The following is a 62,840-nucleotide window of genomic DNA, read 5'->3' as shown; positions in this document are numbered from 1 at the left end:
CAGCATAAACTATACGTGCTTAATACTGGGTGAGAACGAACAATGAATACATCTTTTTCTTCATACTCAATAGCTTTCGTTGATAGCATTCGCTAGCAGAGGTTGTGATATCTATCGATACCTTCCTTAGTCGGACAGTAAATGCTTCCATATTTTGTGAATTTATAAATGTGTTCTGGCTTTTGTGCTTGATATTTGAGATCTTTCTGTACCCCTGCATAGGTTGTTAGCATATGTTCATAGCGTGTGCCAACTTCCTACTCGTCCCAGAACAAGGCTCGGAGAGTGGTGGCAAGTTTAAACACTATGCAGAGAAATTTTCAAACGTTCTGGATTTGAGGTCCTCTACTGTATCTGTAAATATCCTCCTTTTTGGTTATCAGGATTATATACATAGCCAATCTGTTGATAGTCACTCAGAACTTCTAAAAATTTCTTCGGCATACCTGGGCACAATGCAAATGCAGAAAAGGTACTTTCTCTCATTTCATCTCACAATCATAACACACTGACGAAAGAAACAAATTACCTAATTAAACATTGCCTCAGAAAAGGGACTTGTGATACCTTGGTGACAATTTCAAACAATATACTTGTATGGAATTTTATAGTTTTCAGTTAAATATTCCAATATTGCTTGAAAAAATTAAATCCACACAAAAATATATTAAATCATAATGCTAATATAATTTTATTGCTCTATATTATGAAATTTTTGTTAAGTTTCCTATTAGTAATACTTTTTCCCACTTATAACAACTTTTAATTAATTGTCGTTTCTCAAGTGTCCTATCTTTTCCACCTTTGTCCTCCACTTTCATGGGGTTCTGTCCTCTTTTTCATTTTTTGGCATCTGGTCATCCTATTTATGACAGCAACCAGAAAGGTAACACACCTCTTCATAGTGCATGTATCAAGATCAAGGTTTTGAAATTGCATCAATGAGTGCCAGAATTACATATTGGTAATAATTAACCCTAATTGTGCCAGCTTCTTTCACCCAGTGCATGTGAAGCTGGATGAGGATTGTGGTCATCATTTTGGGGAGGATTCATTACTTTTTACGGCACCTTGTTGGTCAGCATTACCTCTCAGCAATAATGAGTTTGAGGTCTGATATGTGAAGCCAAGTGCTTTTAGATATTCGTCAATAATTTTTAAATATTGTCTCTTAAGTTGGTGAAATAAAATCTTTCATTCCAGAGACTCACGTTAAAGATTGCCCTATTTTCAATTTTCCAGAAATTACAGGGGGTCAACCACCCCCCATTCCATATGCCAGTGACCCTAATATTACTAGCGTCTTACCTGGAGCATGTGAACAATGTAAAGGCTGTTTGGACTTATTTTCCCAGTCTAACGAGAATTTAATAAGAGTGCCAGTATGATTGTGAAGGTACTTTTTTTATTCACTCATCTAACTTTATGCCATCGATAAAAATGTTCATCTATACTATCATCTCTTCTATGCAACTAGGAAAAATATTCAATTTTTAAATAAATTTAAAAGAACACTTAGCCATAGATAAGGCCATGGCAATAATCATTATCATCTTCATAAACACACATCCCTATGGCAGATGGATTGGTTGGCACTTAATCGGTTAATACACCTTGTGATATAGAGTCAATGTTTGGCTACACGAAAACCTCCTCTTGCAGAACCTTTGAAGTCACCCAGTTATTGCAAAGGCGTTGACTTTGGGGGACCAAAGCAAGTAGGAATCCTATTTGGCTCCTTTACGTATGTATTGATTGCAACGTATGTTGGTCCCCCAAAATCAATGCATTTGGACAGTGTGATGTAACTGGTTCTACGAGAAATCTTTCTAGTATATAGAAGGTACATACATATTTGCTAAACTGAGGATGAATTGGAATAAGATATATGTACCACTACTGGGGGTTGCAAAATGTTTTCGTTTCTCTCTGGGAAAAATGGAATGTTGACTCCAACTTCTTGATCTGCTGGTCACAAAGCTTATTCTCAATGATATCAAAGTTTAAGCTGGAGTCTTTACAAAAGAGGCTCAATCATCTCTATCATAGAAGTTACTAGAGAGGGCCTCAGGCAGTGGCATAGGGAGGGAGGGATCCGGACCCCCCACCAAAATACTTCAGTGCAATTACTTTGCTTCATAAAAGAAAAGAAAATATTGAAAAATGTATCATGAATTTTAAAAATTCTTTGTAGAATGAAGTTTTATTGATTATGAAAAGTGTTTAAATTAGTTTGAAACCCTCTACTCAATACCCTGTTTTTAAAAAATTTCCACCCCAGGTTTTGCCGTATTGATCCATTTTGATTTTTGTGTTTCTCCCCAGCATGCATTTTCATTCAATTGTCAATTTTCCTGTAACCCTAGGCTGCCAAAGTATTCAAAATACAGGCTTGAGTTTTTGTAGACATGTTTATTTAAGAGCCTTAAAGTATTTCTGCTTCACCGGAGGCTGAAATGGTGGATGGGCTGAGACAAGTGGCTGTTATTGAGATTACACATGCTTGAGTCCGCTAAAGTGCTTATCCCTAGGACTTTCCCATGTAGCCTCGTAACTGGAGTCCAGGTTTTCTAATTGGAGGCCCTTAAGTAGATACTGATTTGGCGAAATAATTCCGACCCTTCAAATAATCTTAGAGATGAAAGGGCAACTGATTTATTTGAGAGTGAAAGGCAATCAATTGGTATATTCAGAATGTTGCTGTTCATTAATTTATAATATTCTATTCAGCTAGATATGTACAATGATATATTTTGTGCGCTTGGTGATGCTGTTGCAAAAAACGTGCCACACAAATCCATGTATCACTCAACGAGAAGAATTGATTATGTTAATTCAGGGTCGTTGCAGGCCAGGGAAATCGGTGAAAAGTTTGGGATTCTTGACCATGACATCAGGGTAACTTAATATTTGTATGAAACTAAATTCCATACATAAAAATCAAAAGAACTGCTGTACTATTGGAGAGTTTGCGTATTTGGTACTGAAATTTACGATCAAAAATAGTTTCATTTCATACACAAACTACATATTTAGTTTGTTCTAAGAAATTTGTGTGTAGTGTGAAGACATGATACTAAAAAAGGATTTTAATATATTATTTAATAGATTTTGTATTAACTGATTTTTAATGATCAAAAAAGTTTATGCAATGACATAATTGAGAGGGTGTTATTAAGGTAAAGATTGCAGATGCATTGATTAGTTTTTTACATCATGAGTGTTCCCGGCAGAGTTTTAAAAAAGTCCAATTCACTGTCTCAAAAAATGATTCTCTGAATTTTACTGGTACAAGGCAAACCAAAGTTCTTAGCTTAATATATCCTTGATTAGTGAAAAATGATATGCATACAATGGAAGTAGAACTGGAAAACTAAACAGTTTGTACGTTTTACTGAACGTAACCAGTTTTTTGGAGGAGTGCACATAATCACTCAAATACCTCTCAACTTAATTGATGATAAGAGATATGGTTGGGGAGTAAGATTTTACTTTAGTCCCGGGAGATGGGAGAATTGCTCAAGGAATCTCCTGGCTGCAAATGGTTTGGTGAGATAGGGTGCAGGTAAAAGCTATGGGAGAGGATGCCATAAATATAATTTATCCATCAAATATCATCATCCATTGTCACAACCTCTCAGATATCAAGAACTGCTCCTAGGCGTAAAGTCTCCTCCCATTTCTTGGTGGAGTACTTCAGAGTCAAAGTCAACTAGGTGGTCCCTCTTCCATTGGTGTTGCTAGTAAAACATCTTGTGTATTCTCGTGCCCCAACCTCAAAAAGTTCTACCTGCTTGGCCTATGTAATAGGTTACATTTTAGTTTTTAGTCTCTACAACTATCAGTGAATTTCAACGTTAGTCCTACTTTTTAATCCTTTTAGTGTGGCAGGCCGATATATCGGCTCTTTCATAGCCCATTAATTTGCTTTCACTTATTAGATTTATATTTCAGTAAAAGTAAAAATATGTTTTCAATATTAGCCAGTTTAACCTCATAAATTAAAAAAAACCGCTTATGGATATGTAATAAAATAGCTTTGTATTGTTTCTTTCTTTGTCGCTACATTTTACTACAATACCCTCCACATTTCTCGACAGTACCCCAGGAAGAAGGATAGCACAGAGAGGGTTTATGTTTTGAAAGAAAGACTGTACAAAGATACTTGAAACTTATCTTTTCACTAAAATTAAAGGGTCAAAATCAATCCAACTACATAACTGAGGGTAAATTTCCTCATATGCAGTTTGCACCAATTCTACTCATCTATTTCTGGTTTTTAACTTCTGCTGTGAATTAAATTCAGCACGCTCAACTGACATTTTCTCTTTAAAATCTTATGAATGAGGTCGCTTACATAATTGCTGTTTCTCTCACTTTTTGTTGTTTGTTCATTTTTAAAACTGGTCTCTGAGTGTGGTATACCCTACAATCCATGAATCATGGAGTGAAAGGCGAAACTAAAAATTAAGTTGGCCTAAACTTAGATTGCCTAGTGATTATGTATTAAAAGGATTTCTAAAAAGTTTGACTGAAACACACTTAAGGGAACTAAATTGAATACTTCCACACTGTATCCATTTCTCAAACAGGCGTGTAGATATTTCAGAAATAGAGCAAGGGCTATTAAGTCACTTAGCATCCATGCAACTAACACTATGAATTTTGAAATGACCATTTCTACATCCATTAGGATATGCATTTAGGTGTAAAAAATGGGTAAAGAAGCTCACAAACACATCCTTAACTAGCCAAATTATTTCCTTATCGCAATTATGTAGTGCAAATAACCTTCAATTTCCTTAAAGAGACTGGTTGCAGATCACTATCCTTATATTTATGTGTACTTGTTTGATTTCATTTTGAAATGTGCCGTAAAGAGGAGAGCCTCACTTATTAATGAGGGCCTGTTAAATTTTGTACCTAATAGAAACTGAAAACTACAGCAAATCCCAATGGTGCATTGAAGAACTTCTTCGATGACAGAGGCATTGGACTGATCATCACCTCATACTAGATATACAAATCTATTTTAAAAGTATTAAAACTGAATGCAAAAAATAGCAGTAATTCTGAATTTACTAACATTATTATGCAAGTTCTCACCGAATCATGCATTCACCTACTGTAGCCTTTTTCTAGTTGTATCAAATCCAATTGAAATAAACTTTAGCAATCTAACCATGTGATCGGGTTATAGTCACATTTCACAACCTCTGCCGGTAGCTTCTTTCCGGGGAAGTTCCTACTCCATTCTCGCAGCAAAAGCCACCAGCCATGTTCGCAAAACTTCAAAACAACATGATCACGCAGTAAAGGCCTGGTTACCTTTAACATTGACCTGTATAAGTTTGTGCGTGAATGCATGAATACAAAAATAGACCGTGTAACCACCATACCTGTACAAATGCACACGTGAAGTAAAACAAATTCTTATTTGGCTCATGCAATTGTTAATTTTTCCATTTGCTCCTAAATCATTCATGCAATCACACAACTCATATGAATCGAAGTACCACAGGGTTTGCCAAACAAAATGATCTTGTTTGCACAAATGCGATGAATCTGGTGGGCTGGAAAAATGTTCAAGGTGACCCACATGCTGGCCACCCCATAATTACCGTGTAACCAGGCCTTTAGGCCCAAAATATGTTATTTAAATCGCACAAGTAATTACATACACATGTAGCAAGAATATTAACAGTTTTAATTATTGTCAAATGAAAATGAATGTAGTTCAGAGAATGAAATCAACACTGTAGTCTTTCGAAACTTTAATGGTTATCCCATTTTAACAATTCACTGGCACTAAATAATGAGACCAGAAGCAAAAGTATATATATAGTAGTAAACTTAGTAGGTGGTCAATGGCCCGACATTGGGCAGAATTTCCCAATGACATAGGTATGTCAACAGAAATATCACCATTCCCAAATCAAAATAAATGTCACTTACGTGACCAGTTGAGGAATCATGAGTTAAACACTGTACACAATTGGAACACAAGCAATTAGTTTTCATGAAACCAAGCTAGTTCTTCACTGACAACAAGTCACTGCACCACCAACCAGTAACCCAACTGCCAGGTAGTAACAGTAATAGGAGCTGTACTACACAATCCCCAATGCTGTGGCCTGGGAGGATGAAGAGTATTAATTATCACTGAAACATTACAGAATGCCTCCTACTATGTCATTGATGGAACATCACCCCATTATCCGAATCTGATTTCACAATTTCATTCATACACAATTGAAGATACAATGGTAACCAATACAATTCCTAGGCAAAAGTTTACAAAAATAAAAATTGGACTGAAAAGCTTGAACTTAGGACTTCTCACAATCACCTTTAAAGCCTTCAACAGTTAATACATGGCAATCAAAACCCTTCGCTCACCTACGCCAGTCAATAACCCAACTGCAAGCGCTCAAATTTGACACAGCAGCTGGCAGTCAGAAATCTGGGATAGATGCACGCTCAATAAAACCATTAGACTGACTTGTGTTAATTCATTCTTTAATATTTTCCGCATCATCTTCAGTAATACATAAGTACACTGATTTCAATGCCACTTATACACCAAGTGCTGATGACGAGGGGGGAAGCAAAGGTAGTCCAAAGCCCCCTAATCATCATCTTAAGCTGAAAGTGAGGAGCCCTAAAATGTGATCCTGGGGGGGCAAATCACCCAGCAAGGAAACAAACAAGGTTTAAGGGACTTGCCAAAATAGTAATGATATGAGCATGTACGCCAAACAGGATTTCAAACCTCTCCTGTGTTAAGATCTTATTCACCAGCAAAATAATGTATTGAATTCTATTTGCATATATTTACATTAAAAGCAATAGATATTCTCGGCCACAATTTTCACTCGATTCTCTTGATAGCAAGGATTAGAGTTTGCAAACTACAAAAAGCAATGTCCAAAAATTGAAATCCTCAGATTTCTTCTTATCATCAGCCTGCTTCAGTCTCCCCATATGCTTATAAAATATTCGAATGTCACAATTTCTTCTTTCACTATATTTAATTACCAAATGCCTCATCAATCTACCACGCAATGAGCAAGCACCCAGCTACAGGGGAGACTGCTTTAAGTGATAGGAATGCTTTCAGGTCCTTATGGAAGTAATCATGGATATGCCAGAACAAACAAATATTGCAGGATGTGGTGAAAAGTAATATTGCCAAGACGAAGCCGGAACTAGGTGCCAAAAATACGTTGTGTGCACAAATTAGGAAACGGTAATTACACCATCTTCGATAAAATGGCAGGGGGAAATAGGCGCAAATAATCTTGAGTAGTTAAATATTGATTCCTCTCATGGCCTTTGGCTTAAATCATAATTTATAAAACCTAGGGAATATACTCCCATAAATACATTCCTTATTTTTCTTTTTAAATACAACAAACCGCTTTCTGATAGGGAATTCCACTCGGAGGGAGGTACCGAGACGGCAACGGAACGCAAAAAAAAGGCGGTGCTGAAAGCGACGGCACATCCGAACGAACCTTCCATCACTGCCAGCTAAACCACCACAACCACCATTCCCTCACTTTTAGGCTTCACGCCCTTCCAGCCTTCCCCCGGCCACACGTCCCACCCTCCGCGGCCATGGAAGCAGGCAGTGTCCAACTAGAACGAGCTACCTTCCGGCGGCTGGGACAGCTTCATATTCTCCTTGAGGGTCATGAGCCTTCGTAATTCTTGCAATACCGTCTTGATGGTGTACTCTCTCTGCCAACGTGAAAGAATGGGGACCGCCCTATTGTCAACCTTGAACAAAATGTGAAACATTCGATTACATGGTGCAACGTCACCATTAAAGAACATCCACAAAATACTTCAGTCATGACATAAAACAACCTATGACATCATAGCAGCCACAACCTAATTACGTTATGAATTACAGCACAATTCACTCGGGAGGTGGAACAGAGCTTCTTAACCTAGCAAAGAAGAATTCACAAAGAAAACTACTTACCACTCCAGTGGAATTGTTGACACAACTCATATTGATCCTAGATATGAACTTTAAGCTCGGAGGATCATCTGGATACCGCTCACCGCAGTCAATTTTTAAGCTATACATTCTATTTTCATACGGCGTCTGTGAAATTCAATTGCGTGAGTTATTTTTTATTCAAACCCAAGAAAACATGAGCACAGCAAAGTCACAATTCTTACCCGCGGTGGCCCAATTATCATCCCCGTCCAGTGTGTTAGAGTCATGTCATCGTCACTTTCGAGGCCCCAACTAATAGTGCCATCCCCGACACCCTTCTGGCCTTGCTCCAACTCTTCCAACAGGCGAAAATTTCGGGGGACCACTGGCAAATGACATACAAAGAATACGATAACACTACAAGTGAATGCAGATTTTCAAAATTTAACGATCACCGGACGAATGGGAAACAAGAGCAACTATGCATGTTTAGACGCGAGGATCACTCGGTCCTGTGTCCCTTCTTAATAGCACACAAAACTCAATGAATCCATAGAAGCATTATCTATTTAAATTAATGAGCTGATGACGGACAAAATATTGTATTATTAGAAAAATGGCGGGTGCGGCGTACACCGGTAAGGTGGATTACGAAGACAACCACGTTTTAAGCCCAAGCCTACAAGACTTATCAAAAATTTCACCTTTAAATAAAATTGCAATGATTAAAAGGTTCTTTTTAAAAGGATAAATTCAGATAATTGATTAAATTAAGGCTAATATAACCAAATATAGAGGACTAACCCACTCCTCCGGTGGAAGTCGCCATGCTGCGCACTGGTCATGAAGTAATACCTAATCGTTGACAGTTGTATTACTGTGAGTAGATTTTAAATATCGTATTTTCACAGTTTTAATTCCTCTAAAAATTATTATTACTATTTTTTTTAAATTATCGACTGTTATAAGTCAAGATAATATGTCATCTTTTCTTTTGATGTTTATGTGATATTTTGCTATCCGGCATGGTGGAATTGCCAAGGCCTGCCGGCGGCCGGACGATTTATGTCGAAAACATTGCATATCCCGCTGAATAATCCGTAGCGTGGAGAAAAATTGTTATATCTGATTTCTGGCTCTCTGGTGCTGTGTTACAGTGGTGGTGACAGTTCCACGGATATTTTTTACAGCCCTATTCGTAAACTCATGGGTAGGGATTAGATGGTTAACAAATATATTTAGGTGGTTCGTACCTTCTTTGAGGAATCCTGGCTTTCAGTCTGAAAAGGTTTGTTTACCCAATACTTAAGCCCGCTGTTCGCCATATGTTTAAGATGAAATATAATCCTATCCTTGGTAAAATGGAATGGGAGTTGGTGGATGAAGACTATGATTATCATCAAGAGGTAGCAAGATCTGGATACGCTGATATGCTTCATGACTACGAGAGGGTATGTTTGTCTGCAGTTCTTTTTCTTATAATTTCTTATAAACAGATTGTGCTAATTAATTGTTATTTACAGAACCAGAAGTACCATGTTGCTGTCAAAGCTGCTGTAAAGAAAATGCATGAAATGGGTAAAGCTGCCAATGTCCTTGATATTGGAACTGGTACAGGTCTTCTGGCTATGATGGCTGCTAGTTGTGGTGCCGACTCAGTTGTTGCATGTGAGGTATGAAAGAAAGAAAGGGCTGCTGAAGGAATCGGTGTTCTTCTGATTACATTAGCTTAATAGTAAAATTTACAATGTAATTTATTGTAATCAACCTAGGCATTTCCACCAATGGCCAAGTGTGCACAGAGGATTATCAGTGGATGTAATTTGGCAGATAAAATACAAATCATACCCAAGAGGTCGACGGAAATAATTGTGGGAAAAGATGGTGATATGAAACACCGAGCCAATATACTGGTTACGGAAGTATTTGATACAGAATTGATTGGCGAAGGTGCCATAAGTACCTTTAACCACGCCCACAAAGAACTATTGGAGGTAATTACCTGTGCAAATTTTTACTGTTTTGGGTGTTGTTTATATATATCAATTCTCCCTTTCGCTCTGGATTGTTAAAATGTTGGTGGTGATTTTCTGAATGAAATTTGTGAATATTGTCAATTATTGTAGTGAGAGATGGATTGGTTTTCTTGGTATCCTAAATCAGCTTTTCTTTCGTGTTTGCCTCAGCCGGATTGTATTGTCGTCCCCTCCAGAGCCACCCTCTATGCACAAGTGGTGGAATGTCCTCTTGCTTTAGCCTGGCACCAACCCACTCCCTGGATAGCTGAAGGCCCTGAAGTTGTGGTCAGTCCTCCTCCAGAGACTATGTCTTGTTCTGGCGCCCCTGCTGTTCATGATATACAGCTGAGCCAGCTTGGAGAAAAATCTTTCCGTAGCATCATATCACCTGCACCTGTTCTAAGGTTTGGAATAATATGTCTATCGCCTAGTATTTATATTTTCCAATTTTATTGGTAGTCAGTGTTTTTCAAAGGTGCTTGTTATTTTAAAATTTCACAATAGTGGTAAGGTCATCACCATGAGAAATATGTGCTGGAATAATAGTACATGAAGTATTCTTCTATTCATACCTTCAAGGAATGGATTTTTTCTAACTTGGTTAATCTTGCAACAGATTTGTGTACATTTTATGTTAGCAATTGAGTTCATGCCACAGTGGTTTGCCTATTACTTAATGTCTATCTTAAGCTGCGTTTACACTGTGTAACATGTTACATGAAACAAGTTACGTATAGCATGTTTTACAAAAAGTTACAATGGCATGTTACATGTGATGTTGTGTTATAAAACAAAATATTGTGTTGTAGTACAATGTTACACGAATTTGTAACTTTTTCATAAAATATGTTGTATGTAACTTGTTTTATATAGCATGTTACACACTGTTAAAGGATCTTTACACAGGCACTACGTTTTTGCTGGTGGGTGTGTTTAGCATTTTTATATTGCAATATGTTCTCACTTTATGTACACTTTAATTTTTGGAGGAGAAATATTGCAAACTTTAATATTTTGCTTGGACCAGCATTTATTGCGCTCCATCCAAAATATACTTGATATCACATTTTTCCACAAAAGAATGCAGTTTAGAGGTTTCAATAACCTGTGCATGAATTTATAGTTGAAAGTTAAATCTAAAAAGTGTGTACTGGGCATGGGTTGTAGTTGGTAGTTTAGTTAATTAAAAAAATTGTGTGAGATTTGATCATTGTTGTTGTAGCCATCTTGAGAATAAAATTGAGCCCTTAAAACATTGAGACTTTTAAGATGTGTTTTTTAGAATTTTCTGGACAGCCCCCTATTATTTTGTGTTTTAGATTTGATTGGTCCGGGAAATCTGGTAAAATTCCAACCGATGCGTCGAAGGTGATTGAAGTGCGAGCTGAAGCTTCAGGGAAGGCACAGGTGGTGTTCATGTGGTGGGATCTCGAGATGGACCCTGAGGGTGAAATCGTTTTGAGCTGCGCTCCATACTGGGCTCACCCTTCCTACGAGTTCCACAAGGAAACGAAACAGATGCCACAGGACTGTGGTAAGAAACTCCCTTCTCTCATCAGGTGTTACTAAAGAATACTTGATAATAGTTGAATTATTAGGGCTCTTATATAAGGGGGTGGCCATTAGTTATGTGGGACATTGAAGGGGGGAGGGAATCGAGCCATTTCTCACCCAATCTCATGTGGGGGTCCTGACAAGTATCACATGATATTTTTTCTGCAAGAAACATTATAAAATTGCAATCTTAGTAATCTAAAATATTAGCTTAACCAATCTTAAATTATAATAATAAATTTTTTTTTCTGTAAATCCAATGCAATAAATCATATATAAATTTATTTACACTTATATGCATTTTGAACAATGTCACATAAGTGTGGACGGCTTTCAGGAGCAGCTGTGTATTGGGCTTTGTCACGCGAGCTTGCGTGGCCATTGCAGGTCGCATCATCAGGCGATAGGTGAGACATAGGAAACAGGTTGTCAATGAGTATACTCGTCAACCCTCCTCACTCAACAGGAGCAGTGGGGGAGAAGGGTGACGCTGATGTTAGAAGAACTTTCAGCTCTGTCCTTGTGCGGCGAGCGGACTCAAGAACTTGTTTATTAATTGACAATCTTTTTCCAATTTCTCATTCATCGCCTGATGATTCAACCTGCAATGGCTGCGACAGCTCGCGTGACCAAGTGCAAGGTGCAGCTGCTCCCAAAAGCCATTGACACCAATGAATCTCGTTGCGAAAGACTGCGTTCCAAAATTTCACACCAGATTGGGGAGGGAGGGGATCGAGCCAAATCTCACGACATCTCAATAAGAAGGGAGGGTGAATCCAAAAATTGCCAAAATCACCTCACATAATTAATGGACACCCCCTAAGAATGCCATTGTCTTCACAACCTTCTCATTTTTTTAATGCAGCTCACCACTCATTTCTCCGGAGAGCTATTTTTTCGCACCCCAGCCATTCATCTCATTCACCTCCTTCATTTTCTGTTTCATTGTGGAATAGTATATAGGGCCGTTGAGGAAGAGGGACATTCCATGTCAGTTCATCCAGACATGACACCCACCGACTCGGATTTTGATAATACTTTGCAATTTTCATCCTTCCATGTAGGAATGAAACAGTGTAAAATATTTCTTGGCTATCTCTAATAGTTTTTTTTTCACGACCATTTGAAGATTGGGTGAAACTGCAGTTTTTCAATGAATGCGGTCTCCAGAGGCACTTGTACCTCCAGAGGGAAATAATTTGTCTCAGCCATAGTTTCCATCCGATTCTCATGAAATTTTGCAGGGCTACTAGAGAAGTCATGAGGATTCCAAAAACTAATTGAAAAATATCCTAAGGGACACTGGAAATTCTCTAAACTCATGTGTTTCATAAGATTTTAGAAAATTTTGTGCCAAAAACATGGTTCTATAAAACATCAAATTTTGACCTGAGGCAATATCTGAATCAAGCTAAATTATTATTTCTAATATTCCTTAAGGTATGACCCACCACCTGTAAAAATAAAATTCATAGCTTTTTGCTTGCTTTGTTGTTAAAAAAAATTTTATGTAAAAAAAATCCCTTTTCACGACTCTGGTAGTCTGTGTTGGGTCATCCTTCAAGTGTGATGAAATGCTTGTGTTAACTGTATTGTATATCTAAGCAAATATTTACAACATGAATCTAGTTCATAGTAAGTTCAAAAATTAAAACATTTTTTATGTACAGGTTGTTTTTCTCCCGATAAGAAAATATATCTCTGTATAAAATATGTATCTCCTAACATTTTTTTTATAAGTTGTGCAACATAAATGAAGTTATACACATTTGTGAAGTTTTTTGTCAATACAAAATGGATAAAGTTAACTTGTATTGACATATATCCTATTTTGATGTTTTATAAAGCAACAATCAAGTTATCCCCAGCAATGATGGGTAAGTGCCATGAATTCCCTAAAATATTCTATTTCAAAAATATATTTTCTTATTGGGAGAAAAACAACCTGTACATAAAAAATGTTTTAATTTTTGAACTTACTATGTACTATATTCATGTTGTAAATATTTTCTTAGATACACAATACAGTTAACAGAAGCATTTCATCACACTTGAAGGATGACCCAACACCGACTACCAGTCGTGAAAAGGGATTTTTTTTACATAAAATTTTTTTTAACAACAAAGCAAGCAAAAAGCCATGAATTTTGTTTTTACAGGTGGTGGGTCATACCTTAAGGAATATTAGAAATAATAATTTAGCTTGATTCAGATATTGCCTCAGGTCAAAATTTGATGTTTTATAGAACCATGTTTTTGGCACAAAATTTTCTAAAATCTTATGAAACACATGAGTTTAGAGAATTTCCAGTATCCCTTAGGATATTTTTCAATTAGTTTTTGGAATCCTCATGACTTCTCTAGTAACCCTGCAAAATTTCATGAGAATCGGATGGAAACTATGGCTGAGACAAATTATTTCCCTCTGGAGGTACAAGTGCCTCTGGAGACCGCATTCATTGAAAAACTGCAGTTTCACCCAATCTTCAAATGGTCGTGAAAAAAAAACTATTAGAGATAGCCAAGAAATATTTTACACTGTTTCATTCCTACATGGAAGGATGAAAATTGCCAAGTACTATCAAAATCCGAGTCGGTGGGTGTCATGCCTGGATGAACTGACATGGAATGACCCAAGAGTCTGTTTGTCACTTGTCATGTCTGCGATAAATAGTTATTTTGGATTAATTAGATTACCAATAGGGTGGTTTCCTATTATTTTTTTATTGCCTAAATCTCGAATATTACTCCTGGAGTACGTATTTCACGCTTTTAGATTTTTTAATAACGATATCTATTTTTCGTGGTTAAAAGAAAAGTGAAAATTTTCAAGCGTGCAAAAACGCGAAGCGTAAGTATGAATGCCGGGAAATCTCTCTGTGTGACGTATTTCTGGTTCCCGCTGCCGCCCTGTGAGGTGACCTTGAGGCGAGTTGAGCGCCGATACGACGCAGGCTGCTAGCGGGTAGCTGAGTACCCTGCTGGCTGGTAGCGCTTGGCTTAAATAAGGATTATTAATACTTTATCAAATGAAGAAAACTTTCTGACCTTAGCCAGTTTTAATAAGTGATTATTAAGACATGTTTCCCTGAGCTCTGCGCCTCATGCATGCATTGGTAACCTCAGACGATGTATAACTCCTATCTTCTCGTATAGAAACTAGGTCCCTGTGACGTCACCTGGAGTGGCATCGCATGGGCGCCAATCTGGCCCTTTTCAAATGAGGATAAAAATGGACCATAGCCATTCGTCTAAACCGGTACTTCTAAAACGAAATAATTTGTATATTATGAATACAGTAATGGTGGGTAACGAATCGCAATCAATGCCTTTTGTTTTCTTTGATGAAGGAAACTACCCTATTGTTAATTCGTCACTTTTTCAATTGAAATTAGTTGATATTGATATCTTTTTATCCACTTAGATAAAATAAGCGGTTATCCATTGAAAATTAGGCCAGTGTATGTTTGATTAAAGTGTGGAAAAAATACAAAAGTTTGTGCATTCTTCGATCATCGTGACCAAAGAATTCCTTCCATTATGGCCTCAGTTTTTAGGTCATAATAGTTCTAATGTGTTCATTCTTTCCAGTATCATAACAAAGTATAAGAGCAAATGGAAGTTAGGTGATTTATCTGTAAATCCCTTCATACTTTCTCATAAATTCATCGCAATCTACCATTCAGACTACAATTTAATTCTTTTTTGCCAACAGTTTAGTTTTCAAGTGACTTCTATATGTACAGTTGAAAAAATATTGATAATTGACAGTGAATTCTTTCACAATCGCAGTAAATTGTAGAGCCACATAGCAACAAATATATATATATTTAGAAATTTTAATACTAGGAACTTTTTTCCTTTGTCCGGATGAAATTTTCATGTGAAAGTTCCAGGAAGCATCATCACATAATTTTCAATTAGGAAGGAGGCCAAATTTAAATCAGTTTTCTTGTCATTTGTCGAATGTTGCATAGATATTCTTCCTCTCCTTTCTTCTTAAAAAACAACTTTGTGTCACAATTTCACAGCAAAGACATTGTAATAGTCCTGCAATGTTGAGGATGATTGGATTACAAATTTTTAATTCATTACTTTTCATTATTAGAATAAGACATTGCAATATTTCCACTGAGTTTTATTATTACACAACGCATTTCGTCGTTATAAACAACATCATCAAGTGTATCAACACTTGATAATGTTGTTTGTAACGATGAAACACATTGTATAATAATAAAACTAAGTGGAAATATTGCAATGTCTTATTTTAATAATTTTATTAAGAACTTCCGTCATATCGTGCCCAACATCATACAAGACATCACTTTTCAATTTAAGTTCATCAATTTGAGGTCCCTTGAGCATCCAGGAAGTGTAGTATATTTTTAGCCTTGCTTTTATGGAAAGAGCAAGGGAGAAACTCAGTTGCTTTTGATTGTTAGTCTATTTTTTATTTTCCTTTGGAATATATTTTTCAGATTTGCCCTGGCGTGATCATTGGATGCAGGCTGTGTACTTTCTCCATTCGGAAGTGCCTCTTCAGAAAGGAGACCTATTTACTCTTCGATCGAACCATGATGAGTACTCCCTTTGGTTTGAGTTGGTCAAAGGAAGTAATTCATTAAGGTAAAAATCTCCTCACTATTATCTCAATGTAATTTGATGTTTAGACTTTTGAGAGTTCTTTATGTTTTTGGTGTACCTCATTTCCTGTGTGGAAAAATCCTGCATTTTCTTATGACCATCGTATAGAAAAAAATAAAATTAAATTGAGCATTTAACGCAAAATTAGATTTATGACACTTGGGAAGTGGGGGTGTAAATTTGGTGTTCATGTTCAATGGCAAATGTATTATTTCGCTAATTTCATGTGTATAAGACTGATTACCGTACAATGATGTCATATTATCATATTTCAGCGAAAAAAAAAATTTCTTAAAAAATATTTCTTGACTTCTTTAGCAGTCATTCGCCATAGCTTATATTATCACTTAGGCAACCCGCAACACAAATACCGTATAAGCTTGTGTAAGAGGCGCACCCCTATTTTGAGGATCGAAGCTATAAAGAAAAAAAATTTTGCGACATTTTTTTATCCTATCGTGCGTTGTTGCAGACGTATGCCTGGAATTTCGACAGTTATCGAAATGTCCTCTTTCAGTACTATTTGAAAGAGGAAGTTTTGATAACTGTAGCAGCATAAGAGGGAGTAGAAAGAGTTCCGATCCTCTCTTTGCATACGCCATCGCTCTACGTTGCTTGTCCTACTCACAAACAATTTTGTTTAAAAGCTCTCGCAGGAGTATTGCAATAGAATTGCAGCCGTGGAAAATTTTAAGGAAAAACACGACAGGCAAATGGCATGAGCTTTCCCAAGAGATTGAACAACAATCAGGGCAATCTCAGCGCCGTAGGATAATAACCACGTCGTAGATTTAAGGCCCCTTGCGCACGCACCGATTTTGGACGGCCGGTAAAATATCGGCCGTCCACATTCCAATAGTGAACAATGGGAGAGCATTGGAGCTTGCACACGTACCGACCACACGCCGGCACCGGCAAAATGCCGGTTAGCTGCCAGCTATTGTCACTGTGGATCGCCGACGCTGGCTCAAAAACTTAGCAACGTATCGTTTGACCCACGGCAGCGACACTCCACGTTAAAAACCGGGACTTTCCTATTCTCCCCACCCCACCTCCAGAATATCGTGAGGAGCTGTGATTGGTCGAGAATACAGCCGGCAAGGAGGGCTTTTTGAATTGATTTACCTGCAGGTCCCAGTACCGTCCACCAATATTAACCACTTTTACCAAATAAATTCAGGTAGAGGAGAATAAATGTAATAAAACACTTAAATGCTGTAATATTTTAATGAAAAATTCATTTATTTAAACAATAAATTCTGAAATTACCACAAGTATAACAACACTTTACAAAATTGCATTCAAAAGCAGATAATAAACTTAGAACATTAATTAAAACAACAAATTTTGAACCATATCAACACCAAATACACCATAATTAACGACGATAATGTCGTTTAAAAATGAACATTAAGAGTACATTGTACGGTACCATTCATGAAAGAAATATTTAAAGAAACTTATGATATGATTACACACTACCTGACATTTCACTATCAGAGAACTCCTATTAGAAATATTATTCCATGTACATCAGAGGGGTTATGGTGCCAAATGCACCATAACGCCGTTCCGGCACTGGTTAACAACCCTTTTTCAATTTTAAGTTTCAGTTTTCAAGCTTAACCCTTCATCAATTTTGTTGCTTCAAAATTTCGAATGCATACATTCATAATCAAAACAACATTTATACTAAAATGTCAAGAATAACAATGGATAAAAACACATAGAGTAAAATCTCTAACAAAAAGTTAAGGTAAGTGCGCTCCGGCACTTCTAATTTTACCATGACCACACTGATGTACATCATTAATTTGTAGTAGCTCTCCTACACAATATTAGCATAAAGCAATAATTTGTCGTTGTACATGTTTAAATATGGATACAATAATAACATAGGAGTTTCATTTTATATACTTTGACAAAATGTGTATGTTGTAATAGAGATTTCTCAGGTTCAATCACAGGTAAGATGCTCCACGTCTCCTTCCACCATTTTTATGAGCAACTCATCGATTGCCCTCAGGGATTCAGGAATCCAATGCCATCCTGATTCTCAAGATGCTGATATGGCAACCACAGTAATCTGTATAAAAATCTGGGGCACAATCAGAATGGCATTGGATTCCTGAATCCCTAATGACAATGGACGCATTGCACATAGAAATGCTGAAAGAGGATATGGAGCATACTACCCAGTTTGAAACCCAAGAATTATTAACAGCCATTAAACATACGGAAAAAACTAACAAGATTACTTGTAAGCATTACTTCAAATGTGCATCTGTTGACCATCCAAATTAGTTCAACGTGGAAACTATGGAATTCTGTGCTTCTAATACAGCATGCACAGCAAAATATTAATTGAAATTGAGCTTCATTGGAAACCCTCAACAGATGAAAGTGAGCAAAATCTTGGAATGAAACATACACAGTAGCACTTTCACTATAATATTACATGTCAACAGTATGAGACACAAAAAGCAAAATTAAAAGCTGCCACTTTCACAAATATTATAAGGGATTCAAAGAAATCTAAAAACACTTTCACTTTGCAATAAAAGCATTGAACATAAATACCAAATAAGTCATTGAATTGTGTTAATCTGCTACACCATCCACTGCATCTCTTATACTCGGATATACTCTCAGCATATTTCAAGCAATTTCTACTGGGCAACAACTGTTGGAGCCCCCTTCATCACCCAAAGCCATGGTAACTGAATGTGTGACTATCTCCTCCATGCCTGTCACCCATGTACTCAGGGTTCATCCTTTTTCTACCATGTCATTAACAAATGCACTGCATGTGCTCACATGTGTATCAAGTATTGTCAACAGTGCCAGATCTTGCACAGATGCAGATCGAAGGAAACTAAGTTTAAACATCATCAAAGATACAGTGAATGAATGATACAGGAAACTCAAAAACAATTCAATGACACTTATCCTAAATGTTCATTGAGTCAGGACAAATGGACCAATATTCTTGATTACAACATCTCACAGTACTGATCACTCAATTGTTTCCATCTCAATTTTGATGGGCACATGATACACATTACTGGGTGCCACAAGTGCATTCAAAAGTCATTCCAGTGAACCATTGTTCATTAAAACCCTCCAGTTTAGAGTTCATTTAATTTTGGGCACATTTTTACATTGTGAGTGTAGCGTGTTGTTTGCATTAGCTGGAAACTTAAAATTGAAATGCATTTTAAGTGGTGCGTCGACAACTGGGTCATTTGCAACTTAAAGTTAAACAAAGATCTTTGTTTAAATTTAAGTTGTCTTAAAAAGGCATAGGAAAGACTCATGGAAGAGAAACTTGGTGAGACAGTGTATCTGTTGTTGGTACACTTGCATCATAGTTCCATGTGTGTGTAAGCAGGCTTAATTATGAGATATGTAACCTAGATTATATGGGCGGCAAGGACATCGAAAATGCAGATCGTTTTAGAAATTTGGAGTAAAATCCCATGGTGGTCATAAAAAACAATACAAATTGATTCCAAATAAAGTGATGTTGTAATCAAGAAGAAAAAGAATAATAAAAGGGAACCCCCCTTAAGCACATAAATTAATTCAAAAGTGAAAACCCGACCCCCATAAAGACGATAATCCCTTCATGTAATTAATATTTCCCACCCCTCTTTTTGCAATAGTATTCAAGAGCCAAGGTATGAATGACTTCCATTGCCTCAGTTGGTTAACAGCGCTTACCGCTAAGGTAGCTGTTGACACTGTTGCACCATGAATGGCAATGAATGACAGTAACTCAGAAGTGTCGGCTGCCTGGGGTTCAACACCGCTACCAGCTGAAAAGAATTAATTTATTTTATTGTATTTTAATTAAGTGGTACAGAAGGACTGCCAATTTAAAGTGCACATGTAACAACTAAGAGTTAACTAGGTAAATTATTAATTACAATTTTAAATAAAACAAAAATGTAAAAACAAACATTTACCTATCTATATAGTCATTCATGCATTAAATATTTTGATGCCAAATGAGTCAAATTTTTAATTGTCAACGAAAACAGATCAATATCACCTGGGAGAGAATTTATTAGAAAAGAAAGTATCGAATCGAGAGCACTTAAAGAGCAGAATTATCAGCAATTCACCAAGTGTATTTATTTGCACACATCATGTCACTCAAGTTTATTCAGGAATGACATGCCCCTACAAAATTAAAGACGGCCCAGCTGTCATGCATTGCTGTAGGTGGAAAAAACCCCAGCACTGAGAACGGTGTCTCAAACCGGAATTTTCCCACTTCCACAAGTGCAGCGACCCTGTATTCCAGTAATCCGCTAAAGGCGTTCTCGATGTCCTCTTTGTCTATCTTTCGCACCCTTCTTCATATGGTTGGGCCCCGGCGCCCCATTGAGGGATTAGCGAGGGTGAGGCGTGGAGGAAGGGTTGCTGGGGCAAAACCCTTTGAAGGGCGCAAAAAGGCATGTCATAAATGAGAAAGGGTAGATGGAAGGACATCCTCAGTAAGAAGCGGTAGAGTGTTTTGGCAAGGCAGCGTGAGGGCTGCGAAGAAAATTTAATGGAGGGGAAAACAGCTAGAAATGACATTATGAATAAAAGAATTTCGGAGCCGGAGAATACAGTTTTCAGAAACTAACATCGGCATTAAGATGGAGGACATCACTCTCAATATGTCTCCTTGCCAGTAGAATTATGCATAGATATCAGTTACAGTATCTCTGAATGATCATCCCACTGTTATATAAAACAACTTGAGAAAGCAACAATTCCAATGAATGTCTTGGCATGGAAAACTGAACTATAGACCTAAATTAGTCAAAAATCGTCACCGTTCTGAATGGAAGAGACTTGCAGTCATACTGTACTGGGATAATGTATCACGGAAAAACGATGTCAATGTAAACATGTAAATTCACTGCAACGAATACAAAATACGATGCTATTTGGACTGATGTCACATGTGCTTTATCTCAACATTTGATACGCATTTTTTTTCACTTGGCGCTAATTTCTTACGACTTACTACCTTGCCGAAATTATATGTTAGATGTAGGTGACATATGACGTCTTATTACGTGACACAGAAAACTTCTTTCGTAAATCGAAACAGGTGATGTGTTTAACATGACCCAGCACATGCTATACCAATTATAATTCCGATCATTTTGAGGTATGAACGTATCTATAAGACACGTTGAAACTTCGCGTTTAAACCCTTAGATTTGAAAAAACTCCCACAACTGCCACTTATGTGAATATTACATAAAATATGGAATAAATAACAAGGTCCTTACCGAAAACGGAGTTTTTTGTTTTCTCCCAAATCAGGGACACAGCATCGGGTCCAAACCATTCTCCCTGTAAGTTGAAATAGAATTTACTACGGACATCACAAGAATTCAAGCCGATTATATCTTTCATTCAGTGGGCTATCCGTAGATTAACCTTTCACTTACCTCGTATCCAATAAACACCAAACGCCAAAACCTGATTAGCCAAGTTAAAATAATTATCTTGCGCTGTCAACCGGCACAAATTACCACGTGTCAAAACTGCAACGGTCTGTTTATATTTGAATTGTTTCAAAGAGTGACAAGTTGGCGCACGATTCGGCGGTGGGGGAAGGTGGCGGGTGGTGGGGGGTATCGCCGCGCGCATCCTTCTCGTGAGTCTACGCCCAAGGTCGTTGTGGTCAGCTCTCATTGGCTCATGAGACGGTCCTCACCCCCCCATCTCTGTGCGGGGACCGTGGTTTGACCGGTAAAAATCCGGCGTGTGTGCAAGCATCGCTTCACCGGTAAAATATCGGCCAATATTTTACCGGCCGTCCAAAATCGGTGTGTGTGCAAGGGGCCTAACGGAACTACACTCGGCTCTCCATCAGCTAATGCCTCTGCCGTTTTTTTCCTTTCCGAGACTCCACAGGAAAATATCAAGTTACAGGGAAACAATGGAAACGTGTTTCATCCCTACCCCATTCCACCAACTGACCTTTTTCGGTCTACCAGGTTCAATTCCCCGAGTTTCTGGAGGTCAAATGCTACGTGAGTCACCTTCTGAGCTCGAAGATATCTCGATATCTTTCAGCAATTGTATGACACGCGTGAGGTTCTAAAAAGAATTAGACCTAACGCGACGTATATCTTACAGCATTTAAGTTTTTTGAGCTCTAATTGATTGACACAAAGATTTATAGCTAAAATATGGCTACTGATATTCAACATAGTCCAAACAGCACAATTTCGGAAGAAACAAGCGTAGCATAAGCGCATTCAAACAAGACGAGACGGACTGGAAACTCAGGCAACGCAAACTGCGTATATCACATTGCTGCGCCTTCGCCCCTTCACTTTAAAGGCAACGATGTCACATGCAAGATCGGACGTGTTCTTCCCTTGCTCCTTCGCCCATAGCTTTAAATACGGAGGGGAGGGAGCCCTCTTCCCCTCGACCTCTCCTTCAGCGCTCTTCACTTATAAGCATTTCCGATTTCTTCTATCCACCATTAAGTCCAACAATGAGCACACTCGTTCGAATTTTTTCAACCGCAGGTTTTGACACCAATATTACTATATGCAGTATAAATGCCGCGGGATGCCCCCTCGTGGCAATAAATTTAGCCTGCGCTCCGGAGCGAATCACCCCGCGCGATCTTTTCAATGTTCACCTCTGGGGTACCGACGTAACGGCGCGATGCTTGCAAGAAATTCAAACAGGAGCATTTAAAAATACGTCACTAAGGGAGAAACTCCCCTGCCTGCCGCTTGATTTTGACCTAGGGTTTCAGATGACTGACTCACGCTGAAAACCAAGGCCACTCAGTTCCCCTTGAACTTGCAACCGGTGAAGGGGATGGGGGGAAGATAAGAAGTTTGTGTAAGAGGCGCACCCCCATTTTCGGCTGCAATATCTGGGAAAAAAGGTGCGCCTCTTACACGTGCTTATACGGTAGTTTATTCCATTAGATGTCTTGCTCTAAAGTTATTTTTCACAAAATATTATTGATTTCGATCAGAAAAAAGTATTTGAGAGCAACCAATAAAGATTTTAGGCCAGCTTCAATTACAATCGACTCTAATACACAATGATTATAATATGTTTAAAAATGACAATTTCAGACTCAACACATTCAATGCAGGCCCAATTTTCATGAAAGTCATCAGAACCGGCCGATAAAATAAGAAAGAAAAATAGAGAGAGGTTCGTTCTTTAAAATTCTCATCTCTAAAATTCTTATCTATCACGGTAATCACGTGAGATTAGCCTGGAATTTTGTAAATTTTCCATGGAAAACCGGGAATTGCGCATGAATTTTTCTGCTTTAATTGGCATTGCACGAAAATCATTTTTGCAGTATTGTCCATGCAGTTCATACTGTTTTTCATGCATAATTAATACAATATCAGCCCTGTGGCATTACACGGCCTATCTTTAAAAAAAAGGTGTAAGTTGTGGAGGAACTTTAATTTGTTGAGTGTATAAGTGACATTTTATGTATTTTATTTTACTTTTGACTTGTGGATGATTATATTTCCTACGCAACCACCTTATAAAATTCACTCTACAAGGTTTCTTTTCCTGAGGCTGATGAAGAATTTTCTTTAAAGTGACTGGATATAATTCGAGATATTAGAAAACCATGTAAATTACCTGCCATCATCTTCTTATCATGATGCACGAAAATTTGGTACCTCTATTATTAAGGTATTAGTACAGTTGAGGACCTCAAATACGGAATCCTGAAAACCAGAAATCCAGAATGGCTCACGGCTTACTTTGCCACATAAGCATCTACGTATATGTGTCATAGGTGACCACATGGACACCCTTCACTATGGAAAAATATGAGTGATGAAACAAGTCATCAGCTTCACTCTCTTTGATTATATGACTTAGAGAAAGGGAGAATTCACCTGTCCTACTTTAAATCAAAGAGGAGTTATTGAAAATGGGAAATATCTTTGGGAAGGCCCTCAAGATCAGAAATCCAGAAAAACCAGTTATCCAGAAACCCTTTGGTCCCAGGCTTTACGGATTTGAGGTCCTCAACTGTAGCACTACAGAAGACTCCCGATTATCTGGCTGTGGCTTATCCATTCTGCAGATTATCCGTGCATGATTTTCACTCTCGTTCAATGCTTTCCTCGATCTTTAAAAAAAAATTAAAAATCCCCTTCGTGAAAGGGAAGCGATCGTGCACAATCTGCATTCACCGGAGCTCCGTGTTCCTGTTTTTCAAGCCTCCGAGTGCGCGACCGCACTCCGTGATCACAGATACACGTCCCGCAGCAGTTGCAACCTGGGAAACTTGTGCGAGACGCTACTTCGTGACATGGTGCCTGACTGTGTAGTTTCCGATGTTGGGCAGTGGTTTTGAAGCATTCGTGCAACCCAATTCTCTATCTGGGATCATGCAGCCACGGGTGTGTGGTTTTTGAAACCATGTCTTATATGGTTGTCTCATACATATCTAACCAGCTGTAGGAATACGAGTACAATCATGTTATCGCCGCTAAAAAGATCACAGTCTGGCAAAAAAAGCTCTCAATGAGTTTGGGAAGCATTCTAAAATAACAGAATATGTGTAAAAATTATAATATATGTTTTGTTTTACATAAATTATGGACATTAAAGTGAAAGTTTGAATTATCTGTGCTTTCCAATTTTTCGTTCCGTCTCTCCCCATAATTAGCCAGGATAATTGGGAGTTTACTGTACTTGTGTAGGAAATAACCACTCATTAGAATATGCAGGATTGTACTTTAGCAGGGGCGGATCCAGGATTTTTATCTGGAAGGGGGCCACAAGGGTCTGACAGGTCTTCTCATATTTGAACATTTGAGATTAAAAAGAAAATGTAACAATTACTGTAGCAAATATTCTCTTCATTTTGATGTGAATGTTATGAATATTAATTTAAATGATTGAGGCTTCCTTAAACACAAAATAAAATGAACAAAATGGTGACTGTATTAAAAATTTTGTCTATTTTTTAAGTGTCTTATGGAGCACGTGCCTCCCCCCTATATCTGCCTATGGACTGCAGGGTTAATTTTATATAATTCCGTATCTTCAATGGTGATAAATGTGTATGTACTTCCCAATTGCTCCTTATGCACTATACTGTGTTTTCTCCATTGCAATGTTTATAACTTATGGTGTTGGATGTATTATCGTTTGCAGACGTATTTCGATACCTCCACTGCACAGATGCTCAACAATCGCCCACCGATTCAAATCTGCTCATCTAGATAGCCATTTTAATACTAGATGAGTGGATTTGATTCAGTGGGCGATTGTTTAGCGTTTATGCAGTGGAGGTATCGATTTTGTCCCTAAACCACAGCCATATTAAAATGAAACCAGCTCTTTGTGTCTAAAATATGATGCTATGGATTCATAATTTTACTTTTTTTTGTAATTTACAGTGAAACAACATCCCATCCCATCTGCACCTGTGGCTTTCACGCTTCATACAGTCGAACTCGAATCGGATCTCTCAATGATAAAGAGAGGAGGAAAAAATATGCCTCTGTTATGAGCCGGAGGCTCAAGGAACTTGGTGCAATGTCAGGTGATGCAAGTGGTGCAAAAACAATTTTGTGTTTGAGTGAAGGATCGTTATTAGGACTCATGGCAGCTAAATTGGCAGAGAAAATGTTGAGTGGATCTGAATTTAAAGTCGTTTGTGAAGATAAGAATTTGAGGTCGAAGAGGTTTTGGGATACCTATGTCCAGAGCAATCATCTTGGCAGTTCTGTTGAAATATTGACGGAAGTTGGAAATGTGAATGATTTAGGTGGAGTTAAGGTAAGTAAATTTATTTTCCTGTTGTGGGGAAGGTTTACTAATAGTTTTGTCCATATAAGAGCAGAACAGCAATATTTTGTGGAACAGTAAGACAGATTATATACAGACTAACATTTGTATGGTCCACAGATTTTTGTTGACTGACCCAGGTTTTCTATAAACTATAGTGAAATAAAGAGCATGATGCGAGCTAATTTTTATTACTTCTAAAGGACAAAGAGCTGATTTGTTCAGCTTGAAGTTGAGGAGAGATAACGGTAATGATGAGCAGTAGGAAGTGTACAATAAATCAATTGGCAGTGTTTTGTAGTACAGGTCTTGAAGAATTTAACTGCAAATTTTTTCCAACATTCAGTAAATTTATATGGCTTCATCAGGGCAATTACTGAATATGAGTACATACATAATTTTGATGCATAAAAGGTTATAACAATTTTTTGCAGTATAAAAATAAAAGTGGAAAAGAATGAAGTTTTAAATTAATTAAAAAGAAGAGGTTAGAATTTTGACTTACCTTTTTTGGCAATGAATTGGATTTATTGATGTAACTAAGCTAATACAATTCATAGTTACCCATCAATTTTGATTTATTAATTAATAATTGCTTTGCTTAAATTGTCAAAATCTGATTTCTTATTACTATTTTTTTGTAATATGTCGGCTATTGTTAAGACTACGGTTTGTTAGTGCACACAGTTGAATACTATTTTTTATGGGTGATTTACATCGGGAAATCCTGTTATTTAAATACTTCAATGTCTGTCCTATTTTCCCTTTTAATTGTTTCTGGAAGTGGTTGTCATTAAATCAAAATTATGTTTGGAGTCTAATGAATGCTTATGTTTTACCCTGATCCTTGTCTCTGAATATATGTTTAGGGTTGTAATACATGTTGCCAGCTTCAGCTCTATTTTAAAATGACTATTTTACTTCCTATCACAAGCATGCCCTCCACATCTTCAATTGATGACAAAGTACCACTTCTTGGTGCATAGTATCCTTCCTTGGCCCCTTATCTCATCGTGTAATCTATCATTCCCTAAAGGAAAAGTAACTTCATTTGCAGTTTCATAAAAGCTTCACCGCTCACTGCAAACAAATATGCATTGATGAAGAAATTGGTTGAACATTGATAATGTTTGTTGATCATGAACTGCTGATTCATATCAACACAATTCTTAATAAAAATCGGAAAATTATTTGGTATAATGCACTCATAATGGATGTGACTGTGTTTAATGAAATAGTGTGCAAGGTATAGGCTTAGGTGAAAAAAATTAAGCTTAGTCATGACAAATTTCACAATGACTAATTTGCTACGTTCTTGGTTGCTTTAATTAAAATGAAATATTAGGGTCCCACTTTATGTTTACAAAAATTTTTCAAACTGGTTTTTTACTAATTATATATTGGCACTGATTATTTTTGCCTTCACCTCCAATTCTGGTTCTAAGGTCAAGAATGGGTGGAACCAAGATTTAAATAACAGAATCACATTGTCTCTAGCAATTATATACAAGCCTGATTATCTAATTTTAACATTTTTACAGGCCAGTATGGTTTTAGGTGAGCCACACTACTGCAGCTCTCTGCTTCCATGGCATAATCTTCACTTCTGGTACCGAATCTCGCAGCTATCATCAGTTTTACATCCAGATGCCATGCTCATGCCTGTTGGGGCCTCCATCTGGGCCATGGCAGTGCAGTTCAAAGACCTCTGGAAAATTCGTGCTCCGGTCAAATGTGTAGAAGGTTTCAAAATGGAGGATTTTGATCAACTAATTGAGGTGAGCCAAAAATTTAACTTGGAGCAAACAGTGATTGCTGAGCATTCTTCTTGATTTTCAATTTTGAGTTTGGTATTTAACTACTAATTATTTATTAAAAATACTTTAATTATCCAATTATTGCTTGTTAACTACTCTTAATTATAAGATTTTTTGTAGTAATCATGTGGCATTACTAAAAAAAACACTTCAAAATTTGGTTTTCTTTATAAAAAAGCAAAAATGAAATGTCAAATACAAGCTCTGTACACCTCTGGATCACCCCTGCACTCAGAAAACAAATATGCGTGGATGGCGTCAACAACAAATTGATGGAATATTAATAGTTTTGTTCATCATGAACAGCTTGTATCATTACTATTCTCCTATTAAATTCAACAAATTATTTGGCAGCATGCACTCAAAGTTAATGAGTTCATTGGAATTGTTTGCAAGCTGCAGCATATAGAAGCAAACATAAACAACAAGTTCAAATTGAAGAAACGTCTTGTAAGCAAGTAGGTGGGGTTGAGGGATTCAGCAAATGCTTATTTTTGCTTACAAGAATGGTGGATCAAAAATAGCCAATTACATACCGTATTTCTCCGATTATAGTCCCCCTCTGAATATAGTCCCCCCCCCCCCTAATTTTGAGAATTAAGTTTCAGGAAAAAATTTAAAAAATGGGTTTGAATATAGTCCTCCCTTTACTTTTACCATGGGCATTTTTGGAAAAAAGGGGGGACTATATTCAGACAAATATGGTATGTGTTGTAATTTAACGCCCCCGTAATTACTGAAATTTTCTGAAGCTCATGGTGCATTAGACTGTCTGGGTCCATCCTGGAAGGCAGCTCTCGGGAATATAAGTCTCAATATGCACAATGATTCCATGTACACCCATGTCTCGTATAGCGCAATTTCGATATAGCGCAAATTCGTTCCTCGGGGAAACATTGCAACGCAGTGTAGCCTAATCAAAAATCTTAAACGCTCTCGGGATAAAACGTGAACTTGCGCTAAGTACACACGAAATTTCTATCAATTTACGCATATTAATATTATTTCTTGCCTCAAATCTTCTTTTTTGTTTATATATTAATCGAAATTCATTGCTGTGCAATTGCCAAAAGTATTACTCGTCATTGGGCCCAGATAGCCGGCCTACCGAAGATTTATCTCGTCTCCTTAACAGAATGATAATAAATAATTTAGATCGTTAATTAAGCGTGGGGCTAGTGGAAATGAGTTTTTTTTTCAGCAATACGGTTTGAGACGTATTTTTGCTGTCGTAGGTTACCGGGCGATTGACTTCCAGGTAGAGAGTCTACGCTAAAGCCTTCAAGGTCATCGGTATTCACGGGGGAGAAATGGAGCGGTGACCGAGTTGCGCATGAATAGCATCAACACATAAAAGGGTCCGCTATAGAGTCTTAAACCCAATGGCTTCGTTCCCTCCCCGCAGTCATAGCCCTTCTGCATCTCAGGAATACAGTTCAGCAGAAGAAGGTGATTTAGATAGAGCCATACAGAGTAAAAACCAAGAGAATATGGCAAAAAATAGGAATGCGTGTAGAAAAATCAAGAAGTTATCAAGAAAAACCATTAACCTAGAAGAGGACTTGAGAGAGGTCAATTGCTTTGAAAATGGAGAGCGTCAAAGCGATATTGCGCGGAGGTTTAAACTCACGATGCCTTATTCTGAATAAAGACGAAGCTAAAATATCAGTGACCTCAGCCGCACCAACTTCAACCAAGCGGTCTACACATACGGAAAGTTCATGGTGAATCCGTACAAAAAGACGAGAGTGGTAATCGCTCCGAGACATTAAGTGAAAGCTCCGGTTCGTTCCAGAATTTAAACGGCAAGCAGGTATTTTCAGTGCGGCGATATCAGGTGAATCTGCAAGTGTTGATAGCGCAGCCACCACAACATTTTCTGATGAACTCCAAGCTGTTATTGAAAGTGGCTCCTTTCCCCCTCAACTAGTTTTTAGTGTTGATGAGACGATATTATTTTGGAAAAGAATGCATTCTCGTTCATTCATTTTCAGGGAAGGAAAACCTGGGTCAGGTTTCAAGGCATTTAAAGACTGTTTCACGTAGCTGCTAATGACTCGGAGGACTTCAAATTAAAATGATTTATCATTCATAAACTCTGCTAGCTATGAAATGGCATTTAAAGTAGCATTTTCCTGTCATTTCGATGAGAGACAAAAGGGCCTGGGTGACACAATAGTTGTTTTTAGACTAGTTTGAAAAATCATCAACTGCCGGCAACGCATTACGATCCCCTGAGATAGCAGATGTTAGCCCACCCGCACGACAGGATGGAATTTCGAAAGCACGTAAGAATTTTTTTTAACGTGAATAAAAGTCTTTGAATGCGTGAATACTATCTTTAAAGATGTTTTAAACTATAAATATTTATAGAAATAACGTTTTCTAAGGCTTTATATGGGAATATAGATGTTTCAGAGGAAATTCAATACCCAAGACCTATGCTACCAGGAACGCATCCCTATCTCCCCTATGTTAAAATGCTCTCGTATAACGCAAATTCGTATAGCGCAAAGACCCCAAGGAACGCATCCCTTGCGCTATACGAGACATGGGTGTAGTAGAGAATTATTCTTTAACAGATAAAAGCTCCAAATAAACAGATTTTATTCTTGAGTTTGTTTTGCTTGCTTTAATAAAGTCATACCAGCTCCATTTTATGATAAATTTCTTGTTCATGCACTTAAAGTACAGCTTGGCCATAATTAAAAAATAATTGAATTGCCTTCCGATAATAAAATATTTTAATAAATATGTTTCTAATTACAATCACCAGCAAAGTCATATCCATATGCTGGAATTATTTTTAGTGTTTGGATGCTTATGCAGTCGTGCTCAGTAATTTAGGCTTGTGTATGTATATATTTAGGGATATATTAGGATGTAGGAAAGTCATGGAACACCAGTATACAAAGTGCAGAGTTTATTTATGTCCTCTTAACTTTGTAGGCATCACGATCGATTGGAGACGACCTATTGGAGCCACAGCCATTGTGGGAATATCCTTGCAGAGCAGTGAGCTTTCCATGCAAACTGTTTGAGTTTGATTTCCGCAAAGCTCTTCCGGAAGATACCTTGATTGAAAAAGGTGTTTTTAATGCAGAAAGGTAGGTTTTGAAACAGGAGTACGTATTGCTTTTATCGCTTACAAAATATTTTCAGTTTAGTGGTGAAGAAGTTTTGATTCTTGCTTATTTTGATGGTCCTAGTACGCATTAGGTTGAAGTAATGCAAGGAAAAAAGATACTAACAGTCCTGTTACTTGTATGTGGTTTGTCTGTATTTTTCCTGGATTGAAATTAAGCCATGTAGTTTGGGAACTTGAAAATTAACTTTTTAATTAAAGGGAAAGTGATGCTTAAATCTCTAATTTCATGCTCCAGCAGTGAAAAACATATTAAGGTGTTTCTCAGTTAAAAGTATGATGAATCATGCTGAAGATATGCATGGTTTATATGACTTATTCTATCTAATATTCATTGATAGTTAACAAAATACTCGGAAATGTATGAAAAATCTAGGCCATTAAGTATGATACTAATAGTGGATAACCATCCAACCTCTTGGGATCCATAATGTGGTCACCCATTTGGGATCCCAAGAAGTCCTTTTGTCCTATCTATTGCATTAGTAAAAATTTTGGATTTTGAGAGTGATTGTATACTGAAGTTGGTGATGCATGTAAACCTTGTAAAGATACGCTCAGCTGGGGACCTAACTACATAAGTATGTGCTCTGTCATTTTGTTTTATCATTTCAGCAGTGGTTTGGAGTGCAATGGCATAGCAGTCTGGGTAGATTGGGACCTTGATGGAACCCCGGAGAATACCATATCAACAGGTCCCAGTGGAAAACATCCACAACTGGGTGACTTTGTTTCTTGGGACATGTTCACTCGTCAGGGAGTGAGGTTACTTTCACCTTCTTCGTTTCCCATTAATTTTGAGGCACGATTCATTCCAAAGAAGTGTGATCTCTCCCTTTCACTTCAGGCTGCGATTTTGCCATCTTGTGGAGAATAATATGTCATTGGCCTTAGTGGTTTTATTATCTCCCAAAACCTGTGAATAAGTTGACCCAAGTTTATGCATGGAAGGTGTATGTTTGATTGGCAATGTATTTGAGCAGGCTCGGGATGTGGCAAGCCTTCTCATGCCATAGAAAGTTGTTTTTTTTTTTTTTTCAATAAAATGTTTTTAGTGAATAAAATTGTTTTTGTGGAGACTGATTCGTCACCCAGGTGTTGGGAGGATTAGTGAATCTCAGGAAATACCATTTAACCTAGAAATATCAGCTTTAGCCTGATATTCTTGTACACCCCTCCAAAGTGTAATTGTACTCACACGAATGAGCTACAGAAGAGCCAATTCTTGGCAGTTGATGTGAAGTTTTAAGTATACCGGGACTAGCCATGGTGATAATTTTTACAGGAGTCACCCGCAATGCACGAATAGGGTGGTTTCCTATTATTTTTTATTGCCTAAATCGAAAGATTATAACTCCTGGAGTACATATTTCACACTTTTAGATTTTAAAATGATGATATCTACCTATTTTTATGAAAAGTGAAAATTTTCAAGCGCACGAAAACGCGACGCGTAAGTATGAATGCCGGGAAAACTCCGTGTGATGTCGTTCTGGTTCCCTCTGCCGCAAGTGAGGTGACCTTGGGGCGAGGCTCTGAGCGCTGATATGACGCAGGATGCTAGCAGGTAGTAGAGTACCATGCTAGCTGGTAGCACTTGGATTAAATAAGGATTATTAATACCTTATGAAACGAAAATTTTCCGACCTTAGCCAATTTTAATAAGTGATTATTAAGACATGTTTCCCTGAGCTCTGTGCCTCATGCATGCATTGGTAACCTCAGACGATGTAAAACACCTATCTACTCTTATAGAAACTTGGTCCCTGTGACGTCACGTGGAGTGGCATCGCATGGGTGCCAATCTGGCCTTTTTCAAATGAGGATAAAATTGACCCTTGCCATTGGTCTAAACCGGTATTTCTAAAGCCAAATAATTTATATATTATGAATACACTAATGGTGGGTAACGAATCGCAATCAATGCCTTTCGTTTTCTTTGATGAAGGAATCTACCCTATTGCATGAAATATTGTCGTGTACCAAACGACTCAGAAAAAGGGTTGTCAGGGGCAGTGGAAAGGGAAAATTGTGTTGTTTCTCACAACCTTTGAAAGTCAACGGTCTTTCAATATAAATCCATGACTCAAGATTAGCAAGGTGGGCTGACGTCAGAAGTGGCTGCCTCCATGACGCGAGCCGAACTCGTGTGGTCATCAAGGCGGTAGCTGTGGTCACATCAAAGATGATAGCGAAAAATAATGAGCATTAGGTGGAGAAAATGGCAAGGCAAATAGCATGGACAGCAGGTGGGCCATCTATTCGTGGGAACGGCCGGTCCTAAATACAGACGACCAGATAATTAGAAAGTGTGGGAAAATCGTGACTCCGATAGTGGCTGAAGGTTGCGAAAGAATATGGGATTTGGTTTAAGACCCATAGTAACTAGTCGGCACATAGCAATATCTACAGAGAGGAGTGATCATGTTAAGGCTGGATGGCGATATTTGGTGGAACTTAATGGTGACAGGAAACATAATAGAAGATACACAGAGCTGTGGAAGGTTACTCGGGATTTCTGCCGGCTCAGGTCCTCCAATTCCATCTTGGCCGACGTTTTGATGAATGCCAAAACATTTGGGCATGCCCTGATGATGATGGACAACTCGTTCATCGTCATCTGGGCAACTCGAAACATCAGCCGAGATGGAGTTGGAGAAGCTGACCCGGTGGAAATCCCGAGTAACCTTCCACAATTCTATACGCCGGGAAAGCCTACGATCATTCTTCATACACTGAGTTGTATGTCACACAAAAGTTTAATTGACCGACCCAGGTTTCGACATGTACACTTAGTCATTTTCAAAGATAACTACTGTAAAACCTCTATGTAGTGAGCCTCCTTACATCATAAACCTCCATACTTCATGCCACCCCTAAAGTCCCATCAGATTTACATGTAAATTTATAGGCAAACCTCTATGTAGTGAACCTCTTTATCTCATTAAGCCTCTACTGGTAATACCAAGGAGACCCCCGAGACGGCCTAACTACCTCCACAATTCGTACCGAGACAACTAGATACCATTAATGCAGCCGCGATTACGTACATGGAATGGCATTTTCAGCAATAAATGTTTCACCCTTATTTTTTTTCTTATACACCTTTAATATGCTGTAATTTTCATGTTAATCATTAGTTGTGGCCATTTTGTTCCATATGAAAGCATACCTAACTGTAGATAAGAAAAATGGTATCCAACTATCCTAATCATTTTAAGTGACCATTGAATTAAAAGAGATCACATCGTTTTCTCTCGAATAATGGTAAAAATCATGCAATAGCGTTCGCTTTCTGTAATTATTAAATAATAAATATATGTTCACTAATGCATGCATGTTTGTTTAAAGACATAAATATAATGGTTTAAAAGACAGTAGTGCCTTTCATTTGCGAAGGATATGAAAAAATGGTGCCTATCACTGAAACCTCTCCTGAACCTCCATACATCAAAATGCCCAAATTTTGGTCCCCTCCATTACGATATAAAGAGGTTTTACTGTATATACAATTTGCGAGCTTATTTATAGCTTAGACAGGGAGGGAGTTAAAGACAGGAAAGAGGTCGTTTGGTGGTGGGAGGGGAAGGTCTAAGGAGGAAATGGATTCCTCAGGATGGGTTGAGGAATGATACCTTGGTAGCTTAACTAGCTAAAGCACTTGACCGGAAATCAGGAGATCTGGGTTCGAATCAGGGTCAAAGCGAATGATTTTTTTTTCTTTGTGGAATTTTCACAAAGTTAATGTGAAATTATTGCATGAATGCTCATTTTTATGAAGTATGCGAGGACTGGAGTCAATTCCCTTAGCATGCACCTCTTCTGAAGTTGCTACATCAATAAGTTTTCTCTCCATGGTACCACTTTTGAAAATTTGTATTCTCTGCATTCGCACTCAAATATGTATCTAGAGTTATTAAAAGGAATGGGTTGCAAAATTTGTCAACCCATCCAAATCCCAAAGAGATTCGAATGTGGATTTGATGAGATTCAAACAAGAACACAAAGGCATTTAAATAACACCCTTATCTTTGTTGCAGTTAAGATGTGATAGTCTTGTTCATTAATTTTACCAGTTGTTCTTTCTGTCATCAAAGTCTAGGAGTACAATATAAAATGCAGGGTGCATTCCAAAAGTAATGCAATTGAATATTTTGTGCCACTCCTATTGGTTGGAATGGGATAAAACGACTTGGAGTGGATGGAGAAGACAATAAGCTTAGTCTCAGAACAAAATTCATTGCTCTCGAAGCTGTGAAAGCTGCAGGATGTCAGTTATTGTAAACCTCTGTGCGTCGCCTATGTGATGAAAAAAATTGAATCTACGATCGAGCAAAGTTAAGGCTTGAGCTAAACTGAAAATACCTCTTGAGGAGACTGAGATAATGATTTTTGAGGTTTACTGTTATTCCTTTCAATCCCACTCACAAGTTTTGAGGTGGTTTTATGCTTTAACCCTTAAACAGTGGATTTTTTTTTCTGAGTTTTATTTTGTTTTTCTGTTAAAAACTGCTTAATTACTGCCCAAGCGTTCAGGTAAACACTTCGTTTTAAAATTATGTTCATTCGTTCTTGCTAGAGGGGGTGTGCCCATATGGGCACGCTAGCCGTTCCGGCCACCGCAGAAGAATTCGCGGCATTCTGCAGAAGAATCGCTCGAACCATCATAATTCTCATTTTTATTGCGTGATACACCATATATTTTTGCATTTACCTATAATACTTCTTTTATTTGGCAATTGGAAGTAATTTCAAATCATTGTACTATATTTTTTCGGTTTAAACATTCTTTTTGCTGTCCAAAGAACTTAACAGTATAAAACTCAGATTTGAAAAGAGTTATTGAATGAAAAAAAACACGTTATCAATGAGTTTATTAACAAAATTAGTCCTATATTTCTGGTAGAGTCTTTGAATACTATAAATTGGGTTTTCAATTGCCGAGTATGATAGTCAGAATTTCATTGAAGGCAAAGACCTGGGCACTATTAGCTCATTCTGAGCGCGCGCAGGAAGAATATTCTTCATAAGAACATCGGTGTCTATGAAACGGGACAAACTGGTTGTCACTGCCACCATACCTTATGTCATCAGACTTTCTATGATTGGTTGCACTTGATAGGGAGTGTTAAACACGACCACCAGGTCTGGGAAAGGTACATCTTCGTTATAAAAACACTTGTGCAATCTCTCGCCTAAAGGCTTACTGCAGTATATTTGAACCAGAATTTTCCGTACAGATCCAGGCATTTACAATGACAGCATCAAGGAGATAGCTTCATGTGGACTATCACCATTTTTTCCTCTGACAACATTCCTGTACCTGTTGATATTTTGATCCGTGAGATCAGTTCCGCCCATCTAAATATTGTAGCTAGAGACCACTGCTGGCTGCCTAACTTGTACCATTTTTGAGGTAACACGTGGGAATCTCGTGACCTTTGTGAGTGGGTGTACACATTGGCAAGGTGACTTGACAGTCACTATACCGAATAGTCATTCTATTTAACAACAACAATATTCCCTTTTTTCTCCCGAGCGAAAGCATGGGAGCAGCAGGGCTGCTTTCTGCCTATGCGTATGTCTCGGTCATTTTGCTGTCTCCTCCATCCTTTTCAGGAGTAAAACTGACGGAGCTTGTAATGGTTGCTTGTTAACTTTCGCCTTGATTGTCTCCTTGCGACTTACAACCAGGGATTGGACTTAGTTGGAAAATTTGAGAGTTCAATTTGGTCGATATGATCAAGGTTCAATCAACTTTTTATTGTTTCAAAGTGTTGTACGCGATACAAAGTGCTTCAGCATGAGCTTCATCATTGTATTTATCAAACATACTTTCCCCTTCCACCATGCCCTTGATTGTTGGTTATGTTTACCAGTGGTAGAAAATAGCCCTATCATTCTTCATACTAGATAGTTGAGCAAAGTATAACGCAAGCACCATGAATAAAAGTGTTGAATAGTATAAAATGTATTTTTTGTACTAAAAATTAATGGAAATATTACAAAAAAATACAGCAAAAAATATTGAAGTCATTAAAATCGAGTGACATAAGAAAAAAATGAAAGATTGGCAAAAACTTAGTGTTTTACATCAAAATTATTTGATAACAGACCCAATAACGACGTTTGTAGTGAAGGACACCCCTGGCTACCGGCTAGCGTGCCCATATGGGATCACCCAAAAATAAATTCAAATTCTTTGTCTCATACGAAAGACATCACAATGCTGGCAAAAGAAACCGAAGTTGACAACATTCATTATGAGGATAAGATTAAATACTTAGCCAAGTATAAAAAATAATTAGGAAAAAAATCGCATTTACTGAAGACACTTCGCCATTTTTTCTATTTTGCCTCCTCGAACAGAGTGAGTAAGAATACCTATCATGCCACAGTCAACTGCTGGTATAAATACTGGCCGTAAGCATACGAACCGAATAAAATGATACATTGTAATCATTTTTGGCGAAAACAGCATGCTCAATAATGTTTGGGTCGGAATTTATACGAAATTCTTTAGACCACTGCAGCTGCGCCCATATGGGCACGCTAGCCGTTCAAGGGTTAAAGGAGGTTAGGGAAAAGTTTCACGCCCAAAAGGGCAAGAATGAGGAAATAAAAAGTGAATTCACTTCTCATTCTCTTTTTTGACAGCCAAGGAGTGGTCCATAAGGAATTTTTTCCTCAAAGACAGACAGCTAAAGCAGTCTATTACCTATATGGATGGGCTGTAAAAGCTCTAAAATAATGGTCATCAGTACGAGAAAAGACATCTCCGGTACCTGGCTACTCCATTTCAACAACGCACTGCGAGTCCGCGAGTTCCTGGCCAAACACCAGGTTCAAACTCTGATCCACCACCCCTACATTCCTGAAAACTTCCCAGCAGACTTCTTTCTGTTCCCTCGGATTAAGAAAGCCCTGAAAAGAACCCATTTTTCGTCCATTGAGCAGATCCAATCACTTTAGTGACTAAGACCTTGTGCAAGGTCCCCAAAAAAACCTTCCAGGGCACGATTATGGCAGAGTTGCAGGAAAAAATGTGTAGAATTCCAAGGGCAGTAATTTGAATAATTTAAAGTGATTGTAAAAATCTCTTCAAAAAATTTATTTTTCATAAAATAATAGCATTACTTTAGGAACCCGCCCTGTCATTCAGGGGCACAGCTAGGAATTAAGGCTGGGGGGGGGGGTTTAGGTTCAACTAATACCGGGGTGTGTGGGGGTATGGAATACCCACCAGGATAATCGGTAGATGCGAGATTAATAAATTGCGGAATTTTAAGATAAACGGTTCAAAATGGTGAGTTTTACGGCTTTCTGACGGATATTTTATTAATCCTCAAACTATTCTATTAGTAATAAATACATTTAAGTAAAATGGATTAAACTTATAAATTTCTCTGAGCTCTGGGAGGGTTTTAACCCCCAAAACCCCCCCTTGCTGCGCCACTGCTGTCATTCACTCTAAATAGGAAATAATACATCTTAAGAAACTTCAAAGTCACTTGCTTACATTGAGGTTACCAGGGTTTCTTGTCCTTAAGATATTAAATCATTTATGGACTCTTTTACTGGCGCTTTCTGTAATAATAATAATAATAATAATAATTTTATTTGTCCAGAAGATCATATATTACAGTGAGCCACAGAACATAGATATTGGACACGTCATGGAAGTTAAATGAATCATAAAAATGTAACATACTGAACAGTAGATGTAACACTAAACAATTGAACACAATATAACAATAAGTGACATTCACATACATTTATACATATTTTTTAGGGATCAATATAGAACTCTTGGATGCTGTAGTAAGATTTGTTTACAAGATATCTTTTTAGGTCAGCTTTAAATCTGTTCATTGAGGAGATGCTCCTAAGTTTGGGGGGGAGTGAATTACATATATATTTTTGAGCCTATAGCTATGGGGCTTGTGTAGGAAAGTTTTCGTCTGTGAAGGGTTATGTGGATGGATGTATGTGATCTAGTTTGGTGATTATGTATATCCTGATTTAGCTTTAGTCTATGAAGGTTGAGTTTAACTAGTACACATAGTTTAAATATATAGAGACAAGGAAGCGTGAGAATTCCCAGCTTAACAAACAGTGGTCTACATGATTCTCTTCTAGGTATACCCAAAATGGTTCTGAGTGCCCTCTTCTGCAGGAGAAACGTTTTGTTTAGGAGAGTAATTGTTGACCCCCAGAATTCAATGGCATAATTAACTATACTTAGGAAGTTACAGTGATACAGGGACATTAGTCCTTTATGTGATAGTGAGTAATTGTTTCTCTTATGGTCTATGCAAGAACCACAAATGCCACTTTCATTAGGCAAATGGGGAATCGCTCACTTACCTGTTGATTGCACATGAAACATTTCTTCCTGGAGGTGAATGTACAAATACCTAAAAGATTTTGATTTGAACTGGTGAAAATCATGGGTTTGACCCATCCCTTCTTATTATTTAATTATAAAGGGTGTCATGCTCTCTGGAAGACCTGGAAAGCTCGCATATTTTTATATTCATTTAAACATCCGTGAAATCCCAGGGAAATATCAATTTGCCCCTGAAACTTTCTGTTGTGTCAAATTATAAAACATTGGTGGACTTCCGCAACTTGCTAAAGGACTGTTTTAGAAAAAATTAGTAAAAAAATTAAAAGAATGCGCTTAATGAAATATTAGCCTAATGGCTTTGGGCTGTAAATTTAAAACATTAAATTGTACAAGATGTCATCTATCATTCTTCTGTGGAACTAACTGCCACACACAGTATTGAAATATAGTCAAGTCGTTTCTTACCTGCTTTGATATCTTTTCTGCATTTTACTTTTCAATTCCATATTATTTTCAATACTGAAGATGTCTAAGTTTTGCACCAATTGTGCCTAAAAAGAGTCTGTGTCCATAAGTGGAAATTTCAGTGTACTAAAGGTTCTATCCTTATACAAATGCATATCCTTCTGCCAGGGCATTGAGAATTAACCTTAAGTCAGAGGTGTTCATGAACAGAGGTTTCACTGTAATTATATAAATATGTATGAAGTAGCAGTGGGACTGGAACAGGATATCAAGATTTGTTCTCAGCAACCAAAAATACAAACACCTAAGCCATCCCTCAATCACAACCACACAGGTTGACTATTTTCAGATGTGGTGGCTTCAGAGTAATCACTGACTTGTGTAATGGGTAACTGTTGTACTTTCAAGTAATTTTAATGATGGATTGTTTTCAAAATCCCATCAGAAATTCACTTTAGATGATAATGACTTGTGGCGTAATGGACGGGACTGACCAGCTATTGGATGTGGGTTTGAATAGCAGGTAGTTCAGGTTGATGAGGTGGCTAGTTGGCTTTGCACCTTGTCAGTCTGGGACCAAATTCTGGTGATGAGAGAGATTTTTCAGACTACCCCATCCACTACTTGAGTGCTTTGAGGAGGGTACTTCAAGTACAACACACGGTCATTCAGACGTTTAGGCCCGCATTCTTAGTGGACCCTAAACATCCGTACATTCATAACAAGAGGGCCCTACATGCATTTCTCAGTCGACCCCACAGAAATGATGGGGGGCGATTCCGTTGTCAAGTTCTCTGAGTCAGGGGTGCAGCTAACAATAAGAATTAAGGCTGGGGGGTCTTAGGCACATTAACTATAATACTTTGGGGTGTGGGGGTATTGTATACCAGCCAGGGTGAACGGGAGTTACGGGGGGCCCTCCTCCAGAAAATTTTTAAGATAATTGGTTCAAAATGGTGAGTTTTACGGCTTTCTGAGGGATAATGGATTTATCCTAACACTATTCTATAAGTAATACTAATCCATTAAGTAAAATGGATTAAATTTAAAAATTTCTTTGAGCTCTGGGGGGGGGGGGGGTTTATCCCCCAAAGCCCTTGCTTTACTACTGCTCTGAGATGACATAGATGATGGTGCATCGCCAATTTTCCACTCTGGTGGCATAATGTGGCCTAACTACGAACTAAGAAAAGATTATTTTTGGGCATTTTGTAAGGGCAATGGCTCAAGGTAATTAACTTGTTTGTCAGGTCGTGTCGGTAATTTAATTATTGCTGCAAATAATCTGATATCGAGCCAAAAGTAGAACCATATTGTCTTTAAATTAGGTACTTTAAAAGCGGTCTGTACTTGATACTGATAAGTAAGGGGCAAATATGATCATTGATGAGGGAACTTACGTTGCATCATCAAGGTTTGTCATTCGCTTTTACCTTCCGTAGTTAAGTTTATTATGTAACAAATAGTGGCCTGAAAATATATTTTCTATGGTTATACATAAATGAAGTATTGGTTTCTGAAAAGCATACCAAGTGCCAAACGTGAAAAATATTAATATGTATTTGCAAAAACTAGGTGTATGAATACCACTTCACTGTACTTATTATGCATCAGCCAATTTCATTATTTATTTCACTTGATGGTTATGGTAGTATCATTACCTTTCTGCTGTGTTTCTGTACATTTTAAAATGGTTTGTGTGAGCTCGTCTCCCTTATTATGCATTATAATGTAGATCCTTTAATCAAAGTGATCAGCAGACAAAATTTGGCCACCATTTTGCTGTCCTGCATCAAGTAGGGGCCGTTTCGTTCCAAAAATGGCCATACATAAGGATTGTTATGACACATGTAGGGCGAGATCGGTTCATGTACGGGCTGATGACATATCAAGGGTCAGTTGGCCCTACAGGGTAGATTGAGAATACAGCCCTGAACCATGGTGCCCTTGTTGTGTTTCATTAAGAACAGGCTGTCGGAATTTGGTGAATTTGAAATGGGTCAAGGAAAAGTCAGGGCCGAATGTCATCCATGGCATCAGGGAAAATTTATGTATTGATGAGCAAATCTAAGAAACCACTACTCTGACAGCTGGCTAAGGGCTTCCTTCCTTTATGCAGAAAGATGAGGAACGTGTATTTCCCAATCAAAATATGTAGATAAATTCCATATACTATGTAAAACCATTCTTATAGTTATTTTAGGAAAATAAAAGTTCTGAAAACATTGATTTACCTCAGCTTCGCTATATTTCTAGATACTCCAAGGAAGTTGTTAATCTTCATAAAAAAACACAATTGAAAACTCTACACTTATTTTAATTTTGTAGAAAAATTGGTTATTGTCAATGTCGTTGAGGTAATAATATGTTGCATTCTTTTCTAGAAAATGGCAATTAGAGCTGTTGAACCCGAGTTAGTAGGCATCAAAATAAGTGTAGATTTTACAATTGTTTTATTATGAAAACTCTGAATAACTTGTAAGAATTACTAGGTATATTTACCATATCATTGGTGACATTGGCTATGATCAGAGGAGCTGAGTAAAAATTCAATTTAATGATTGAAAGGAGAGTGCCAGAAAGTCAGAGGGATGTATGTTTTGGTCTAGGAATTTGAATTCGGGGATGTTGTAACAACCCCCGATACATTAGGTCAGCACTTATTTCTCAAAAATGATCGTATATAAGAATTCATAGTCTCAAAATGTGCTAATTGGTGAGAAAAATATTATGAGAAAAGTTCCATGCTTGTGCAACTTCATTCAAAATAGTAACTGCATTTAGGCCCGCTAGGTACCTCAGGCACGGCTATCCAATGTCGCGCTCCTGGAATTTTTTATACAATTTTTTCTCACCAATTCGTACATTTTGGGACCATGAATTTTTAAATTGCATCATTTTTGAACAAATTTGAAAAACAAGCGTCTGCCTAACGATACATTGAGTAAAAATCATCTCTCCATTACAATTTCACAGCTATGTAGACCCTTTTTTCATCATGGTAGCGTGAGCTAATCACTGATATTTCTTTATGAGTGACAATTTTGCATTTTACTTAGAGGCTCTTACGAAATGGACCTACTTTTTTAAGCTAAGGTCACTTGATGTGTAGAATGTCACACTCCACTGCATGACAAGAGTGCTGCAGTTGTTGACGCATTGTATGATCAACTGTAACACCTCATGCGTGCACTTGATCATGTAATGCATCCATTAATATGTTCTCTCACAAATATAGCCCAAAGTAGCATGATGGTGGCCATGCTTATCAAACTAGATATATCTAATAGGTGTTGTGGTACAAAGAAAGGAAAAATCTTTACAATTGATATTTATTGTTCATAATAAAATTTTTCGAAAAAATACTCTCATGGCTGACTTCAGCCTGATTGATGAATTGTGGCATAACACATTGAGTTAGCCAGTACCTCATATGGTCAATCATCACAGAACTAAAAACTGGCGTATGTACTTTGAAGATCAGGTCACTTTATTAGGTATTCATAGCCGAGGACAAAGTCTGTTGCTTGCTTAGGTGGATTCCACTTAATATCTCTTCACAATGTCCCCATCGCTTGTGAACGAACAAGGATGAAATGGAAAATTCAGGTATGGAATGATTTGACGATTACTTTCAGTCAAGCCCAAAACTAATGGATTCCAACCAGGTTGCTTATGGCCACAAAAAAGTCTCGCAGGGCAAAGGCTTTAGGCTAAAACGTCAATGGTAACGTAAAATCCTGAGGCATACTTATGAGAAATCTAGACGGAATCAAGGGTCACCAACTCCACCCTGTGTAATAACTCAAAAGAAACCTCACGAACAGGTCCCACTGTCACTTAATCTGGATCAGAAGGCGCTCCCAAAACCCTTTTACACAATGTCTCCTTTTAGTTCATTGCTCACTTTCTCATGGTCCTTTGCCTAATAGGCAATGTATATTGGGTTCATGTAGCACTACCACGTGCATTGTAAGGACATCCTCCAGCCCAGTGCCCTCTTCTCCCTAGAAAGACATATTATGGTAAAGCAAGTCTCAAGCCTAAGACAAGTACAAGGAATGCCAAGAAAAGGGGCAAAAAAAATATTTATCAGACATGCTCAACAATGGATTAAATACAGAAAAATATAAACTCTAAACATGGTACGCACTGAAGTTGTAAAATTGAGAGTAAAATTGTTATGAAGTTAACAAGATAGTTAGCCAGTACCGCATAGGGTCAATAATCTTTGCAAATGGAATTTGAAGAAACAAACGAAGCTCCAAAATCTGGGAGTCAGGCTAATGAAGGTAGGTCTGTTAATACACTGAAAAATGTTATTTAACATTAGACTTTCTCCACTAGTATTATTTTTTTTAATAAAGGCCATTGTTACTGTGTACTGAACTTGGTCCATATATGGTCGCACTGCAGTAATTAATAACTTGTCATTAATTAAAAATATGCATGCCTACATCAGCAACTATTGATGTACTCCATAACAAAATTGCCATGCTATTTGAAAACATTACTATGCTTCATTGAATTTAATACAGATACAAGGAGTCCGAAATTGTAGTTGTACTTGTGGCAATTAAGAAGTTTATTTTAGGATCGAGTTTAATTTTTTGCAACAAGCCTAAAATAGCATAATGCTGCTACTTGAACTTGACTCAGAACTCGTGTGCTTTAGCCAACTCGAATTGAATTGACACAGCTCCAAAGGATATTAATATTGAATGACGAAGAAGTTAGTTGTTAACATTAGAATTCTTTCAAATTGCACCACTGTTTGTTAGGCACGCCTAAGCAATCATTAAGCCGAGCACTTGAATGCTATAGAGTAGTGACACAGGCAGAGCGAGGTTTTACATAGTCATTCAATTTGAATTTATTCTCGTTATCATTTTTTAACTTGTTTGTATACAGAGCAGTAATCAATCCATTTCTGGAAACTGTTAGCAGTTGTGCAAGAGCATGTAAAGTAAGCTATAATAATAAATAAAATAAACTAGACTACAATATATGTAACTGCCTGAGGCTTTCCTTCATTGAAGTAGATAATATTCATTTTAGATTACATACTTAGTAGTTATCTACAGTATTTTATTATTTTCCCAATGATTTTCACCACCTTTTGGTGGACTGATGATGCCACAAGATGGTGAATACCACTCTCCCATTGATAAGTGGTCACCTAGGAAACTGGAATTGTAGTCAATTCATCATGAAATGCATATTGATGGCAATAATCATAATAGTGGTAAGTGAAATAACATGCATTACACAGAGGAGCATATTAATTCACATTTAAGATGTTTTCATTTTTTACCATGCATGTGCCATAATTTTGCATAATATACAGTAAAAGAGACTTTTTTATGCAATTACAATTCCGTGCACAATACCATCGATACATTCTGAGAAATATTCTCTTACCACAAATAAAACATGCTCCATATCCTCCATAGCGATTGGTGGAGTCAGGCTGCGTATTACCTACTGTGACTGTGTACAGGTCTTCTCCAGGCCCGAGAAATCTGAAATAAAAAATTTAAGTTCCGTTTTGAATAAATTATTCCATAAAAAATATAAAAAATAATAATACCCCATTTAAGAGTCCATATTACGTGTTCAAGGAGATTATGTTAATTCTCAACTGGATATGATGTTGCAGTTAATAAATTTGAATAATTTCATCTACATCTTTGAATTTACTACCCCGCAAGCTGCCTCGTTAGGCACATGGTGAAGAACTTTGTTGTTTTCATTAGAATTATTTTAAAGTGCACTGCGGTTAGGTGGCACACCTAAGCCACGCACGTGAGGGTTAGCTGTTAACCTGGAAAAGTACATACATATTATTACAGAGATAGATGTAAGTTTGGAATTACATCGATTTCACCTAAAATTTTATTGTTATTAGGGGGAAAAATGAATTTTATATTCACTTTGTAAGAAGAAAAGAATTTTTATTCTTAAGGTGCAAAAACCAATTCCTCCATTTATCCATTTCAGAATGCAGTTATATCATTTCCATCAGAAGTAGGGGTAAAATGCAGTTCCTGAATGAAGTCTTTGATGCCATAATAAAAGAAGCCTTTCCTGAATGGCTCAAACGATTTTGGCCCAAAGCATACCTTCTGGAGACTTAAGAGGTTTCCAACCCAATTGTCCATAAAAGTATCTAGCATGATGTTGGGCACGATATGGTGGAAGTTCTTAATATGTATTATTAAAATAAGACATTGCAATATTTCCACTGAGTTTCAACACAAAGCGATTTGTCTTTACAAACAACATTATCAAGTGTAACAAGTCTTAAAGAGTTCCTCCTTATATATCCTCCAAGGTGCTTGAAGGGAGGGGGTTTGGTTGAGGATGGGGTTTGGGTGAAGAGAAGTAAACGACCCTTCTCCCCCACAGCCTTCAATATTCTCACTTCTCGTCACCTAAACCTCACCCTCCACCTTACCTCTCCCTTCAAGCACCAAGATATATTATACAGTAGATTCCGTTTAATGGGTCCACCGGTTACTTGGGGCAGCCGCTTATTTGGGGCAGATCTTGATGAACAGAACCCAATAGAGGAATATCCCAGAGCATTCTCCGCTTAACTGGGACGGCATGCCGCTTTATTGGGCCATGAGTCGGCGACATAGACTCTATACTCGCGACGAAATTAAATGTTTTTTTTTCAGAAAACTATTTTTTTATATTTTCCTCCTTTGATTTACTCTTATTTTTCACAAATGTTTCGGTTTTTGCCCTATTTTGAAAGCTCTTTTTGTTATACTATCCGCAAGAGGATAGGACTTTTCTCTAGTAGGACTTAGTAAAAGACATTCATTCAGCGTCGCCCGAGGCCGTGAAAAATATTTTTAACTAAATTGTTATAATTCTTAAAAATGATAATAAATTAACTAAACTCGCTGATTTATTAATCAAATTAATAGTTTAATAAACTTAAGTTGCATTATAAACATTCTTTAGTCTTCTTTCTATCATCTCAACGTTTCTTTATGCCCATATACAGGATAGTTTGCCTAATTGGGGCAAAGTGCACAAGTCCTGATACGTCCCAATCAACCAGTGCGATCTCTTACGGGGCTTCCGGGTAACTTGCACTCTCACGCCATCTGAGAGAAGTATTGAAGTTGTAGGGGAGGTGAGAGAGGGAGGGGGAAGTAGGGGAGGGTTTTCGTGGAACTCACGTGGTCCCAGCGCCGTTATAACCACGTGACCACGTTTTGAATCTGTTCTCTTGGCAAGTTAGGAGCTCTCGTGATCCGTGTGATAAGTCTTTATTTTTATAAAGTGAAAATGAAGCACTACCGTAGTGTTTTGGAGTGTGGTGCCCATATTTCGGATGGGAGGTGGTGTACTGCCTTTTGCTTCGTATGTCAGCGTTAAAGCCAGTTCTCTGATTTATATTCAGTGCTCACGCGCCTGTTAATGCATTGGATTCACAACTGTCCTTTGCTGAAGTGTTTGTGTTGTGTTGAAGTGCCTCCGACTGTTGGTTTAATTGTCTTGCATGGTTATGCTGTGGTGTACTGCCATTTGCTTCGTATGTTAGTGTTAAAGGTAGTTATCTGATTGCTATTCAGTGCTCATGTTCCTATATTAATGCATTGCATTCACAACTGTCCTTTGCTGATTGTGTTGAAGTGCCCCTGACTGTCAGTTGGTTTAATTGTTCTGCATGGTTATGCTGGGGTGTACTGCCTTTTGCTTCATATGCAAGTGTTGCGGCGAGTTATCTGATAAGTATTCAGTGCTCACATTCCTATTAATGCATTGCGTTCACAACTGTCCTTTGCTGATTGTGTTGATTGCCTCTAACTGCGTGTTGGTTTAATTGTCTTGCTTGGTTATGCTGGGTTGTACTGCCATTGGCTTCATATTCATTTGATAAGCAAGTTGTCACATTGCTATTCATTGCTCATGCCCATATTAATGCATTGCATTCACAACTGTCGTTTGCTCAATGTGTTCGAGTTAGCAATATTTCTTTCCTTATCCCTGAATGTGAGGTTATTTAAATGCCTTAGTATTTTTTCGTGCTTTATAAAATTGTTTCGAACGTAAGGCATTGAAGTGGTGATCTATTGTTTTTCAGTGATCTTTTTCAAATGTTAATGTTGCCTTGTTTTATAAATGTATTACTGTTTTTTATCAATAAAAATGACTTAATGTTTAATTACCATTGTTTTTTATTTAAAAGAAACAAAAATTTTAGTTTTTCAGGAAATGCGAGTATTAATATTACTGTATATACTGGATGACATTTTTGAATACCCAGTTTTGCCGCTAATTGTCAGTGCTGCCATCTATCGGCAGTCACGTACACTTTTTTCGGGCTGCCATCTATAAAAATCACTGTACTACGTCGAGTAAGGAAAAAGCGGGGGGTGGGTAGGGGAGGCAAGGTACCTCCTCTTAACATGGCAATTCGCAAAGCCTGGTCCCAATTAACCGGAATCTACTGTATAAGGAGGAACTCTTTAAGACTTGTCACACTTGATAATGTTGTTTGTAACGACGAAACGCATTGTGTAATAATAAAACTCAGTGGAAATATTGCAATGTCTTATTTTAATAATATCCCCATACAAGCTGTGTAACACACTACTTTAGCACGTAATTTTTTAAAATAATCAAATAATCACACCTTACTCCAGGGAATTTATACATAAAGTATATGGATTTTATCCATCAACCCTTTATTCCAACTGCTGGGTACACATTCTGGGTTCAGCCTGATCAATCCCCAGAAGTAATTTCTAATGCCTTTCTTTTCGCAATGTTGCAACAAACAGATAAACCCCTATACAATGAACTTCCATGCAGTAAAATTTTACGATAACCTCCTCATAACAAAGTGGAAGCTTGTTTTAGTCAGCACGGCATTCAGCAGGAATCTAGTTATAACAAGTAATTGGTAATGTACCGTCAAAAGGCCTATAATTACCTAGCATGTAAAAAAATATGGATACACATAGCAAGACCGAGAAGTCCCTCCCATGGTATGCCCTCAGTATTTTGAGGTAGGTTTCTTCAGAGCAGAGTATAACTAGCTAACTCGAAATTTATCAGGGGCACCCAATTTTGCGGAGACAGTGAAAATAATACCACATTTCTCGTAATATAGTTCCCCTCTGAATGTAGTCCCCCTCCCTAATTTTGACACTTCAGTTTTGTGAAGAAATTAAAAAAATGCAAAGGATTATAGGCCCCCTTTTACTATTTCCACAGGAATTTTTGGAAAAAAAAGGGGAAAGGGGGGGGTACTATATTCAGATAAATACAGTAACCCCGAAAAAAGGTGCGCAATTACTAAACTTCTAAGCACCATGAATACAGTGAGCAATTTTCTGGGGATTAAGAGTACTATGTAGTAAAATCAAACTTCAGCTGAACATGTATCTAACCAGTCATGAATCCTGGGCTACACTCTACAAAAAAAAGTAGTGTAACTTAGAGGCTGAGTGTAAGAACTTACATGACATCAGGAGCTTGTGCATTGGCCGTTCCCTGTGAGGTAGTAGCCTGGGGCACCACAGTTATATTCTGGCCAGCAGGTGGCCCGATCGGTATTAAAATCCTCGTCTTTTTCTTCTTCCCTTTACTCTTTTGCTGCTGAGTAGCCAGAAGTACCATTGCTGAAATTGGGGATGCACAGTTCATTCAAAATTTCCCCGTTCCATTGCGGGATAAATTAAATAAGAGAAATTATATTTCCAATAACTTGGTAACCACGAAAAACATTCTGAAAAAAAGGCTTTCTGCTTGATTATAATAACTTTAAGCAAAAAATGATAGAATGCAAGTATTAGTAACACTATTTGTAGAAAGAAATGCAGAAATATTATAAATACAGAAATAAATGAAAATGGAATGATTGATAAATATATTAATTAGGGCACCCTTAACTAAAACTTAATGTAATTGTAGTTGTGTATTACGATTTTGGGTTTTTAGTCATGTTACACCAGTGGCATACCAAAGGAGGAGGTCTGGACCCCCGGCCCCCGAAATATAAAAATACAAATTCTTTGCTTTATTTAACAAAAACAAAAATTGAAAAATCATGAATTTACAAAAGATTCCTTCGAAAAATGAAGTTGTTTCAACAACAAAAAGTGTTAAAATTAGTTTAAAACCCTCTTTGTAGTACCCTGTTTTTCAAAAGTTTCCCCCCATGATTTAGACTCCCCCGAACAAAATTCCTGGCGACCCCACTCTGTTACACCCTCAAAAATTGAAACAGAAAGTGGATCACCATCTCCCATTGTGTCGCATGAAATGGAGATGTGATTGATAAAGATATTAATTAGGAAACACTCCACTTAAGCCTAATACAATTTTAATTATGTAATTTCTAAGATTTAAAACTTCATATGGATTAATTAAATCAAAGTTCTGGGAAATCTAGGTCAAACAATGCTAACAGTTTGAGAATTTGGTACGTACAATAAAATTTAAGTACAAAAAAGACGTTGACAGCAGCAGAGAAGTCAAGAGTGGAAGCATTCGAAATGTGGTGCCACCGAAGAATGATGAAGATAAAATGGATTGACCGTGTGAGTAACCAGGAAGTGCTAAGGAGAGTAGGAGAAAAGAGAAGCCTCCTAAAAATATTAAGCAGAAGAAGGGACAACTTAGTTGGCCACATTTTGAGGCACGATGGTCTGATGAAGACAATCGTTGAAGGACAAGTGGAAGGGAAAAAGGGCAAGGGACGGCCCCGAATGAGTTATATAGGACAGGTTATAAAGGATGTAAAAGAGAAGAAATATGTAGCTACGAAGAGATTAGCGGATAGGACAGAGAAATGGAGAGCTGCGTCAAACCAATCTTAGGATTGTTGACTAATGATGATGACAATAAAATTTAAGTACAAAAAAAATGAAGTACAGATAAATTTTTGAAAAACAACTACAATACATGAATTGATTTCACAAGATAAAGGCCGTGTTCCAATTCATAGGGTGCACTCTACACTCTTGCGCTCTTACGCTCTAAACGGCTCTTTCCTGCTCTGATTGCAAGTAGTGCCACCACTGTCAAGTGGCAGATTTCGAAACTGAAAAAAGTTGAGTAACAAATTTGGAGGGTAAGAAAATAGTTCAATGTTGTTGTTGTTATGAAGTGAGTGTTGCAATAATTTATTGTCTTATAAATATATGTACTTATATATATGCTTAGATGTACTTATAAATGGAATTGCAGAAGTTATAACGAATAAAATACGGCATAGGCGACAGATTTATCAATTGTTGGCTACTAATTTCGTGTAGGCAACTAATTTTGTACATTCAGACAAATTTAAGTGGTTTTTATATCTGAAAACAATTTATTAAAGATGTCGTTAAAATGAAAAAATTATAATCACTGTATACAGGTACCCGTCATAATATTTGAAATGCAGTAAGTCGACAGATTTAGGGCATCCAGCCAAAGCAGAAAACTTCATGCATAATTCCAGATTCTCCAGGGAAATTTTACAAATTCCCAGGTAAATCTCACGTGATTACTGCGATAGATACAAATTTTAAAACACCCGAAATCTTCTACATGATTTTAAATCATTGAAGTGATTTCATGTTATATCATTATCATATTAATGTATTTACAAGGAAAAGAAATACGCTAGTTAACACATTGAATAAGTTAGTTAGCATTGAAATTATTCAAAGCAAGCCTGACGAGCTGCTTCAAACTAGTAACTAGATGTCGACGTCACCTGGCATTCTATTCTTCGTGTTTTTGAATCTTACTTGAGTACATAGTTAGATATTTACATACATTCAGATTGAGTACATATATTAGTATATTTCGGTTCTGTTGTCTCGTCTGACATTGCACGTTTCGTTGGGGCTGAAAAAATTCTTCTTCACTATTGCACTTAAATCTACAACAAACACATTTTAACCAGAAAATGGGCGTTGAACTGGAAAAATTAACTGTGAAATGAATTTGATAAAAAAGTTTCTACAGTTCCGGGCTGGATCAAAAATTCATGCATAATTCCTGACTTTCCTGGTCAATGGACACCCTTACATTCACATCTATTCAAGATTCATTCGGATTCGATATTCACTCGATTCCTTATAATTGATTTAAAGAACCGAATCATTGCTCCGAATCAAATCCCATCCGCATCCACGAAAATTCCACCTCAACGGCGGCAGACGAAGGGCTGAAGAGCGAGTTAGGGTGAATCCTTGCGCTCTCTCGTGCTCTTCCACTATGCGCTCTTCAGAGCAGAACGTGGAGCGGATTGGAATGGCACTACGTGACGTCACTTCCGAAATGTGATGATCGAAAAGTGCGGGAAAGAGCGCAAGAGTGCATTTACGGTGGATTGGAACACGGCCAAAAAGATAACACAAATGACAAAAGAACAGCAATGTAGTGAGTTAAATTCATTATATTGTTAGTAAAACTGCACAATGAGGCAAAAGTAACATAAAGTACCCTTCATCATAACATACCTTTCCTCTCCTCAATCATCTCCGACCTCCTTTTCTTCAATTCTTCTGACAAATTTTCCACAATTTTGTCAATGAAACTATCCAAAACAATGGAATGATTTTCCGTAATAATGGGAGCTCGACACATGGGACACAGGTTTTTCTTCTTCTTCCACTCTTGGAGACAATAATGACAAACTGTATGTGTACAGTTAAGGGTCGTCGCCTAAAACATGAATCACACCATTAATTATTATCTCAATAGAAATGGTCGAATTTCAAATTAAGCAGACAGATATTCTCATCTTATCACATCTCAGAGCAAAATAAGTACTGAGTATCAACAAAACTTTCAAGGCATTTACAACTGCCAGACTCCGAGTTAGTTAAAAAATATATATATACAAAGGGGTTTACAGCAGAAATGATAAAGTAACCACTTATTTATATTTCACAAGTTCACAGTACATCCATACTTAACATTTACCTATGCTTTTCCATAAAATACGTTTGTAAGAATACATGTATACCACACAAAAAATCAAACATGAAATCAGATTTGAAATATATACATATGTAATATAGTGATAAAAATGATACATGGAAAATGGATAATTTTATTCTCCAACAAACATTTAAGTGTGCTAAGTCAGAAAAGCAAATGATCTAAAATTGGCTTACTGCAGTGAGTAGGTTACCAGCTGATATCAAAAGTCCATATGATCTCCGGGACAGAAATACAGAATCTGTGAACTCGTTGAAATACAAAGGAATGCTTCACAATTTGTCAAAATATGAAACAAGCGAACAGAGATTGTTACACATCTTTTACACAAATTATGCTGAGAGCTTAGAACTAAGCTTTGATTGCTCGAGTATTAAGAACAGATGTTTTTAAGAACAAGTCTTCAAGAGCAACACAGAGGACAATATCTTAGAACCTCAGTATATTTCTAGGTCTGGCAGAAACAATAAAATAAGAGGGATATTTTGCCAAACCAAAATATATGGAAATTTCTTTTTCCTGTGCAAAGTGAAGGACTTAAATACATGCTAAGAGGAAATCCTTTGTCATATCACTACAGCGTGAACCTCCTTTTTCTTTCTTCATACATATTTTCCTTTTTTCTTGTTGTTAACAGCTGGTGATCTCACACTTGCCTACTTAGGCAGTTACTACAAATATACGAAGATGTAACAATCTTGTTTCAGTATTTTCAATCACCACATCATAAAAATAGATAATTATATACCACAGACACTAACCTTTATAAATAGTTCATTGCAGATACTGCATTGAAGTTCCATTTCAATCAAATTAGAAAATTCTGCAAGAGCTTCCCGCTTTGCCTTCAGTGAACTTTCCGTTTCTTTGAGTTTTGCTTTCTCTGCTTCTTCCAATTCCCTTTCCAGAAGACACCTTTTCCCTTCAGCATTCGTCAGGTCACACTTCACACGGGACAATTCTTCTTCCAAAGATTTCAGTTTCTCAGCACAGGCACCTTCAGTTTGCTCTTTCTCAACTGTATCATCAGGATTCGGAAAAACAGTAATTATCATCTTTTCATGCCTATACTACAGTGGAACCTCGTTAAAGCGAGTACGGGCTATAGCGAGACCCCCGCTATTACGAGATATAGCCGATGCACCGTCAATTGACCCTATAATAAGCGTGTTAAAAAATTCGTTTTTACGAGACCCTTTCAGTGTTGGCTCTCGCCATAGCGAGGGTTTCACCGCCGGAAGACTTTATCAAGACTCCTTAACCTCTGTAATTGCTAGCGATCTGTTAGAAATGAAGTTAATGGAGTGCTCAGTCTCAAATTTATGTGGTAAACTGTCGTTCGATAAATATAATGATTCACGAAACAATGCTTTGCATGATTTTTATTCAGTGCGGCGCTTATAAATTGTTTGAATAGTTATTCGTTATTTGAGTAAGGAAATTTAGTGATGCAAATAAACATCACCTTTCGTCTGGATTTATGCTTACGTTTATCGGATAGATGTTTATCTGTCGCCGCACCACTCCTGTTCCTGTATATCTGTTCGCAACAGCTATATTGGCTATTATTTGCTCCACCTCCGGTAAAGCGACAATTCGCTATAGCGAGTGTTTATTAGTGCACCGTGGGGTGTCGTTATATCGAGGTTGCACTGTATTTAAATTTATAGCTCAAAGTTTACTGCAGTTTTAAAGCTAAGATTTCAAACCAGTTTTTCAACTAAGGGGATTTTCTTTACTTAAAACTACAGGCGAAATCAGTGCCATATAATATGTATAATTCACATTGACACAAAACATTTTTTTCCAAGAATTCCATGGCAATTGCTTGCATAGACTACATAATTTTAGATGAAAGTTGGGGTTTTTATACTTGAGAAAATTGTCAAATGGCCAAGGATGTACAAATATACATTTAAACTTATAAAATTGCGGGCTCATAATTCACCAATTGCATTAAGACTCAGTTCCCAAGCAAGAAAAGTCATTGCACCCTATAATTACTCAGCAATATTAGTATGTACATTTTACTGCCTTAATGCAAGGGATTGAAATGGAAAAAAAATTCAATGATGCAACAATGATGCTTCAACTATCTTCTATACTATTTCTACTGTATAGACACCTTTTTCTCAACTTATACGCAACCAAACTCTACAAATGAGGTACCAAAATGCACAGAATTTATCAGAGAACATGCGACGCCATATCTTACTTCCTAAATATTGCTATTGTTTCCTAAAATTAGTTTTTGAATAATAAAAAAAAATGGGAAATATTCCTGACGTTAACGGTGCACAAACTGATACATTTGTTCATTTGCAACAATGTCTCGCATTCTTTAAATAACTTTTATCAAAATGTGGCTGATTCCACATTCAAGAGTCCTGTTGATCCGTAAGTATGAGTCATCATGTGCGTTTAACAGAGGATAGTGTAATTACTTCCAATGTTGTGTTTAAAGAGGTCCTCTGACCTCAATTTGTACATGAACATTCCAATTAAATTTGTACATAAGACCCTGCCTTTTTCTCTACATTTTAAAATTAGAAACGCGCCTATCCCTCTGTGGACCTGCATTGAAAAGAGCGGGCACAGCACGCTCGTTTGATTATAATACCAATGAGTAGATGCATTTATGAAACCCCTTTTCTTTATTTTTTACCAATACTTATATTTACTTCATGAACAGACTTAAAACATTTGTTTACACTTACGTCTAATGCTTTCCTCTATTTGCTTCCTGCTATTTAACAAGCTTTCCATTTCCCTCTCTAATGTTTCTCTCATACTTAGTTCTTTCTGTACAACCTCATTTTTTAGCTCTGAAATAATTTTCTCAGCCAGGACAGCTTGCTCTTGCCTGAGGAGTTCCTGAAAGAAACCAAAATCATCTCCATTAAAACCCTAAATCTATGTAGACCCTTAGTTAGTCGTGGTTGTGTGGGCTAATGACTGACTTTTTATGGGTGACAATTTGTAATTTTAACTTCTACTTTCTCCATAAAAAGCTTGAGAAGTAGGTGACAGTTTCAACAATGGAAAACTATGGTGCTCTAAATTTTCCAAGCTCTATCATATATGGCGATAAATTAAAAATAAGTTGACGAGCCTAATACAATTCTACAGGTTATTCTGGATAGGAAGGGTAGAAAAAGGAGGATTGAGGAGGTTATGAAAAGGAGAAAAGAATAGGGGGCAGGTTGTCACTAATATTAATCCCTTGGCATTTCAATACTACAGTTAGTAAATTCAAGCAGACACGAGAGAAAAGAAAATTATAAAACAAATATTCACCATCTTCGTCTTAGGAGACTGATATACAGTGGAACTTGGTTATAACGGCATTGGGTTATGTAGTACGAAAACCCGTTTATACTGTCAACAAATATTGCGACGCTCGGGTATAGCCTCAAAAATTTTGCGATTCTTAGGTTGCAATTAAGTATTAGTATTAGTGTGATTATATTATGTCCCAAAGTTTATAGAAACCATGTGTAGAAACATCAAAAGCAAAAACAGGTCATAAGCTGGACGTTGAGCTGGTGACGGGATGCAACTTTTGTTTAATTGGTGTCTGGGGGGAGCGGGGGTTGTCCCGCATACCTGGGTCTTATCCCTTGCCACCCCTACATTCTACAAGGTCACTGACACTGTATTGTATTGTTTGTTTTGTTAGTTATGGTAGATCATCAGTCACATTACTACCTACCTCCGTGTGAGCATCGCATATGTTGACAGTTGTTTTATACGTCGTTAGTTGTGTTTTGTTTGTGCAATGTCAAGTTGTGGTGTCAAACGGAAGGTGCTTCCTATCAAGGAAAAAGTGCGGGTGATCAGAGCGGTGGAAAGTGGAAGAAAAATCGCTGAAGTGTGTCGTGAGTTTGGTCTTGTAAATTCTACAGTAGGTTCAATTTTAAAGAATAAAGACAAAATTTTAACTTTATCCTGACACTCAGATTTAAGGCTGCTTTTTTTATAACGTCACGCGGATATAATGTTAAAAATCCTCTGGTCCCTTTGATGACGTTATAACCAAGTTCCACTGTAATTCAACCTCTCGGAAGTGCGTGACTAGATAAAATAATGCATTGTGGCAGTATAGCTGTAGTGACTTTAAGCCAAGGTAAGCGCTAGGCTTAAATATTCACAGAAGAGATATCGTTGTCCAGCCTAAAGACCCTAGCTTTGCGGACGTACGTCACTACGCAGTTCATTTCTGAGTTTCATGACTGATCCACAAAATCCTTCTACAAGATTGAAATGCATGAACAGTACAAAAATTGAAATAGAACCCTTATCTTGTATCAGAAGATCTAATAAAGCTTTGGAAATTGAAGCTATAAGAGAAACACTAAACGAAAGCATTTAATAATGAAATTAACGAAAGATATCTATGAAGGAAGACACTTTTGTCTGGTGTAAGCATGCTGTATAAAAAATAGGATTGATAACTGATGATGGTGATGAAGACTTCAAGTTTGAAAGTTAAATTACCAATTTCTTGTTCTCCTCATCAATTCGCTTTAGCTTTTCATTTAATTCCTGCTGCTCCCTTTCCTTGGAAGATAACATGTCTTCCATAGCTTTCAACCTCTCTTCCAGAGCATTTTTCTCCTGCAGAGAAAGTAAATGTGAATACCAATTTCATACATGGAAAGCAGAATCATTAACCAGTAAAAGTGTCATAAAAACCTATTGCTGTCATGCCAAAAAAAAGTCCCTGACAAGCATTTCCATTCAAATCAATGATTTCCACCTATGGTGAAGCTAAAATGGGGTTGTTAGAATATTCTTACATTCAAATTCCTAGGAAAAAAAACCTTATTTCCCTAAAAACACTCTCCTTTTTATCAATACATAACATTTTCTCTTTGTTAGGGCAATCAGAGTTCAAGTTTGAACAAGAAATACAATCAAAATTATAGTTCTTGCACATTATTTACAGTAGCTTGCAATGATGTAGCGAAGGGGAATCCGGAATGCTCCGAAGTATAGATACACAATTACTTTGTTCCATCGTAAAAGAAAACAAAATATTGAAAAATCATCAATTTACAAAAGATGTCTTTGAAAATTAAGTTTTCTCAATTATGAAGAGTGTTATTTAATTAGTTTCACCCTTTCAGGACTGTGCGAGGTAATTCAAGAACCCCAAATTATAATAATGTTGTACAATTTTTTATTTTGTCCCTGTGACATTTTTTTATATCTGAGCTCAACCACTTTGTTGTTATTAAGGCGATGAATGATTTTTTTTACATTTGAATTGTTTTCGAAAACTTCCATCTTTATTGGAGGGGTAACTGAGTTACCTCGTACAGCTGTCAGCGGGAAGAAAAATATACTTTTTTTTGTAATTTGAGTTCAGGGATAAAAGTTGAATGCAATAAATTTTATTATATTATCACTTCAATAACGCGAATATTGTACATGACGGCACCTTTTGTACTTGTTTTATCATAGGATGTTAGTCAATGTAAAGTTACAATATCAAAATATGAAAGATTCCTGTCATTTTGCACAAAATCAATGTAAAAACCTATATTATGTAACCTACAATGTATTTATAAATTACACAAAACAAGATATTTTATGATTTAAAAAAAGAACCATGGTGTGTAATTACAGGAAATACTAAATTTACAGCATATAATTTATGAATTACGAATGGGATACCTGAGATACCCCACGTATTAGCGTAAGTTTTCGAGGCACAGTCACGGAAGGGTTAAAACCATCTACTCAGTATCCTATTTCTCAAACATTTTCTAAACCTGAACAAATAATGGCGTATTTGCTTCTAGACTTTTTTTTTGGAAGCAAGAAGACAAAAAAATTGAAGTTATTAACACATGGTTAACTCTTTTAGAAGAAGCAAATAATGAAGATTCTTTTTTTTGCACAAGGATTCGAACACAATTCATTTTAAAGACAAATGATATTAAGCATTAGTTCTTATGTTCAACATGGAGCTTACTGGTCAAAATGAAGTATTATTCTTACACTTTGTAATTCAGTTTCTATCCGTTTCTTTTCATCTTCGTACTGATTTCTGACTTCGTCTTTTTCTTTGATGACTTTCTGAAGTTGAGAGTTGAGTTCTTCATTCTCCTTTTTCAACAGGGTTTCTTCTCTGATAAAGTCTTCATTAACAGTCCCACTATTACATGTATCAGGTGGATGACTACTGTCCTCACTGAAAGGAAAAGGGAATGAGCATCAAAAAGGAAATCCTAAAAACTGAAACACAAATATGAATGAGACACCACCTTTCACAGCCTTCAATTCTCGGTCTTTTCAGGGCTAGGTCGTCTTGGGCCTGTCGAATGCAGAATTTATAGGTGTAGTCTGTCTGTTGACCCAACTGAATCACATCACCGTCCTTCAGCTGGCATGCTTCGTTTACAGCTAAATTTCTGCCGCTTACAATGGTCCCAAATTGACTCTGAAAAAAAGGACCGTTAATCAACTAAGGATGGGAATACAGGGAGGAACATGTTCTCAAATTTTACCAGTAGAGAAATTGCTTTCAAGGAACTCTTTAAAAAAATAATGAGTTTAGACTAAATGGGTTGCGAGATTTAAAATACACTGTTTAGAAGCCATTTTCACAACTCCTTCAAATTATTACAAACAGATACAGTTAATGCGTGCCACAATTTATGTTGAAACCCTGAATAACTAATAATACTTATCGTAGCAAGAACAAAAACAGAAAAAATACCACCCATGTTAGAGCAGTTCCTCACTTAGTCTTTCTTGCGTCCCGCTAATGTAATATTTTTTCAGCTGTTTACAGCACACACCACGCCAATTAACTTCACAAAACGAGACCATTCACATAACACATTACTGAAAATCACTTACCTCATTCTTAAGAGACCACTCATCTTTCCCAGATAAAATAACACAGTGATTTCTGGACACAGATACATCAGTCAAACATAAGTTTGCTTGCTTCGATCTACCGATTTTGAACTGAAAGGCAGGAGATACATTTATATGAAATATTCGAACCTCATTGCGTAATTCCAAAACATCCAACACATGAATTCTTTCAACTACCTCAGAAGCATTTATCTTTTTCCGCTTGCATACTCCATCTGAAGTAACTTTCATTAAGTAGGCATAACACTGCGATTCCATTATATCTCACTTATTGCTACTTACCCTACCAACTTAAACATATTCTATGATCAACTATTTAAATCAATTTACTACCCATGCAGCTCACAACCTGATATTCAAGGATAATGGCGTATATTTCGGCCATTAACACTAATTATTGCAAAATATTTCATCAGAAATTGCTGGAAACCACCGCCAATTCAAAAATCGTAAACAAATAAACATTAACGCAGCGTAATTCGAAACTATAAAGAAGGAGACTACAGAGAGGATATTCACCCTTGGTAGAAGCTGCCGCCTCGCTCGTCTTTTATCAGGTTTTCAAAATGTCCGCAGTGCGCGTGCGGAGCAATCTATGTACATAACCGATATCTTGAAATAGGAGTATTAACATTAAAAAGTTTCAAATTTGATGGATTTCATCATCACCAATAAGGCGTAAGATATAAACTATAGTATAATATAAACCCTAAAGCTGGTGTCCCACGGTCAAATTTGCATCAAAATTTTTTGGTCCAAAAATTTTGATGCTAAAATTTGTATGCAACGGGACGGGGGTGTCACTCAATGCATCTCATTTGGACCAAACACAAACGAAAGACGATATTCATGCAAACAGACTTAGAAGCTTGTGGAAGTGAAGGATTCTGTCTTTTTAGCAGTCGAAATAGTCGACTAGTAGTTCTGATCTGAACCGGCCTCTTGAACATTAAAAGAGGCGAAAAAAAGAAAACAGAAGGAATGCAGAACTTGGACTTGGCTGAAAAGGGGGTATAAAAGCGTTGGAATAAGCGTGCTAAACATGTTGGAGAAGGATTTGGTCGCCGATGTCCCTTATCTCTTCTCTTAGCTCTTCTTTTCTTCTTCATCCTAGAGTTTGTCCCGCGCTATTGCAGGGTCCGCTGTTCTGCAAGTCTTCTCCACTTGGCTCGATCTAGGGCGTCTACTGGCGTGGCGTTGATGGTCTTCATGTCCGCCTTAATTTTGTCGAGCCAGCGTATCTTTGGTCGTCCTCGTGGTCGGCGTCCTTCAGTACTCAGCCGCATTGCTGTTTTGGCCACGGAGTTTTCATCACTACGCACCACATGCCCATACCACCGCAGTCGAGCCTCCCGCATCTTGTCTGTGATCGGTGCAACTCCCATTCTTTTCCGAATGTCTTCATTCCTGATGTGATCCAGGCGGGAGATGCCTAGGATCCATCGCAGCATCCTAATTTCCATGACATGCATGGCCTGTTCTTGATTTGCTGTGGCTGGCCAACATTCTGTTCCATATAGGGCCACTGGGCGAACTACGGTCTTATATACTTTGGCCCTGAATCGTTCGGGCATTCGACGGTCGCACAATACGCCAGTCACTTGGCGCCATATCAGCCATGTTGCATTAATTCGAACTCGTGTGTTGGCGGTTGTGCTACCATCGTTGCTGGTGACAGAGCCCAAATATTTAAAATTCTCGACCTTTTGAAGGCCCTCGCCGTCGATGCTGATCGTGCCATCGGTTTGAGGTCCACACTCCATATACTCATTGTCAGTCTTCTTGGTGTTTAATCGCAACCCATAGTTGCCGAGTCGTACCTTCCATAGTTGAGTTCGCTGCTGTAATTCGGGTCTGGTGGTGCTGGCAAGGAAGACATCATCGGCGAACACTAGTGACCAAGGATATGATTCTTGGAGACAGGCCGTGATTGTGTCCATGCACAGGATGAAAAGGAGCGGAGAGAGGGCCGATCCTTGGTGGACGCCAACAGTGATTGGGAAAGGCGGTGATATTCCTGATGGGCAACGGACGGAGCTGGTGACGTTGGTGTAGAGAATCTTCACCCATGACACGTAGACTTCAGGGACGTCGTGAGATCTGAGGGCATGCCAGATAAGGTCGTGTGGCACGCGATCGAAGGCCTTCTCCAGATCAAGGAAAGACATATGCACTGGCTTGTTCTTCTCTCGGTGCCTCTCCAAGAGCAGTCTAGCTGCGTGTATTGCATCTGTTGTGCCAGTCCCCTTTACAAATCCACACTGGTTGGGTGTGATGCGAACAATGTGTCTGAGCCTAGCATCAATCACTCTTTCGAATATTTTCATGGCGTGGCATAAAAGCCGGATCGGGCGGTAGTTGGAGCATTCTGCGACGTCGCCTTTACCCTTCCAGATGGGCACAGTTATGCTGGTCCGCCAGGAGTCGGGAACTTCGTTGTCAATGATGATGTTGTTAAATAACTCGGCGAGGATGACAACGCCGTTGCGGCCAAGTAGCTTCCACACTTCCGCTGGAATGTCGTCAGGGCCCGTTGCCTTTCCATTCTTCATCTCCTTGATAGCGGCGGCTACCTCAGCTTCACTGATGTGTTGCACAGGTCCGGATATAGGGTCCGCGCTAATGATCGGTGGGTGGGGAAATTCTGTGTTACAGATGGCCGAGAAGTGTTCTCTCCAGCGCCGAAGGATGGCAGGTGGGTCTCGTAGTATCTGGTGATCGTCGTTTTTGATGCATTTGACCTGGCTAAAATCCTGAGTTGCTCGATGTCGGGAGTTGGCAAGGCGGTAGATCTTATTTTCACCTCCAGGTGTACAGCTGGTCGGCGTACAGCTGGTCGTAGTGTGTTGTCTTTGCTTTAGCAACTGCTCGTTTCGCGGCAGATTTCTTTGTGCGGTATTGTTCGTAGTCCACAATATGGTTTGTCTCGCGCCACTTCTTGAAGGCCATCTTCTTTTCTTTGACGATGCGTTGCACGTCTTCATTCCACCACCATACCTGCTTATCGATAAAGCGTACGCGAAACCAGGAACGTGTGTTCCTGGTTTCGTTCGCCCAAGTACCTCACAAGTGGCTTCTTGGATCTGGTGGATCTGGTTCGCTACACTGTGCCATAGGTCAGCGACCGGCTGGTCGGGATCGACACTCAGATGATCTAGGGCTATCTTCAGTTGATTTTTGTTATCGTTTAATCGCCACCACTTGATATGGGCTGGTC

General features: G+C 37.7%; 3 protein-coding genes and 1 long non-coding RNA gene across 5 annotated transcripts; 1 reads left to right on the top strand and 3 right to left on the bottom strand.

The window, feature by feature from the left end:
- Positions 1-5,759: 5,759 nt before the first annotated feature.
- On the bottom strand, positions 5,760-8,856 carry LOC124164508 (ubiquitin-conjugating enzyme E2 variant 2). Its single transcript, XM_046541851.1, has 4 exons — positions 8,756-8,856; positions 8,194-8,336; positions 7,991-8,116; positions 5,760-7,782 (listed from the first exon to the last, which is right to left on the bottom strand). The coding sequence occupies exons 1-4, from the start codon at positions 8,778-8,780 to the stop codon at positions 7,642-7,644; spliced, it is 435 nt and encodes a 144-aa protein (XP_046397807.1). The 5' UTR covers positions 8,781-8,856; the 3' UTR covers positions 5,760-7,641.
- Positions 8,857-8,955: 99 nt separating this feature from the next.
- LOC124164507 (protein arginine N-methyltransferase 7) lies at positions 8,956-32,000 on the top strand. 2 transcript variants are annotated; one of them, XM_046541850.1, is made up of 10 exons: positions 8,956-9,402; positions 9,475-9,624; positions 9,724-9,945; positions 10,138-10,373; positions 11,289-11,503; positions 16,005-16,152; positions 25,599-25,980; positions 27,531-27,767; positions 30,756-30,913; positions 31,570-32,000. In XM_046541850.1, the coding sequence occupies exons 1-10, from the start codon at positions 9,277-9,279 to the stop codon at positions 31,826-31,828; spliced, it is 2,133 nt and encodes a 710-aa protein (XP_046397806.1). In that variant the 5' UTR covers positions 8,956-9,276; the 3' UTR covers positions 31,829-32,000. The 2 variants fall into 2 exon arrangements, with proteins under 2 accessions (XP_046397806.1, XP_046397805.1); XM_046541849.1 differs by having other exon boundaries at positions 31,567-31,999.
- LOC124164509 lies at positions 19,742-21,912 on the bottom strand. Its single transcript, XR_006866051.1, has 3 exons — positions 21,627-21,912; positions 21,465-21,528; positions 19,742-19,988 (listed from the first exon to the last, which is right to left on the bottom strand). It is a non-coding gene; the product is annotated as an uncharacterized LOC124164509 (long non-coding RNA).
- An 11,082-nt stretch (positions 32,001-43,082) lies between the features above and the next one.
- LOC124163776 (E3 ubiquitin-protein ligase rnf8-A-like) lies at positions 43,083-60,102 on the bottom strand. Its single transcript, XM_046540860.1, has 11 exons — positions 59,801-60,102; positions 59,603-59,713; positions 59,005-59,180; positions 58,739-58,931; positions 57,230-57,349; positions 55,450-55,606; positions 53,494-53,750; positions 52,249-52,453; positions 49,254-49,413; positions 45,188-45,288; positions 43,083-43,773 (listed from the first exon to the last, which is right to left on the bottom strand). Exons 1-11 carry the CDS (start codon positions 59,879-59,881, stop codon positions 43,715-43,717), a joined length of 1,620 nt encoding a protein of 539 aa, XP_046396816.1. The 5' UTR covers positions 59,882-60,102; the 3' UTR covers positions 43,083-43,714.
- Positions 60,103-62,840: the final 2,738 nt, after the last annotated feature.

This window comes from Ischnura elegans, chromosome 8 (genome assembly GCF_921293095.1).
Source record: "Ischnura elegans chromosome 8, ioIscEleg1.1, whole genome shotgun sequence".
NCBI lineage: Eukaryota > Metazoa > Arthropoda > Insecta > Odonata > Coenagrionidae > Ischnura > Ischnura elegans.
This window is presented reverse-complemented; position numbering and strand designations above follow the sequence as displayed.

What these genes read in the sequence shown, in the direction of transcription:
- LOC124164508 (XM_046541851.1), bottom strand. Translation starts at nt 8,780, where the DNA reads ATGGCGACTTCCACCGGAGGAGTGG. An exon ending in GACTTCCACCGGAGGAGTGG is followed by an intron (nt 8,337 to 8,755) that starts GTTAGTCCTCTA and finishes GTCATTTGCCAG; the next exon opens with TGGTCCCCCGAAATTTTCGC. An exon ending in TCAACAATTCCACTGGAGTG is followed by an intron (nt 7,783 to 7,990) that starts GTAAGTAGTTTT and finishes ATTTTGTTCAAG; the next exon opens with GTTGACAATAGGGCGGTCCC.
- LOC124164507 (XM_046541849.1), top strand. Translation starts at nt 9,277, where the DNA reads ATGTTTAAGATGAAATATAATCCTATCCTTGGTAAAATGGAATGGGAG. An exon ending in TCACCTGCACCTGTTCTAAG is followed by an intron (nt 10,374 to 11,288) that starts GTTTGGAATAAT and finishes TTTGTGTTTTAG; the next exon opens with ATTTGATTGGTCCGGGAAAT. An exon ending in ATGATTTAGGTGGAGTTAAG is followed by an intron (nt 25,981 to 27,530) that starts GTAAGTAAATTT and finishes ACATTTTTACAG; the next exon opens with GCCAGTATGGTTTTAGGTGA.
- LOC124163776 (XM_046540860.1), bottom strand. Translation starts at nt 59,881, where the DNA reads ATGGAATCGCAGTGTTATGCCTACTTAATGAAAGTTACTTCAGATGGA. An exon ending in ATGAGGAGAACAAGAAATTG is followed by an intron (nt 55,607 to 57,229) that starts GTAATTTAACTT and finishes GGTTTCTTTCAG; the next exon opens with GAACTCCTCAGGCAAGAGCA. An exon ending in GCAATGAACTATTTATAAAG is followed by an intron (nt 52,454 to 53,493) that starts GTTAGTGTCTGT and finishes TTCATGTTTTAG; the next exon opens with GCGACGACCCTTAACTGTAC.